The sequence below is a fragment of the Lactuca saligna genome, chromosome 1 (assembly GCF_052625555.1).
Source record: "Lactuca saligna cultivar CGN05327 chromosome 1, ASM5262555v1, whole genome shotgun sequence".
NCBI lineage: Eukaryota > Viridiplantae > Streptophyta > Magnoliopsida > Asterales > Asteraceae > Lactuca > Lactuca saligna.
In genome coordinates this window covers 59,841,167-59,913,255 of record NC_136417.1, presented here as the reverse complement: position 1 = coordinate 59,913,255, position 72,089 = coordinate 59,841,167, and the positions used below count along the sequence as shown (strand labels likewise).

General features: G+C 34.0%; 6 protein-coding genes across 6 annotated transcripts; 4 read left to right on the top strand and 2 right to left on the bottom strand.

Moving 5' to 3' along the window:
- Positions 1–19,393: 19,393 nt before the first annotated feature.
- LOC144998615 (uncharacterized) lies at positions 19,394–19,897 on the top strand. Its single transcript, XM_078958357.1, has one exon. The coding sequence runs from the start codon at positions 19,472–19,474 to the stop codon at positions 19,751–19,753; it is 282 nt and encodes a 93-aa protein (XP_078814483.1). The 5' UTR covers positions 19,394–19,471; the 3' UTR covers positions 19,754–19,897.
- Positions 19,898–25,293: 5,396 nt separating this feature from the next.
- LOC145006936 (uncharacterized) lies at positions 25,294–27,483 on the top strand. Its single transcript, XM_078965953.1, has one exon. It carries the CDS (start codon positions 25,294–25,296, stop codon positions 27,481–27,483), a length of 2,190 nt encoding a protein of 729 aa, XP_078822079.1.
- Positions 27,484–28,528: 1,045 nt separating this feature from the next.
- Positions 28,529–31,762, top strand: LOC145037256 (formate--tetrahydrofolate ligase-like). The gene is made up of 5 exons (XM_078985882.1): positions 28,529–28,849; positions 29,209–29,358; positions 29,473–30,648; positions 31,167–31,313; positions 31,392–31,762. Exons 1-5 carry the CDS (start codon positions 28,700–28,702, stop codon positions 31,665–31,667), a joined length of 1,899 nt encoding a protein of 632 aa, XP_078842008.1. The 5' UTR covers positions 28,529–28,699; the 3' UTR covers positions 31,668–31,762.
- Positions 31,741–33,376, bottom strand: LOC145037275 (peroxidase N-like). The gene is made up of 4 exons (XM_078985902.1): positions 32,916–33,376; positions 32,619–32,801; positions 32,361–32,526; positions 31,741–32,263 (listed from the first exon to the last, which is right to left on the bottom strand). Exons 1-4 carry the CDS (start codon positions 33,129–33,131, stop codon positions 31,839–31,841), a joined length of 990 nt encoding a protein of 329 aa, XP_078842028.1. The 5' UTR covers positions 33,132–33,376; the 3' UTR covers positions 31,741–31,838.
- A 9,002-nt stretch (positions 33,377–42,378) lies between these two features.
- On the top strand, positions 42,379–44,995 carry LOC145037268 (Plastid-lipid associated protein PAP / fibrillin family protein). The gene is made up of 11 exons (XM_078985890.1): positions 42,379–42,890; positions 43,018–43,071; positions 43,144–43,218; positions 43,301–43,420; positions 43,511–43,702; positions 43,781–43,864; positions 43,956–44,042; positions 44,141–44,194; positions 44,338–44,417; positions 44,520–44,627; positions 44,716–44,995. Exons 1-11 carry the CDS (start codon positions 42,612–42,614, stop codon positions 44,789–44,791), a joined length of 1,209 nt encoding a protein of 402 aa, XP_078842016.1. The 5' UTR covers positions 42,379–42,611; the 3' UTR covers positions 44,792–44,995.
- A 13,814-nt stretch (positions 44,996–58,809) lies between these two features.
- LOC145037247 (uncharacterized) lies at positions 58,810–60,900 on the bottom strand. Its single transcript, XM_078985872.1, has one exon. The coding sequence runs from the start codon at positions 60,462–60,464 to the stop codon at positions 59,106–59,108; it is 1,359 nt and encodes a 452-aa protein (XP_078841998.1). The 5' UTR covers positions 60,465–60,900; the 3' UTR covers positions 58,810–59,105.
- Between the last annotated feature and the right edge of the window lie 11,189 nt (positions 60,901–72,089).

Sequence of the window (72,089 nt, the reverse complement as noted above, 5' to 3'; positions counted from 1 at the left end):
GATCTTTCTGCTAAATTGGTTCTCTACTTCGTTTTAAAACTCTTTGAACACCTCGAAAGTTTCTAACTTATGCTTGATTAGATAGATATATCCATATCTACTGAAATCATCGGTAAAAGTCACGAAGTATCTTTCTCCATGTCTTGTGGCAGATTTGAAGGGCCCACAAACATATGTGTGGATGAGGTCCAACAAATCTTTTCCTCTTTCACAGTGTTCTGTGAATGGCGCTTTTGTCATCTTGCCAAGTAAGCAAGATTCGCATACATCATCCGATTTGAGGTTGAATGACTCCAAGATTCCATCAGATTGGAGCTTAGCAATGCGTTTCTTGTTTATATGGCCAAGTCGACAATGCCACAAACATGATTTATCTAATTCACTATTAGACGAACCAACATTCATTATTAGTTTATCAACATCACCATCACAAACAATACTTTCATACACACCTTTACAAGGACTAGCTTTAAAAATAAAACATCCATTCTTATAAACCAAAATGTTACCCTTATCATTATCAAAAGAAAAACGACAACCATCCTTATAAAGTGCATGAAACGAAATAATGTTTCGTGCCATATCATTCGAGTAGCAACAATTTAATAAACTAAGATAAAACACCACCACTAAGCATGAGCTCATAGTTCGCAATCCTTGTAACAGGTGACTTGTGCTTGTTTCCCATGATTAGGTTGAGCTCACCATGCTTCAACTTCTTACTTTGTATTAGTCTCTGCATATCAGAGAAAATGTGAGTACCACGCCCTATATCAAGAATCCAGGAATTATAAATAAATGTGTTATGGAGTTCTATCATGAACATACCTGAGGTGCTAGCCAGCTTTACATTGCCCTTCTTAAGGTCCTCAAGGTATTTAGGGCAACTACGCTTTTAGTGTCCCTTTTCCTGACAGTAAAAACAAATGGCTTCACTTGGATCAGCAGAAGGTGCTATTTCAACTTGAACCCTTTTCTTGGGAGAAGGTTCAGACTGTCTGACCTTACCCTTACCCTTTCCTTTGGGTTGAGGCGCCCTTTTCCTTTTAGCAGAACTACGATCAACAGCCAATACTGGAGCAGTAGGGTTAGAGTTGTTGGGTTTCTTCATGCTCGCTTCAGCAGTTTTGAGCATGCCATGCAACTCCATCAAGGTTTTGTCAAGTCCATTCATCTTGAAGTTCATGATAAACTGCGAATATGAACTAGTAAGCGAGTTCAAAACCATGTCAATGGCCAACTCCTTAGGAAGCTCAACACCTAGATTTCCAAGTCTGTATATGTACGACTTCATCTTTTGGACGTGCATACACCCAGAAGCCCCCTCTTGTAATTTACATGCCATGAGGGACTTAACGATCTTAAATCGTTCTTGTCTAGCTTGCTCTTGGAACATCTCCTCGAGTTGCTGGTTTATGTCAAATCAACCCCATGTTTCAAATTTCTTATGGAGACCAGAAGACATGGTCGCTAACATAAGGCAAGCCACTTTGGTAGATTCATCGTAATGTTTGTTGTAGGCAGTAACTTATTATGGGGGAGGGTTCTCTCCAAGTATGCGAACATCTTCGTCGAGAACATACTATTTGTTCTCATATCCTAACGTGATCCTCAAGGTCCTGATCCAATCAAGATAGTTGGATCCATCCTCCTTGAGTTTCTCCCTATTAAGAACCGGCATTAGAGAGAAGCTTGAGTTTTGAGTTAGAGGAGGAGGAGAAGGAGGCAGATTGTTGTTGTTTTTGTTTGCTTGGTTCGACATCTACAAAAGATAAGACTCCAATTAGTTTGATATAGGTCCTTAATTAATAATCGCCCTAAATAAATTATTTGATTAAGGCTAGGATCCATATTTGCCTTCATGATGTGTAAAGGGATGTCGTAAACACACCACATAGTTATTTAGGTAGACAAAGCTCTTTGTCAACTTCAATCACTATGAAATTCCTAGATCTTTGAGATTCATTGACTATCAATGGCATGTTAATCTCGGATTATGTTCATCTCAAATTCAATGACGGGGATGTTGCGGATCATTGAATAGATGGTGAATCACCCATAAAAAATTGTGTGGCCCCCGGCTCACGTTACGCTTGAGATCCGCGAGTCTCACATCATTCTCTACCTATACTCTCAAACTGACCTGCCGGTTAACCACACGAGCTCCATCAACAAGTTATAAAGAGAATGTGCAATTTTTATGGATAACATAAGATTCACTTTTATTTAAATAAAACAGGATTTTTTTTATACTTGTATTTAGAATACTTTTAGATTGACCATCATCACTATCAAACCCTTTTGGTAACTCCATTCTTAAAATGCAATAGGGCAGTGAGGGTGGTAAGCGCGAAGCATATTAAAAACCGACCTCATTAAGAATCATAGAGACCTCCTTTAAACCCCTACATTAGAATGGGTGAGCCTAGTCGAGGTAAGACCGACAATGTCAATATTTAAAATACGCGAGGACGCATATTGTAATTCTCTTATACATACAATATATGAATCTTACATCTATATAAAGGGTAAATTTAAAACACTTTAATTTTAGTTGTCTATTATTAATTCAAATTAATTACAAGGATGCAATATAAAAATTACTAAAACATGAGGGGTTAATATTCAAATTTATAAAACTTTGTTATAAATAATATTAAAATATTTAAATCCATATTTAAATAATAAATAAATATTCAAATTCAAAAACATGATTAAACATTCAAATTTAAATAACCACATTTAAATAACATTTATTTATTTTCTAGATCTAATCCAATTAGGTATTTATCCATGCAAGATAAAGCTTGAATTCGAAAAATAAGTAGGATTAAAAACGATAATTCTGATATGCCCATGTTCACGCCGTGAACTACTCCTTCATGTCGTGAATTAAAGTTTTTAACAAGTTACGAATTTTTCAATTAAAGTTTCATCATTCAGTTCCAAAACAATATTTTTAGAAAACATGGATGTAGGGTGAAGGTAACCATGAACCAATGGTTCTGATACCACTGTTGGGTAACACATACATCAAATACACTCTATAACTAGGCAGTGGAAGAATCAAAACAACAAAACAATTTACCTAAGTGTACATGCATCGTATGGATCTATGGCTTCATACTATTACTTCTACCCTATGAAATCCAAAAATACAAGGAAGAATAAGGGATATCTCCATAGAAGTCCCGATATTTTTGACAAATTTTTAATAAAGTCTTAAATTTTATTTTTTGAATACAAAAGTCCTTACTTTTTCATCTTTTGAATAGAAAAACCCAAGAAACCGGATAAATTATTCACTTTAGCCCTTTTTGACCTGTTCAGCAGGTCATGAGACCAAATTGTTAATTTTTCGAAAATAACGGGATTTTTTTGCAGATTTCGTCAAAATTTTATATAATGTATAAACATATTTTTTTTACATATCTATATCAATTTTTACATATTTACGTATTTTTTATGTTTTTATATGTATATATTTACGTATTTTTATGTATTTTAAATGTGTAAACGTACTTTTTACTTATTTATATGTATTTTAAACCATTTCACTTATTTTTTATGTATTTTTATGTGTAATTTTTTAGTATTATGTATTTATATGTATTATGTATTTTTACGCATTTATATATTTTTTAAGCTTTTCATATAGATGTTTATGTGTTTTAAATGTATAAACGTATTTTTTTACGTATTTACATCTATTTTTAAGTATTTTACATATTTTTTATGTATTACGTATTTATGTATTCTTTTAACTGTTTTATATAGATGTTTTTGTATATTTATGTATTTTGAATGTATAGACGTATTGTTTTACGTATTTATATGTATTTTTTTAAAACTATTTTACATATTTTTTGTGTTTTTTTATGTATTATGTATTTATATGTATTTTTGCATATTTATGTATTCTTTTAGTTTTTTTTATATAGATGTTTAGTTTTTTTATATAGATGTTTATGTATTCTAATTAATTATTAAACAATAATAATTAATAAACTAATCACTCCTATTATTTATTCTACTCAATTTTGAGTCTTGAGGGCAACCCAAGAGAACCCTGCTATTATTAGAAATATGACCAATTAGTTAATGATATTGGACACACTTCCAACAAACAACATCACTGCCATCAATCTCAAGTATACTTGAAGAAGAACCCAAACATAACCAATAAAAATAAGCATCTACTACGAAAGTGGGTTTTGATTTTTGATTTCTAAAACCATTTTTAGAGGGTTTTTTTTTTCGGTTTAGTTTGTTTTGTAGTTCACCTTTTAAATCTGGAACCATTTTTTGGAAGGGGTTCTAATTTAGGTTATATATTTTGATTTGGATTACATGGGGTTTGTTTTTTCTATTTTGATTTGATTTGCTTTGTTTTAAATTTTGGTTATCTTTCATATGATTTAATGGTAACCAATGGTAGTTGGTTGTAGGTGATGAACGGTGGTGGTTGATTGGAGGAGGTGAAAGATGGTGGCTGATCGGAGACGAGCAACAATGACTAGCCAAAAGTGAATGGTGGTTGGATGCAAAGGTGTCACCTAAGCTATTAGGGAGGAAAGGATGTGAATGATAGTTCCAAAATGATGACCCATTTTCCCGTAAAAGACAACTGCATCATGTGGAGGGTCATCGGCGAAGAGAATTGGTGGTACGTGAATGTTTGGTAGTGGGGGTTAATCGGAGATGAGTTGTCGATTAATATGAGAGGGATAGACAATGGATTTGGGACCCATCAATATTTTAATAATAATATAAATAATTTAAAAATAAATCAGTTGAAAAATAAAATTTAAAGAGCATTATAGTCATTTTCTATTGGGTACGGACTTACACCGTAATAAAATCAAAAGATAGGCACGATCCAAGTGCAGAAGAAAAGTTAGGGACTAAAAGCGTAATTTTAACAAACCACAAAGACGATTTTAGTAATTTGTTAAAGAATCAAAATACATACAACACAAAAATATGATATATAGGATGTGATATTCATGATAAAAAGGAATGATAATAGGAGGACTAATGACATTTATTTTAGGGTAAATTACACGATTATCACCGCCAACACCTCCTGAACCACCACCAGAAATGTAACACCTGGTTCCTGGTACGTATTTTTTTACTTAAGTATTTGGCATTTTGGCCTGGAACTCGGCGGGTTGTTGGCCCAACTTGTCGAGTAGAAACGGCTTGGACACGGGAGTTAAGTGGCTGACTCGGTGAGTTAGAGACCGGACTCGACGATTTCGTGCTGTCTGGACAAAAACCCTAATATAAGGGTTTGCACCCTATATAAACGCCTTAACTCAGCCTCCCTTGTCCCTAACACTCCCTTAGAGCTGCATATCAAAACCCTAGCCGTTTGTGTGTGTGTTAAGGCCATTTTGGTGCTTTTGTTGACTTGTGAAGCTTGGAAGGAAGAAGAGGAGCTTGAGTATTCAACTTGCGGCTTGTGGATCCAGACATCTCATTCCAGCTTCAGCTTAATCAAGGTAAAATGCCCCTACTTTGGTCTTCCATTTGGTTGTTCATCTTTAGATTGTAGATCTTGGGTGCATTTAGGGCTTTCAAGCCATTTTTGGATTTAAAGGTTGTTATGTGGACTCTAGCCTTCAGATATGGGCCTTAAGAAGGGTCTCATGGCATAAAGGTGCCAACTTTAGGGCCATGAGAGCCCCATGCACATTGTAGGACACTTTATATGGATTTTTGAGCTTAAAACCCCATGCATGCGCATCAAGTTTGGAACTTTATGTATAAAATGGACATTATGAGGCCAGATCTAAGGTTTTGGTGTGTTAGGCCTCATTTAAATCGACTGTATGGAGTTGGTGAAGGTTGGACTCGGCGAGTTGCTCTTGGAACTCGACGAGTTGGTGGCCATTGTGCACCAAACCCCCTTTCTGTGAATGGGTAAGTGTCAGGAAGGAAGTCCCTTGTGGGTTTAGACACGAAAAGGGACCTGGAAGTCATGGGACTCGACGAGTGGTATGAGTGGACTCGACGAGTCCATAGCAATCTCCCAATCTTTGAAAATGGACTCGACGAGTTGTTCATACAACTCGATGAGTCATAGACTGGACAAGTTCTTAAGTTGAAGATGAACTCGATGAGTTCAAGAAGAAACTCGGCAGGAACTCGGCGAGTCGGATGAAGATGGTCCCGATGTTATGATTGAAGGAGAACCCATCGAGTTTTGCTGGACTCTACGAGTGGATCCGGGGTTTTGTGTGGGATTAGAGAAGCATGGACTCGACGAGTTGGTAGGCCAACTCGACGAGTCAGGTCAACTGAATGTTGACTTTGACTGAACTTGGACTAAACCTGTTTAGGGTTGTATGTGATGTGGGTTGACTTGAAGGTTGTCGTGTAGGAATTGAGGAGTCGTAGGGAGTCAACTTGTGCGCCAAGGCTAGTTCAGATACTGCACGACATTGAGGTGAGTTACCTTCCAGCAGGTGTGGGTCTAAGGCCACAATGCCGACCCACCAAAAAGGGATATTTAGAAGATAACGGTCTTTGTGATAATTATCTTGGTCTGGTTATGTATTGGTTAGGAGGTTTATCTGGGTTTATGTTATGTGTATGGTAGGGATTAGTTTCCATGACAGTGGTCCTTAGGACCTAAGGGTAGGTCAGTACCCGGATATGCCTGACTTTATACTTATATCTGTTGATTGTATGCTAGTGGTAGGGGGTGAAATAGTCCCCAATTACCGGTTGAAAGATACAGATGTTGATTACCGGTTGAAAGATAACGATGATGGTTACCGGTTGAAAGATACCGATGAAGGTTACCGGTTGAAAGATACCGACGATATTTTATGGTATGTGGTATGATGGGGGAATTCATTAAGCTTTGTGCATACAATTTTGGTTTTGGTTTTAGGTACCTCTTTGTCGAAGGGAAAGGAGCCGACAGTGTAGCAGTGCATCACACACACACACACATGTTTCCGCAATAAGTTTTTGGGAGTGTACTCTGATTTTCAATACTTATGATGTAATGGTTGAAATACAACATTATGATTTTGTAATGGAATGTTTTATTAACAAGGCTTTGGTAAAATGTTTATTAAATGCGTTAATTCAAAAAAGAAAATTTTAGCCTTGAAATTTGGGTCGTTACAAGAAACCACCATCCACTACTACTTAACCAAACCAAACCAACTCTGTAATCAACACCAAAAAAATGGTGGAGCTCAATCTGAAACCCTAGGCGGTGAAGTTAAAGAACCCTTAGATCCGAATTATGAGACGATAAAGGCAGCAACATTCGTGGCCCAAAGACGATGAAGGTTTGAAACAACTCACATTTGATACAAAAATGGTGCACGTCGTCCTCCAAATATGTGAGCTTCGACGAACTACCACCTCCATCTCCTGATTTGCGAGTCCAGTGAACCAATTGTTGGATTAGTGTCTAAGCCCATAACCATATTTGGTAAGTACTTGACCCGATTGTGCATGGACCTTTTGGTTGGCCTTCAACAAAGCAACTTGATTGGAGAAATAAATAGAGAAAGTGGTTATTATGATTTATTAATATGTTATAAGAATGATATATTAAAGGAGAAATCATATTTGTTTAATTAATATTGGTCAATAATTAATTATGAATTAATTTTGTGATCAAGTGTAACTACTTAAACTAGACGGGCTGAATTGTAACTATGTGATAGTTGCAAAATAGGGCAATGGTTATCCTAGTAGTAGGATGGACGAATTCAAGGGATAGGATATCCTTGAAATCGTCAAAAGGTCCAAGAGATAAGGGTTATCAAGGCTTATCTTATGATTGCTTGGTGGGCAAGCAACTAGATAATGATAAAGACTGAAACCCTAATCTCAACCCTATATAAAGACCCCTAAGGCATAAGAAATGGTTTACTTGATCCCTAGGGTATCTAGATCCGATTTCTACCTCCTCCCTTCTTTCTCTATAGCCTTTCCAATTGCTTGTGGTGTTTGTGAGCCATTAGAGGTACTACACTTGTGGTACTTGCTTTCAAGACTTAGGGTTTGAAGATTTGAGTTGTTATTGCAATATAACAAAGAAAGGTATGTAATCTAATATACTATATGAATTTCGAATATACTAGGGCATACTAGTGTTCCTTTATGTGTTCATAATGTTGTGTATCTAATAGTGAAAACATAGATCTAATTCTAGGGTTGCATGCACACATAAGATTGTTTGTACAAAACCCATCAGTGGTATTAGAGCCTTTGGTTAACTTGGTTTCAATTACTATTATACAATTGTATGAACGTGACATATTAGGGTTTATAGCCAATAAACCCTAGGAGGCTAGAAATTTCGAGATTAGGGTTTCTATACCCTAATTTGCGAAAATTTGAAAGGGTTTTCAAATCCTTTCCTTAAGCCTTAAGATTTCGAAATCTAGGGTTTGCAATACCCTATGATTTTCGAAATTAGCCTCCTCCCCAAGATAAGATCCTAAATTTTAGGGATTTGGATTATCCTAGATTTTGTAATTATCCTTTAATGGTTTTATATGGTAATTAAAGATTTTGAATTATCCTATCCAATGATTTTCGAAATTTACAGGGATTAAAAGGATTAGGATAAATTAATTGTTTAATTTGTAATTATCCTTTATGATTTAGATAATACCTTATGATTTAATAATTTAAATTAATATTTTAATTCAAGATAATTATTAAATCAAGAGTTTTAATATTTAAATTTTTTAATTTAAATAGTCTTAAATTCGAAAATTTTAAAGTGAGATTAAAACCTAATTGTTTTGAAGAGTTTCAAAAACTTGCCCTCAAGTTTTAGAATTTAAATTGCTTGATTAAGAGTTTAATTTTGAAAAAAGGTTAAATTCTAAAACCCTAATTTTGAAAAGTTCAAATTACACCCTTATGGCTTTATTAAATTAATCAAGTGTATAATTAAAAGAGAGTTAATAAATCCATAATGATGAGGTTTATATTTTATTAAAAGTGTAATTTATAAAATTTAAACCACCTAGTACTTTAAAAGTGTAAAATACACCATTATACTATGTATAACATTAAAAGTCTAATATTATATATGTATAACTAAAATGCTAGTGTTACCGTTAGTAGGCCTCATTCACGAAGCCGATCTATAAGGGGGGGGGGGGTATATGGTTGTGGCCTATAAAATGGCCGTTTAATGGGTATCCACTCTTACCCACCGCTTGCTTGATTGATGAAGGGTCGTTAGCCGAACGGGTAGGATAGGGAAATCCTCTCTTCATTAATAAGTATAATGAATCTATGTAAAGTAACTAAACGCTTTCACAAATTCCCAATCCTAGTTACTTTAGGAAAAAGTGAAATTGATGCAATCCCATGAAATTACACTTTGTACCCTTGCTAAGACGTTAGTGGAGCGTGTGTGGTTAACCAACACATTAATTGGGTTCTAAGCAAATGTGGCAAAGGGTGACTCAATGTTTGTCATAGTTCGATGGAGTGTGTGTGGTTTACCGGCACATCGAATAGGTGACTGTAATAATGAGGGCACCATGTACATTTGCATGGTTATTCACAACCACAGTGTGATCCTCGGCATCCCAGTCACAAATGAGAGGGGTATATCGAGATTTAAACATGCCATTGAAAAGTTCAATGAATCTCAAAGGAAATCTAGGAATTCTTAATACATTTAAAACTTAAGCCTTTATGTTTTTTCATGGTGAAGAATGAGTGAATCGTCATTCACTTACCTCCATATTATTTGCATGTTGGATTACGGCATCCCTCTTCTAATGTGTAAATAATGTTGTTGGATCCTAGCCTTAATGTCTCATTTGGGTGTTTCATTAAGGATTCAATCAACTAACTTGAAATTTCTTCGGTTTTGTAGATGTCTGAGTCTAACCGTGGTCTTCCCGAATCCCAAGGAAAAGGTGTTCCTGTTGAAAGTAAAAGCTTGTTCCAAAGTGAAGGATCAATGTGGACTAGCTTGATTTCACTCCATCCTCCTCCTCCCATTGTTATCCCCGACCCACAAGATCGAAGATTTGAAAGGTTCAAGATCACCGAAACCCTATTGGTAATGGAACATGAAGATGGTAAAACCGTGTGTGCTCACATCCTAGGGATGAAATCACACATTGATAGGTTGATTGTGTTGGGTGTGTCTTTCCCCAATAAGTTGGTTGTGGATTGGGTTCTTCAGTCACTCCCTAAATCATATGATAAGTTCAAAAGAGAATATTATATGATGGATCTTGATGCGACCCTCATTGACTTAACTTACATGCTTATTGTTGCTGAATCAGAAATGATTTGGCGAAGTAATGCCGTATATTTGTCTGATAATTCAACCAATCATGCTTCCGTGGACATTCTAGAAGAACCCACCTGTTTCTGCTGCCAAGAGAACGGGCAATGAATATGAAGCTGCCCAAAGGACCTGAAGAGTCTAAGAGATGAGAGAGTCAAGAAGTATGGCTCAACTTCAGGTATAAAATCCACTATTTAACTCCATTAAATTCCTATTCTTTATACATAATGTGATAAGATTACATTTGCATGTTTTGCAGGATTAGAGAAAAGAGAGGAAGTTTGACGGAAGAGCAAGATGAGTCTGATCACGAAGAAATGAATTACGATCGCATGGATTCAAAGATCGGATTTTGAGCTTAGGAAGTTATGATAGATTTGTTAGGAGTATTTGATTACATAGTTTTTCATTCGAATTTTGCATTGTAAGGACATGTTTTCCGCTGCTTTTATAAATAAAATAAATTTTGGTTATTTGTTTACCCTTACAATGGCGTATATGAAAATTTGATGTTTGTGTACTTCTATTATTAGCAAAATGGATTTGATTCTTAATTAGGTTATTTGTGGAAGTGTCAGGAGTTTACCAAATAAGGATAGTTTCTCATCGCCCAAGTTTCAAGTGGATAGGAACTTGGAATCATGCAACAAGCATTGCATGATGAATGAAAACTTTCACATTTGGGAAATTTAGACTAATTTATGACAAAGTGTCAATTTAAGGACTAAGAGATTGAGTACACTAGGTCGTACGTTGATCAAGTCTACCACAAGAGTAACAAAGATATTCGTTATGATTTACTAAAGTTTAGTGAATATGGTTATACTTATAAGATTGAGTATAATTCTGGGTTGATTAAAAGAGTTTCAATCAATAACATAACGAATAAGAAGAGTCAAGTAGGCAGAAAGATAAAAGTTTCTCTGCTCTAAGAAGAAGGGAGAGTACCTTTTATTATGTTTTATGATACGTCTTAATGATTAAGAACCATGTCTCAATTGATCCTCTAAGTGAGTCTTAGTACAATTTGTATGTCTAAGAAGAGGAATCGGGAATTATGGAAATGGTTAAATCAAGAAGTCAGTCATACTTCGTTCCAATATCAAGTCTTAGAGTTATACTCCAAGATTGTGAATTGAGTGACAAGTCTTAAGAAGGTCTATAACATTCATCAAATGTGGAATTTGGAAAAGGGTTTTTCTTATTCTTGCACATTTGAAATTGGTAAGTTGTGATGTCTTGGATAAGACAAAGACTAACTAGGACCAATCATATGAAGTGTTTTCTCTTGATGAAAGCTACACTAACTCTTGAATATTTCTTTGTCAAGAAATGGTTCTTGACAAGAGAATCTTATATGTCAAGGAGTCAGTGGGAGTCTTAGTGGTCTTGAAAGGTTCAAGAGCAAATCAAGAATAGACCTTATCATTCATCACTAGCACACGACTTGAGGTCTACAACCTATCGTGTTAACACTATTTTTGTTTTTGTGCCATTCCAATTGAGTTAATTATGCATGTGAGTTCTACGAGTTCTCGATGGATTGTATAGGGGCAAGACACCTTGTTCAATGGAAAGTACATTGAAATGAAGGGGTGGGCTGTTCAATAACTTGGAAGTAATGGTGGGACCCTTGATTGCAAGAAATTAAGAAGAACAAGTTCTATCCATAAGAATTTGGATTTGTCACTGACATTATCTTGTGATTATGGTTATGACGAATTCACATGGACGGGAACGTATACACCACAAAATCTTAGTGTCATAAGGTTTCTTCTCATTCGTGAGAATGATTGTGAGCAAACACTTTCACTAAGAGAGATTTTGAAGATAGCATTATGTAATTTGGGTTTCTCAAATTCAACTATGATTACGACATACCTCTTCATAGTTGGAATTGTGGGAAATGGCAAATGGGTCTGAACATCTTAGACTTATTGATATGAGTCCTAGAATCGTTTAGACATATACATATGAGCTGTCCAAGGAAAAGTGTATGAGTTTGAGAAGCTTAGATAGAGTCTTATCAAAGCATCTAGTATTAGAAATATGAACTTAAGAAATTGTTTTCTAGAAGTTCAGATGATTTCTGAATACATGTCGAAGCTAGTGGGAGCATAAGTGTTATGTTGGTAAAGAAATAATCATCATGTAAGTGGGAGCATGATTATTATGGTAAGTATTGCAAGTTAGAAATATTAATTATAGAAAACAAGAGTTATACTTTGCAAAGTTGTAAGAGTTGAAAAGTTGTTTTGCTATAATTAAGGGAGAAAATATTGTATTTTGTTTTAAAAATCTAAGGCTTAGATTTAGAAATTTTAATAAATTTAGTCAAAGGATACATAGTGAGTTCTTAAATTTCGATTATGATTATGGCATCTCTCTTCATAGTTCGAATTGTAAGAACGTGACACATAAAATATTATGGTAGAAGATTGATAGAGTATCGTATCTTTATGTAAGACATTATGCATCATGTCTCATATGCTTCGAGTATAGGAACAATTGCACATGCTATAACACTTGACCGTTCTAAAGTTTTCCAAATGCCAAGGGCATTAAGAGGGAAAAAGGACTAAAACTGGTTTTGACTGAAATAATTTAACAACTATCAAAGGACGATCCAAAGTTTGCTGAGGATTGGTCGCTTGTGAGTAGTTGGAAGTATGGTATTGAATGGACTATATCGATATTATTATTATGAATAAATAAGATTCTATTAAGAATGAGTTATCATATGGTAAATATGGAAATGTCTCCATAATTAGGAGTTGAAAATTTAGAATTTATGTTTAGATTAGAAAATTTTATGCAAAAAGATGTTCAAAGGAATGTACTTTGAGTGAGAGACATCACATCTATAGAATTGTTCTATAACAATTTTGATAGAGTACCTTGTGATTTCGTTGGCCGAGTCTTTGTGATTTTTGTGTTGTGACTTCACAAGGGAATCATTGCATAGAATATTAGAATTTGATATATTCTAAAAGGTGGCAAGAATTTGTATTCTTACACCAATTATAAAGATTGGGGATTGTGAAATGAGTTTCATTTGAAAAGTTTTAATTGATTTTCAAAAAGTATGGACCATAGGAAACCAAAGTGTGCATGCTTGGAGCATGAGACAATTGTGGTTATGATTCGAGTTATAAAGTTGATTATCTGAAACGTTAAACAATGGATAATGAGTAATCGATATGGTGATTAAATAAAGGTGTTTTATTTATACTCACAAGTTTGGGGTCATATAAGATTAAGTATTATCATTGTGTTTCTCTTTGCATGTTTTGACTTCCAGAATAATTGAGTTTATTAAGAATAATCAAATTATTCGAAACGGTCCACAGTCGGTCATACGTTGGAAGTAGGTATGGAAGAAGACTATTATGAATTGGTTTGTAGATTGTCTAGAGTGTATTAGACATAGCAAAGATTTGCTGCAATGTTTATTGATAATATGTAAACGCACCAGTAACTTGGTGTTATAAAACTTATTGTTGTGTGTAATTCGGTGAGTGAGTGCAAGCAAACATTGAGTCGAAGTTTGTCCATTCCTTTTAACCAAAGTGGGATAAATGCGATATCTGTGGTCCCCTCGATGATTTTGGTGATGACAAACGTAAATGCTCGACCGAGCTAGGACTAATTTGATTTGTTCAATTAGTCAATCGTCGTAAATCAGAAATCAAGAAACAACACATAGACTGAGAGAATGATTTCAATCCATGTCTTGCGTCTATACGATATCTAGAATGGAGGAATATATGATCCCTTATCTAAAGGACAGGTTACTGATAAGATCAGAGTTCGACAACGTCTTTGAGAGCTACGATTGATAATTGAGTTGTACTTGCATTTGTGGTTACTAGACTTATCCAAGTGGGAGACTGTTGGATTAGTGTCTAAGTCAGTAACCATATTTGGTAAGTACTTGACCCGATTGTGCATGGTCCTTTTGGGTTGCCTTCACCAAAGCAACTTGACTGGAGAAATAAATAGAGAAAGAGGTTATTATGATTTATTAATATGTTATAAGAATGATATATTAAAGGAGAAATCATATTTGTTTAATTAATATTGGTCAATAATTAATTATGAATTAATTTTGTGATCAAGTGTAACTAATTAAACTAGAGGGGTTGAATTGTAATTATGTGATAGTTGCAAAATAGGGCAATAGTTATCCTAGTAGTAGGATGGACGAATTCAAGGGATAGGATATCCTTGAAATCGTCCAAAGGTCCAAGAGATAAGGGTTATTAAGGCTTATCTTATGATTGCTTGGTTGGCAAGCAACTAGATAAGGATAAGGACTGAAACCCTAATCTCAACCCTATATAAAGACCCTTAAGGCATAAGAAATGGTTTACTTGATCCATAGGGTATCTAGATCCGATTTCTACCTCCTCCCTTCTTTCACTATCGCCTCTCCAATTGCTTGTGGTGTTTGTGAGCCATTAGAGGTACTACACTTGTGGTACTTGCTTTCAAGACTTAGGGTTTGAAGATTTGAGTTGTTATTACAATATAACAACGAAAGGTATGTAATCTAATCTACTATATGAATTTCGAATATACTAGGGCATACTAGTGTTTCTTTATGTGTTCATATTGTTGTGTATCTAATAGTGAAAACATAGATCTAATTCTAGGGTTGCATGCACACAGAAATGACTTATCTATTTAGTAGCTGAACCAAAGAGAAAGTAAGCCCCGTCGCTCTCACTACAGCCTTTCACTTTAACCGGGCATAGGCCCTCTTTCCTAATTCATCTACTGGTCTTATCTTACAAGCACCAGAACCCATCAGTGGTATTAGAGCCTTTGGTTAACTTGTTTTCAATTAGTATTATACAATTGTATGAAGTTGACTTATTAGGGTTTATAGCCAATAAACCCTAGGAGGCTAGAAATTTCGAGATTAGGGTTTCTATACCCTAATTTGCGAAAATTTGAAAGGGTTTTCAAATCCTTTCCTTAAGCCTCAAGATTTCAAAATCTAGGGTTTGCAAAACCCTATGATTTTCGAAATTAGCCTCCTCCCCAAGATAAGATCCTAAATTTTATGGATTTGGATTATCACAGATCTTGTAATTATCCTTTAATGGTTTTATATGGTAATTAAAGATTTTGAATTATCCTATCCGATGATTTTCAAAATTTAGAGGGATTAAAAGGATTAGGATAAATTAATTGTTTTATTTGTAATTATCCTTTATGATTTAGATAATCTCTTATGATTTAATAATTTAAATTAATAGTTTAATTCAAGATAATTATTAAATCGAGAGTTTTAATATTTAAAATCTTAATTTAAATAGTCTTAAATTCGGAAATTTTAAAGTGAGATTAAAACCTAATTGTTTTGAAAAGTTTCAAAAACTTGCCCTCAAGTTTTGGAATTTAAATTGGTTGATTAAGAGTTTAATTTTGAAAAAGGTAAAATTCTAAAACCCTAATTTTGAAAAGTTCAAATTACACGCTTATGGCTTTATTAAATTAATCAAGTGTATAATTAAAAGAGAGTTAATAAATCCATAATGATGAGGTTATATTTTATTAAAAGTGTAATTTATAAAATTTAAACCACCTAGTATTTTAAAAGTGTAAAATACACCCTTATATTATGTATAACATTAAAAGTCTAATATTATATATGTATAACTAAAATGCTAGTGTTACCGTTAGTATGCCTCATTCACGAAGCCGGTCTATAAGGGAGGGGGGGGGGGTATATGGTTGTGGCCTATAAAATGGCCGTTTAATGGGTATCCACTCTTACCCACCGCTTGCTTGATTGGTGGAGAGTCGTTAGCCGAACGGGTAGGATAGGGCAATCCTCTCTTCATTAATAAGTATAATGAATCTATGTAAAGTAACTAAACGCTTTTACAAATTCCCAATCCAAGTTACTTTAGGCACGTCGTCCTCCAAATATGTGAGCTTCGACGAACTACCACCTCCATCTCCTGATTTGCGAGTCTAGTGAACCAACTGTTGGATTAGTGTTTAAGCCCGTAACCGTATTTGGTAAGTACTTGACCCGATTGTGCATGGTCTTTTTGGGTTGCCTTCACCAAAGCAACTTGACTGGAGAAATAAATAGAGAAAGAGGTTATTATGATTTATTAATATGTTATAAGAATAATATATTAAAGGAGAAATCATATTTGTTTAATTAATATTGGTCAATAATTAATTTGGAATTAATTTTGTGATCAAGTGTAATTAATTAAACTAGAGGGGCTGAATTGTAATTATGTGATAGTTGCAAAATAGGGCAATGGTTATCCTAGTAGTAGGATGGACGAATTCAAGGGATAGGATATCCTTGAATCGTCCAAAGGTCCAAGAGATAAGGGTTATCAAGGCTTATCTTATGATTGCTTGGTGGGCAAGCAACTAGATAAGGATAAGGACTGAAACCCTAATCTCAACCCTATATAAAGACCCCTAAGGCATAAGAAATGGTTTAGTTGATCCCTAGGGTATCTAGATCCGATTTCTACCTCCTCCTTTCTTTCTTTATAGCCTCTTCAATTGCTTGTGGTGTTTGTGAGGCATTAGAGGTACTACACTTGTGGTACTTGCTTTCAATACTTAGGGTTTGAAGATTTGAGTTGTTATTGCAATATAACAACAAAAGATATGTAATATAATCTACTATATGAATTTCGAATATACCAGGGCATACTAGGGTTTCTTTATGTGTTCATAATGTTGTGTATCTAATAGTGAAAACATAGATCTAATTCTAGGGTTGCATGCACACATATGATTGTTTGTACAAAACCCATCACCAACACCTCGAAATATGCAACCTTTAACGAACCAACACCTTAAAGAAACCTTAGATCGGAGAAGGAGGGGGGAGAGTTATGGTCGACGATGTTTCTGAGAAGTATCGATCAATAGTGGTCTGACGGTAGTGGAACGTGTTAGTGTTGTTGTGCTTTTGTGAGCTGATAGGGAAAAAGCAAAATAATGGCATTAGTTAGGACTTTAGGGTTAAGTGGAATAGGGTGTGGGTGGGGTGGGGTTGTAATTGTTTTTTTTTCTCCTTTTAAATACAAACTAAAATATAATTGAATTAAAAATAAAACAACAAGGGCATTATAGTTATTTTATGTATGGTAAAGGAAACAACGTGCAAACTTAAACTAATGATGGATGAAGCATTCACATTTTAAACAAATGAGAGACGATCCAAATTTTTTTTAGAAAATAAGGACTAACCATGTATTTTGACACATACAAGAATGATGATTGGTTTAGTTTACTCTTTATTTTAATTAAAAAGATATCATTATGATAAAAGTATAGAATTAAAGCATATTTTTTTTTAAATAGATAGATAAAAAACATAAATAAAAATATCACATTTTATATCTTATCTTAGGTGTTGTTTGTTTTTTTTAAGTGAAAATGTATGAAGTTTGCAGACCACGTCTGCAACCCTATGTAGCAGAAGAGGTGGACGAAACGGTTGCAACATGTAATAAAAAGTTTGTTTGTGTTTTAACATACGCAGACTGCTGCAATAAGTTAAAGTAAGGTATGAAGATGTTTGAAGCAGATGATCTAGTGTTGCGCCACACAGCACACGCGCAACAGTTTTTAAGTTAGAAGTCTTCTGAAAAACAAATAGCTACGAGTGGCCAAGTGTTGAACGTGTGCTCATGGTCAGACGCAAGATTTCACAGTAGGGGTTGTACGAGAAAGTTAGGGGTTGAACGATAGTAGAAAATATAAAAATTTTAAAAAAATTTCAAATTTTTTTCCACTACAGCCGTAAAAGTTAGGGGTTGTCGGTGCCACTGTGGACCACCCCTAAATCCGCCCCTGCGTGTGCTGCGCGGCGCAACAATAAGTAATTAGAAGTGATTTTTTAGAAAAAACAAACAATACCTTAGTGGTTTGCATTACTTCCAGTGTAGTATGTATCTTGCAAATTTTTGGTATTCGTTAATTCTTTTATACGTTATATATATTTACCGGTAAATATTGTTTCAATGTCACAAAAAAAAATTATATTACGGTAAGGCAATACGAAGTGCATCTCCAACTTACGTGTTGCATGACTTGATAAGGCCAATCACAAAAGTGACACTTACGCAACATGGGGGTGATGTTGGAATGGTGTTGTCTTTCCGGAAATGGTGATGTGTTCCCTTATATACAACCTAACAAAAAATAAGAAGAATTGAATCAATGAAATACTAAAAGCAAAGATTGCTTATTCCTTTGGTCTAGTGGTAAAAAGTGACACTTTCAAATGAAAAATCATGGTTCAAATTTCATTAGGATACATAATTGGTTATTTAGAAATAAGTTAGTTTGTGGGTTAAAAAAAATACATGTGTATATATTGGTGTGTAATTAATGGTATATAAGTCTCATTCTCCATGTTGAAAATGACTCACATCACACACAAAAACAAATAAAGTTATAATCAAATAAAATGTGGAATGTATAAATGATAACGACCCAAACCTAATCCACAACACAATCTAGAACTCAAGTGGGAATAGTCATGGGATAAATTAAACAACCAATAAATATAATATTTAACGTGCCGATTACATACGATTTTTTATACTCATCTCTTTTGTTGTTCACTTCAACGAATTCTTCCTTTAGTTTTGGTTTATCTCGTTTAAAGGTCTAAGATCTTATATGCGACATAGTCATTTTTCGTTGTATGTTTTAATAGAATGTCTAAAGTCTTTCGTTTCGTTGTTGTTGTCGCACAAGCATGACATGTTTAAAACATGTCTAATTTAGTTTTGATTTCTGCATAAATCAAATACTTGTATATTTGCAAATATATTTTTTAAATTAAAACCTATATATATTATTTCAAACAGTTTAGTATTATTGTATTCTTTGTATAAAATTTTCAGTTGTCAAGTTGGTGTTTTATTTAATATGAAATATAAATGCTCTTTGTTATCACCATCCTTGCGGTTTCCCTTTTTCAAACTAAAGAACGTTTCCAGTCAACTCAAACAACCTTCTCCTTCTTCTTCCTCCATACGCGACGTCAACGATGGCTTCTCCCCTCTCTATAAATACCTTGCATGCATTCAAGCCTCTTACTTACTTTCGCTTCTATTACAAATTTACAACAACTTACATTAATCTTATCGGAAAATTTGTTCATACATGGCAATGATGGAGTTTTCGTTCGAAGATGTGTTGATGAAGGGTACGCTTTTCGTGATTGTTCAAGCTCTGATTTATTTAATCCTTTCGAATTCGTCTGATGTGTTCTCGAAGACGAAGATGGTGAGATCGTTTAGCTTCAAACCTGCACGATCTGTTAGTATTCGCCGGATGTTTGCTGCCATAGCTGATATGCCTGCCGGAGGCGAGGCGTCTCCGTCGTCATCGAGAAGGGGGTTTCCGTTCTCCTCGTCGGAGGATGATTTTAATAAATTTGATTAGATTTTGGATGCTGTTAGTGGGTGTGGGTGTATTCAATTATTTTAATTAATTCTTTAATTGTTTTATGGATGTTTATTTCTAATGAAAATAAATTCATTAGATTTTGGATGATGTTAATATAAATTTATGCAAAGTTTCAAACTATGATCAAATTGTGTTCAGATGTCAAAATAGTGATTTGTATAACCAGACCCGCCCTCATATTTTGGAGGTTCCATGCAAAAAAATAAATCGAGGCACCATAAAAAGTTTATAAAATATTATTAAGTAATTTTTTTACTAATAAATTTAAATCAAAAAGTTGATAACCAACATCGTATAAATTCCCCACCCGAACATTATATATGGATCTTCATTCATTATGAATTATCTGAAACCTTTACGGATAACTTTTCAAATAAAAATACACTGTCGTTGTATCATTTTCTAAACATCGACCTATTCGAATTTTTGGAAGCAAATTCATTTGTTATACTTTCATGATCAATATTTTCAAGAAACTCATTCTCAATCAAAATCAAAACCAAAAAATTTAATCTTTCTTGAATCATAAAAGGTGCAAATAAGACTGGAAAACTTTTACTTTTAAAAAGTTTTTTTTTTCTCTGATTGAATTGTAATAAGAACAATCAATAATATTGTGTATGTTAGACAATATATATATATATATATATATATATATATATATATATATATATATATATATATATATATATATATATATATATATATATCATTTTTAAGAAATTTAGTATGAATTAGCTATATTATATTAAATTGGTAATTGTTTGTAACAATTCTAGTAAATCATCACCATCAAATGAGATATGACTATTTTGTAACATTTTTTATTATTTTTGCAACTTACCTTTAGTTCCTTAATACTAATACATTTCAACTTTTCTGTTGTTAATAAGAAAAAAAAAAATCTTCATACCGCTTCAATTGCTTAAACGCTCGTTTCAACGAACCAATAGTTTGATCAATTATGTACAAAAAATAAGGTATCTTGAATGATTCTTCACCTGAACATTCATGTACTAGTTTCGATGAATCAACGTTACTCTTATCAAAAAGTATTTTCTTAAATTATTATATTATTTCTCTCAACAAACACTATATCAATTCCTAAATAAAAAGCTATAACCCAAAAACAATTTGAAAAGTTCTCAATTAAACTCATGCTCCCGGTTATTAGATTATATATATATAGTTTCATATTATAGCTACCTATTCTCTATGTTCATCGTTAGATTGTGCTTACAATCTTATCAACTTCATTCAATGTAACACAATAACACATTCTCTATGTTCCACTTTATTAGATTATATATATATATATATATATATATATATATATATATATATATATATATATATATATATATATATATATATATATATATATATATATACTTAATTTGACCCTAAAATCCAAATACAATTCTAAATTTTGAGTTTGGTTTTTGAGCTTTAATGTCATAGTGTAAATTTCTGTGTATTGATGTTTAATTTGTAATTGATATTGATAATATTTTTAACAAACATGGTTTTTATTATAAATAACATGAATAAGCTTAGTAGCATCCAAATACACTTTAATTAACATATTATTATTACTTTCTTATTATTTTTTGAGTAATATAATATTAAAAGAAGTTTTGAGTTGGAGCCCCCTACGATAGGAAGCCTCGTGCGATCGCACCACCCACATACCACAAGGCCGCTACTGTGTATAACACATAAGGTTTAAGGCTTTAAGTGAATAGATCATGTTACACCTAATACATAAGACTCGTTATCAAGTAATAATGTATATTGTAACGACCTAATTTTCACGTCCGAAAATTTCGTTTTAAAACATTACTTTAGAAAACATTAACAATTAAAAAAATTGTTTGATCACACAATAACACAACGTAAACCATATTCAAAAAGCCAAACCATACAACCCATCAAAATATCAGAGTACAAATCCCAGTGAATCTCGTAAATGCGGAAACCAGAGTGTGTGCATGATGTGCCGCTACCGCGCCAGCTCCTTCCCCTTCGAAGAAGAGGTACCTGAAACCAAAACTGTAAAACGTAAGCACAAAGCTTAGTGAGTTCCCCCATCGTACCACATACCATACAAACACATAACATACATACTGCCAGGCTATTCTGGGGTGCCTGACTACCTGGTACAGCCATTCTGGGGTGCCGACCTACCCATACGGCCATTCTGGGGTGCCGTCCTACCCGTGTCAAGCCATTCTGGGGTGCTGACTACCCATGTCAAGCCATTCTAGGGTGCTGACTACCCATCGGTCCTAACAACCGATCCTCGGGGACTGGCCCCCTCCTACTACCTCTATCGCATAACATAACTGGCCAACATACAAACATATCATCACATACTGTCAGACATTTCTAGGGTGTCTGACTACCCTTCGGTCCTAACAACCGAACGCTACTACTATCACATATAACGTATCATGCTAGCATATAACATATCAGGTAGTAGCAAACCTAGATGATATCACAAAGACAATCATCTGTCATACGTCTCCTACTGGTGGGCCGACATTGTGGCCTTAGACCCACCACTACTGGAAGGTAACTCACCTCAAAGTAGCTGCTGAGCTGATCGGGAACTGACTGACTGCTGCTGCTGCTGCTCCGGAAATCCTCCAGCTGCAATTCCCATAACATACTCAATCAAACACTGCTAACTGACCTTTGGGTAAAATGTCCATTTTACCCCTGGTCTAGCCCTAAGTCAAAGTCAGAGTCAACTTTCAGTTGACCCGACTCGCCGAGTTGGCTCTCAAACTCGCCGAGTCCCTATCCAGACGATTGTCCTGAGTCCCTGTTTCTACTCGTCGAGTTAGGCTATGACTCGATGAGTTCTTCTTCTAAACTGACATTCAAGCCCTTCATCCTACTCGCCGAATTCATCTTCATCCGATGAACACTTATGCTAAGACTCGCCGAGTTGTATGAACAACTCGTCGAGTTTGTTCTTAGTCCAATGAGATTGCCTTGAACTCGCCGAGTCAGGGCATTGACTCGCCGAGTACCTCCATAGATGAGTTCAGCTTCCGACTCACTGAGTCACACCCCGTGACTCACTGCTCACTCGACACTACGAAAAAAGGGGACAAATTCGGTGACTCGCGAGCAGACTCGCCGAGTCACATGAACGACTCGCCGAGTCGTTGCCATGCACCCATTAATTACACCGATTTGCTCGATTCCAGTCCATACCATTCACAGATCTGGGCTTCTAGGACACGAATCACACGTAAAGTTTCCAACTTTACGTGTAGATATTCACCAATATGGATTTTAGGGTTCAAAATGCCTCAAAAGGGTAGATCTAGGGTGAACAAGCCACATGGGTCCATAAAGCTAACAGATCTGAGCTCCTGGAGCTCAATCTTGCCTAGATCTTGAGGCCAATCAACTTATTACGAAACATTATGCACATACTAGCTTGGGGAATGGCTCAAGAATGTCTTAAATGAAACCTTATGCATAGAAACAGGGGGAAAATGGGGTATACCTTAATGAAACTACTGAAAGAACACAATGATGCTTGGATGACTCTCCTTCCTCTTGATCTACTTCCCCTTCTTGCCTCAAAGCCTTCAAGAACACACACAATAGCCTCAAACTCTCAAGGAACAAGCTTAGAACGAGGGTTGGGAGCTCTGGGGGTGAATGGGGGCTGGCATGGGGCGGATATGAGGTTTAAATAGGGTGCAAACCCCTGAAACTTAGGGTTTCATCCAACAGCGGTGACTCGCTGAGTCCAAGATATGGACTCGCCGAGTCGTCAACTTAAACGTGTCCCGGGTCTCGTCCCTACTCGGCGAGTCGGACCTATGACTCGCCGAGTCCAAGGCTAAAAATGGAAAATACTTAAATAAGATTTACATACCAGGAACTAAGTGCTACATATATACAAGTTGGAGCTAGCCCACTTGGCTAACAAGGTGTCTAACTAGGAGTTTCTAACTAGAAGGTCTTGGGTTCAATCCCAAGCAAATACTAATATTGTCGTTCAAAAAAAAAAGTAATAATGTATATAAGGTAATGTATCATAAACGATTAACAAGTATTAGATGATATACATTTTTTACTTTGTCTAGAGCATGATATAAACATCTCACATATCCGTCGGGAAAATGACTTAAGGGGGTACGAACTATCGTTTTTATGCACGTTTAATCACATTTTTTTACACCTATTTACCATTGAACTTGTTTTTGATGTTCACAAAATATTATTATAACAGGCTATTGTAGGTTTAGTGGGTCAAGTTGAATTTTCGGCCAATATAAGAATTTTCTGGTGAATATATGAATTTTCCGATGAATATATGAATATTCTGACACAAATATTAATTTTTCGGCGAATGTATGAACTTTCCGGCAAAGCTATGAACACTATGAATGACTTAAACTTGTTTTTCATATCTACAAAAATTGAACTTCATTCCAACATCATATCAACCTCCATTCAAAAAAAAAAAAAAAAAAAAAAAACTAGCATATGGCTACATGAAAAACATACAAGAAATCAGTGGGGTTCTAAATCGAAAATCTAGAAACCTATGTGGTCTTGGTTCATTCACGTTCTTGGAACGATCTAAAAAACCCTATAAAATCAAAAATCGTATCCAATGAAAAGCAAATTAGAGAGAAATAATTATATTTTGATAATATTTTGTGGTTTAACCATATTTTTTTTAGTTTTTATCAATGAAAAGCAACAAAGTTTTATCATTTTTCCTACTTAAGACTATTTTGGCCTAAAATGACAATAAATTTTGAAAAAAAATACCAAATTTAAATTATTTATATTGAACGAAATAAATTAAATATTGAAAATATAAGGAAACAAATTAATGACATATTAATTACTGTTATAACTTGTAAATTAAAATAATTAATTAAGAAAATTGAAAATTACCTCAGAATGACAATGACAAGTATAAATAAATTTTCTAATTTTTTTTTGAAACGACAAATATAATAAACTACACCTAAATTATTCCATCTATGTCTATTGCAGGACTTGAACCCTCAACCTTAAGAAGGAAGAAAAATATCGAGCTAAAATTAACCATAAAATTATAAATTGCAGATTTTTATTTAATAGAATTGATAGATTTTCATATACGAAGACTTGTATCGAAGGGGTCCTCAATCTTTATCGTTCGAATGACATAATGTTATATAAAAAAAAAACAATAAGCAATTTAATCAATATAAGTATATGTCAGCTAAAAAGCCGCCACTTAGGACATAAAATTAGTCAACATTAACCTTTTTTTAACAAGAAATTTCAATCATCGCTTCTTTTGGTCAAACTTTAGCTACAGTATACGTTTACTATGCTGCATCAATAATTGGCCCTTGAGAACGAAAGGTGGAGAAATAAGTCTTAATTAAATGGAAACGGATTCCCGAAACTTGTAAACAGCTACCCTTAAAATTCCTATTCATAACATCAAGCATCAATTCGTTCTCAAGCTTCATCTTTTTACTGGTATGGATTGGGAATCTCCTTCAGATGCCATGCCATGGGTGGGATTGTATGTCGGCGTAGCATCTCTGGTGTGCACTCTTGCAATGGCAGCTGATCTTTTCCAAGGTTTTCGACAATGGAAGCTCTGGTTTCCATGCAGATTTTTCACCATCAACGCTGTTTCCATCACACTCATAGCAATCGCAATGAAGCTACCAGTGGATCTAACCACCGACGTGTCTCAAGGTCTTGATACGACATCAAAATTTCTCAGCGTCGTTTTCTTAGTCGCCATGTTAGCCAACTTTCTCCCTTCTTTAGGGCTTATGAACGATAAAGAACTTCTGATGAACATCGTAGCCTTGGGTATCCTCATCGTCACCATTACTGTAAATGTTTGGATCCAAATCAGTACTACGACGCCTTTGACAATCCCAATACTGATTATTATAATGATATTTTCACTTCCATGGCCATTTTCAGTAGCTTTGACAGTTTCAGCATCTAGAAGAATTTTACAACATAAGTACAAGGAGTTGCATAGGTTGGCTTCAAATCATCAAGACATGAACACGAACATGAACATGAACTTTTCTTATAAGAGACTCAAATGTTATGTTAATAAACATTGGATGATGGCAGAAACTGGTAACCCTCAATTTGTAGTTGCGTGTTCATCTGTTTCTTCTGCTTTAGGAGTTATATGCTCAGTTCTTGTTTGCATTTCATTTTACTTTTTGATAAGCCTGTTTGGTGATACGTCAAATTTGCATTATGGAAGATCAGATTATAAGTGGTCAATCAATGTAATTGTTACTATACAATCAATCGGGACAATAGTAGGTAGTATAGCACCGATTTTTAGATGTTTGTCTTCCACCATTGATTTCAATCTCTCCAAGAAATGGATCAAGAATCATCTAAACGTGTTTAGAGTCGAGAAGCATTGGATCCAAAGGCTTCAACATTGGAAACGCTGCCATGTTCGCTCACATATTCCAGGGCGCCATTGCAAAAAAGCTTTCCATAGCATCAAAAACATGATTTTGAACTTTTGCATAGGGATTCAGATAACAGTTGTGATTATATGCAACACAATATGTCTCCTTCCCAGATCTTTTCTTATCTTAATAATCTTCTGCAAGTCATTGTTGAAAAGTTTTAAACAAGAACCAAATGTGGATACTAATGGCAATGTGATATCAGATTTGGATCAAGAATATACGCGTTATGTCCTACAAGTTGAAGCGGAAACGAAGCTTTCAAAGAGAATATTAAGAAATGCCCTCAACTCCATGACTCGACTTCTTCATGAGTCTGAAGAGAAAGAGCCAAGTAATCTAATCAAACTTCTCAAGAAATCTACAGGATTCCATGGAGTTTTAGAATTCGATAGTGATCAAGTTCCATCTTCACATCAAGAAGAAACCAAGAATTGTTGGAGCCTAGTTGTAGTAACATTAACAGCCATTTCCATTTCCCTTCCTAACATTGCAAGCATCCATGTCAAAGAGTTACTTTCCAGTATGAGAGAAGGGCTACAATTTGTAATGCATGTAGAAGAAAGCCTCAATGTGAATAGTGACTTGGTAAAAGCAAGAAAAGCAGCTAGACGAATGTGGACAGATGTTGAGGTGTACTCTAGGTGGCTACAAACTGATCTTCAAAAGAAGGCTCGTGAAGGAAGAACATCAAAGGATATTCTTCAGTGGTTGGGTGATGAAGCAATAAAAATTGTGATAGAGTTCATGAGAAGAAAAAATGGAATTTTGGATCATTCACTTCGCAAGTTCATTGCTGCAAATTCCATGTATAGAATCAGCCAAACAATACTACTTCACTGCAATACGCAAGAAAATTGGCCAAATGATGAGGGAATTTTTGAGTTTATATCAAGTATGATTGCAGATATGTTATCCGCTTGCTTTACCAACTTACCACGTGTCATAGCTATGAAGTGTCATGATGATGCAATAGAGAAAAGGGAAGAGAGTATCCGGACTACAACACGGGTTCTTGGTAAGTCCAAAAAGATACTTAAGATCCTTAAAAAGCGCCAAGTTCCTAACTTAGATTTTGAATCCATGGCATATGTTGATAAGTGGCATGCATTACCCAAGAGTCACATACACAATTGTTGTTCTCCTTCAAAAAGGATTCAATTACCGGCTTCTTTAAGTTCTAATCAATCATTGGTAGTAACTATTATGTAGTAGGTTTGTAGATGAAATAGTTGAAATTTTGTTATATTGAGAATAATGTAAAATTACATTGTTTTATATTAGGATTTAAGGAGTTTACTTTAGGTATTTGTATGTGTAGATGAGTGATAGTGGTGGATACCATCCATTGTGTACTGTATATTTTTTTAAGGTTGGTACTTTTAATAAACTTTGGTTGAATGAAAACAGAATGCCTCTATATGTGATGAGATTCAACATAATGTCATTAATTTCGTTTATATAGAATACATTCATAAAAGATTTATTTAAGGATATTCACAAAAAACATGATTATTGATCATTTAATATAGTAATATAATTTTTTGGTAGTTATCAAAATGATTATAATGTCCGAAATATTGCACTAGTATTTAAGACCAACATAATTTTGGTTTGAGAATGTCACTTAGACATGTAAGATATGTGATAAAGAGTTTTGGGATATGATATTTCACACCTTATATTTCATATTCCTCTTATGACAGATACATTTTGGAAATTTAGAATCTGATCATTTCGAAATAACAATAACATGTTTTTTGAAATATTATATTTTGGGCTCAGAAATAGTAGACAACAACTAGCACCTAACAATTTTTTAAAGAAACTTAACAAAATCGAAGTAGATTTTAATACAATGGCATAAAAAAGTGTTATTTATTTGAATACCCAATAATAATATATATATATATTTTTGGTAAGAACTAGAGATAATTTTTTGGTAAGTGTTCGACGCAAATGAGATAAACTTGGAAATTATATACATTCAAAATCCAAAATGGAACCATTCTTCACAGGGTGGTTCTCTATGTGAATCCCAAAAATTAGGCCATTTACTTTAATACTCAATTATCATATTGTATTTTTGTTAACATCCCTTAAATTTGGACTATCAAAGTGAAAATAAAAGAAATAAGAGATTAAAGCTGCAGATTAAGTAATAGTTGAAGGACCAAAAAGTATAAAAATATATAGTTCATGGTTATTTTTAAAATCCATTCTTTTTCTACCACATGTTGCACTTTGCTATGCAGGATTACAAGTGTCACACCGTCACCGCTGTGAGTTATCGGTTTAGAAAAGTGCCGCAGCTGCATGCTCTGTACGCAACCCTTTGTTCATGTTCAAATTCTGAAACCCAAATTAAGGATTAACCCTCGAAACCTTTCAAGATAGTTGTGGGTAAAATTCCCCCCAAAAAGCAGAGATGAATGCAATGACATTGCAAGTTGTATCCCCTGTTCCAACAGACATAGACATCGCAAATTCGATTCAACCTCAACACATATCCGCCATTGCCAGAAAGCTCAACCTCAATCCAAATCATTACGATCTCTATGGAAAATACAAGGCCAAGGTATGTGTTTTCGTGTTTGTGTTTGATTTCAAGGTGCCCCAATCTCTCTAGTAATGCACTCTAACTCAATATTTGGATATCGAAGTGAATTGATTCATGGTTTACCCCATTCAATTGCGATAACTAGGGTTTAGTCTGCTTCAAATCTAATGTGGATGTTTATTTAATCACTGAATCAATTGGACATTGGTCATGGGTTTTAAGTTAATCAACCACAACCACTGCAACCTTCAATTTCACCGATAGATTCACATTACAAATTCCTTCATTTGCTTGATAATCGTATCAATTTTGCATCTGAAATTGGCCAGAACTGAAGCGTTAATGATGCTATGATTTTGTTTTAATGAAAATGTTAGGTTTTGTTGCCTGTGATTGACGAACTCAAAGGACAAAAAGATGGGTTCTATGTCGTTGTCGGAGGAATAACACCAACTCCTCTTGGAGAAGGCAAATCCACCACTACTGTTGGCCTCTGTCAAGCTTTGGGGGCGTTTCTTGATAAAAAGGTGTCACTTTTTAACTTTTAGTTATTTCCTGCTATTTTCCCTTAATCTTATTGTTATTGAAATGTATTTTAGAAAAGAAACACTTATCATTCTTGATTGTCACCGGAGGTGTAGGTGGTGACCACCCTAAGACAACCATCACAAGGGCCAACATTTGGCATCAAAGGCGGTGCAGCTGGCGGTGGTTACAGCCAGGTGATCCCAATGGACGAATTTAACCTCCATTTAACTGGCGACATCCATGCCATCACCGCTGCAAACAACCTCTTAGCCGCCGCCATTGACACCCGAATGTTTCACGAGTCAACACAATCCGATTCCGCCCTTTTCAACCGCTTATGTCCACCAAACAAACAAGGTAACCGAATCTTCAATGATGTCATGTATACGCGCTTAAAAAAACTCGGTATACACAAGAAGCTTCCGGAAGATCTTACACCCGAAGAAGTCAAACGATTTGTGAGACTCGATGTTGACCCGGACACGATTACATGGCGTAGGGTTACGGACGTAAATGACCGGTTTTTAAGGAAAATTACAGTCGGACAAGGGGTGGATGAGAGAGGGATGGTGAGAGAAACGGGGTTTGATATTTCGGTTTCTAGTGAGATAATGGCGGTTTTAGCCCTAACCAATTCTCTATCCGACATGCGGGCCCGCCTCGGGAGAATGGTGATTGGGAATAGTAAATCTGGTGAGCCCGTGAGTGCGGATGATCTTGGCCTTGGAGGGGCGTTATCGGTATTAATGAAAGATGCGATAAATCCGACGTTAATGCAAACTCTTGAAGGGACCCCGGTGTTTGTTCATGCGGGCCCATTTGCTAACATAGCTCACGGGAACTCGTCGATTGTGGCGGATAAGATTGCGTTGAAGTTGGTGGGGCCCGGTGGGTTCGTGGTTACGGAAGCAGGGTTTGGATGTGATATAGGGGTTGAAAAGTTTATGAATATAAAGTGTAGGTATAGTGGTTTGAGACCTCAATGTGTTGTTATTGTGGCGACTGTTCGAGCTCTTAAGATGCATGGAGGTGGACCGGCTGTTGCCGCCGGGAAACCGCTTGATCGGGCTTATGTTAGTGAGAATGTCGGTCTTGTGGAAGCCGGTTGTGCCAACCTGGCGAGACATGTGGAGATTGTGAAAGGTTATGGGGTGAATGTCGTTGTGGCGGTGAATAGGTTTTCGAGTGATACGGATGCGGAAATAGCGGCAGTGAGGGCAGCGGCGTTGGCGGCGGGTGCTTATGAGGCTGTTGTTTGTTCTCATTTTGCACATGGTGGAAAAGGAGCGGTTAGTCCGACTCCTATCTTGTATCTCCATTGTATACCTACTGACTAGACAAACTTTCTAGGACTATTTTGGATGATAATAACGAGAATGGGTATTTGCATCTTTTGCATTGACGAAATATCAAGAACGGGTCTTTTCCCCACCTAGTTCCATCTTTTTGGACGAAACAAAAAATTGCAATTTTGTTCCATTGGCATCAGAGTCACCCAATGCATGCCAAACATAGTACAACCCATTATGTCATGTCCTATGTAACAAGATATGACCGGCATTGTACTGTGTTCGGTGTGCATTGTTGAGACTGTGACCGTTGTCGTTGAGACAAATTTGTAATTTTTTGTCTTACCGAAAAGATGTAATAAGGTGGGGTGGACACTCGTTCTTGATATCTCATTTGTGCAAAAGACATGAATGCCCTTCTCATCATTGTCGTCGAAAATAACCCTAAAAAGATTATCCAACCCGATGTAACAAACACAAATACGCATCATTGTAATTTCGTCATGTGATTTTACCAGATTGACCTTGGCGTTGTGGTTCAAAAGGCCTGCGAAAATGCAACTGAGCCTTTCAAATTCTTGTACCCTTTGGACGCAAGCATCAAGGACAAGATAGAAGCGATAGCAAGATCATACGGTGCCAGTGGCGTCGAATACTCCGAGCAGGTAATTAATTCGATACATTTCATTTGTGTTTGACCATGAGGGGCAAACGTGTAAATTCACTTGTGGTTTTTCTTGTAGGCCGAGAAAAAGATCAAAATGTATAGCAAACAAGGGTTCGCGGCACTTCCAATCTGCATGGCGAAAACTCAGTACTCATTTTCCGATAATCCAGCAGCCAAAGGCGCACCAAGTGGATTTGTGTTGCCAATTAGGGATGTGAGGGCGAGTATTGGGGCTGGATTTATTTATCCTTTGGTGGGGAGTATGAGCACGATGCCTGGGCTTCCTACTCGACCTTGCTTTTATGACATTGATCTCGATGTTACTAATGGAAAAGTAAAAGGGCTTTCTTGAAATTTGTGTATGTGTTAGTTAAATGCCTAATTAACTGAAAAAGAAACAAATAATGGCAAAAACAGTCCCTGAATGTTTCTGGATTTGTTGCAAAACCCTTCGACTTATCTTTTATTACATTCTTCTTATTTATGTACATAATATTCGCACCAAATCCACAATATTACCCGCCTACGAATTCACAACCCTGCAATTTTTTCGAATTTCTCCACTCTCCCCCGTGAGGGGGTTCGTATTCCCCATCTTAATCATCGATCTAACGAAATCGTTAACGAAAATCCGCGAGTCATTGCTGTAGATTTCAACTAGGGTTCGTGTAGTCGACACAGCTTCATCACTCGAGTATAGAAATTGATCAGATTCAAGAAGTCCCTTTCCGTTCACCAAGTTTTGAAAGTAATGGTTGTCGAACAAGTCAACGGAATTCCGATCGAGAGCTGTCGTCTTGTTCCCGTCTCCGTTCGCCGGACATTGAGCTTGAAGGTCTGATACCATAGCCTGATCTAATAGCGTCTCATCAGGACCGTTTGTTCCAGAGAAGTTGAATAACCTATTGCTGAACACAGCACACCTCGCCGATCCAATCGTATGCGCACCTTGCAGAGTTTAAATCCAAGTAAGTGAATTCATCAATTCCTAAGTAGATTAATGAAGTAAACCTTTTTGGATCTTGTTTGTGATGAAAAATCGCACCTGATAGGGATACAACATCTGTAAGGTTGAGGCCAACGGCGAGAAACTTGGCGGTGATATTAGCAACGGATTCAGTGGGGCCAGGGAGGTTAGTATTAGCTCCGGACTGATTCGCCACAAGTCCATCTCTTCTTCCTAGTAAGACTTTCCACGATGGCCCTCCACTCTGCAATTCGTATTTCACAGCTATTTTGTTTGAAAAATTCATTTTACATAGGGTTAGGGTTAATCGCCATTGATAATCATGGGCCTACTTACCAAGAGAACTGAATCTTGTGCTGCTATGGCTAGAATGTCAGCACATGAAACTACTCCACTGCATGAGCTTTCTACAGCTGTTTTAATAGCATCAACCACCTCAAATCCCCTAGCAGAATTGATGTTAGGGAAGGCAAACTTCTCCCCATCATTTCCATCCAATAAAATTGATGCATCACAACCCTGAAAGTAGAGTTCTTTATAAGATAGGTTTTTAAATGCTTGGCTTTCACTATAGCTAGTGAAAAGAATAATATGAAACAACTCAGATGTTTATGTTATATTAAAAGAACTCACATTTACAAAGCAATCATGGAAATGAAGCCGAAGCAAAGAAGCAGCCATTCTTGTTTCAGTCTTGATTGCATTTAGCACTTGTTTAAGTACAATGTTGCGAAGATTAGGGCATGAAGTTGAGTAGAAATCCTCAGTTAACTGAGATCTTGCAATTAGAAACAAGATTGACATGGTCATAAGCCATACAAAACCACTATTGCAGTTTAAGTTCTTCATTGTTTTAACTTTCAAGAATCTGTTTTTTACTTCTATATTGAAGGTAAATCTTAGTGATTATGGCTTAACCCTTAAGAAGTTATGGTTTTATATGCTATTAGGAGTGTAAAACTATATTAATATAACAGATTATGTAAGGTGCACTAAGCATAGGATTGGTATAAACTTAATGGTTTAGGGAATTTAATATTGACTGAAATGTTGGATAACTGTGGTTGAGCCAATGAGGTTAATTAGTCGGTAGTAAGCTTTGTGTTGTTGCATCATGGTTATTTTACATAGCTACCACTTTTGTTATTTTAAATGGGGATAACGAAGATGTAGTTATGTTTTTCTATTTCTCTTCTTGTTTTGGCGAATTAATATGAAGTTATGTGGTGCTTACCTGTGGCCTCACTTATCCACACAATTTAGTGGTATGTTAACAATAGATTGTCCAATTAAAATGCATGTCTAAGGTGTTGTTTGATTTTTAAGAAAATTGTCTTTTCCTCTTCTGGAAGACAAACATTACTGTTTGGTTTTTAAAAGACCACAAACATAAATAGAGTACATTCATTGCGTGAAACAAGAACAAGGTACTTATGCTTGTTGCACTAAATAGTGTGATTAGATAGTGGGTTATTGTGTAATTGTAGCAATTATAGTTAGGTGAGTCTTGTAATTGTTTTGTAAGAGGAAGTTGATTGGAAGTAATATGTTAAAAGAATGATGCCCTTTTGCATGTAGTTGCTTCTTTTCAAACTAGTTATTTATGGATTCATGTTGTGATTTTTAAAAATTTTAAATGTGTTTTGAAATTGTTGTCTAAATGGGAGAGAAACGATGTGTTTTTGTAGACAGTAGACTTTTGTTCCACATCTTTTTCTAGTAGATGTTTGAAATAGAAATAGACTACTTGCATTTACATTTTAAAAAACAAACATTACCTAAGTCTTCAAATTTTAACCATCGCATATACTGCTAAATTACGTTCCTAAATCTTAGTAGATAAGTACAAAAGATGTTCCACAACGAGCTTTACACTCAACTCCAAAATCCCACAAATGAAAACTTGAAGAAAATTTATAAAAAAGTGATGTTTTGATCAACATTTGTATACTTCAGTTTTTACTATTACAATTGAATCTCACTCCAAAATCTCTTTCTTTTCACTTTGTAAGATTTCACTGCTTTTTTTTTTTCACACGCATAGGAACCAAACTTTGATCATATCAATTTTTACAAATATAATTATATAGACTTTTAATGTCCTAGTAAGAAAAGTGGAAGTCAATACTACAATGTCACAATTAGATGTGTTTTAAAATATGATAAAAAATCAAAAGCATAATGGTATAATATACAAATGAATGAAATTACATTGCTATTCAGTGGATTTAGCCCTTAAAATTACAAATGAAAGTGGAAGTACAACGACAAAATTAGATATATTTTAAAATATGATTAAAAAAATCAAAAGTATAATGACATAATATACAAATGAATGAAATTAAGTTGTTATTCATTGGATTTAGCCCTTAAAATTTTTATCAACCACATCTCCATACATATCTAGGTCCATAAGTACACATTAAAGCCAAAACCAATAGTTTTAAAGACAAAAGATCCTGATAGCCTCCTACATAACCAGTAGGGTAAATAACATAATAATCACTAACTTTTCACTTTTTTTTTATATATATATATTTTTTTATTTTGACACCTTGTTTTTTTTTTGTTACAAATAAGTTTCTATGTTTTCAATTTGTTGCAATTCTGATAAATTGATCAGTTGACTTCAAGTCGGTTGCACTGTTGGCGTATCGGAAGCAAAAAAAAAAAATGATGCAAAAGACATTATGATTTCAATCTTTTGCGATTTTGATACTAAGATTGCAATCTTTTCTAATATTGGCACTAAGTTTTCAATTTTCTCTAATTTGCAACATAAATAAAATAAATACATGCAAAGACATATACAAAAAGAAACAATAGTTCATAAAAAAAATATCATTCATAATTCATTTTCAAATAACGAAGTTTACCATTAATGGAATTCAAAAATATTACGGTATTTTTTTTTTTTTCATTTTTAAAACAACTAAAACACTCATTTATCATTACTAAAACACTTAAAGGTATTTCATATTAAAAACAGTTATCAGAGTACAATCCCAAAATCTCAAGGTTGCGGAAAATATGAGTGTATACGCTTCGATAATGCCGGGGCATTCCCTTTCGAACCGGAAGTACCTAACAACTGTAAGCACAAAGCTTAGTAAGTTTCTTAAATATCGCATACCATACATACCTACGAGTCATACATATCATAAATATCCAACATTCAATAGGAGGTGTTATGTGCCAATCATAGTTTTGCTATTATTCCGCGAGCCGTATCATGGTCTTCCTTGCCAGGCCGGGGACCAAAACCCTGGTCTTACAGACAAGTTCCAGGTGGTCCTGGTCTTCCATGCAGCATCACAAAGACAACTAGCATACAATCTGCAACTACTTATCTACTAAATTTCCAGAGTCCAAACTCTGGCCTTGCATACAAATTTGCCAGGTGCCACTTACTGGTCTTTCATACAAATACCAAGGTCTCCCCCTGGTCTTCCTATAATACGTAAACAGATAGGGTCGACATTGGTGCCTTCAAACCATAGTATAGTGAGGAGATTCACCTCGTACTGCTGAATCACATTGATAATCCCTGACAGCTGGTCCGACAATCCCCCAACCTATCAATATTAAATAACACCCAATTAATAATTGGAGTCAAATCTATATCTTTTAATCCATACTTAGGGTAAAAAGACCATTTTACCCTTTATCTAGCTTGGCCCAAGACTAAGGCCTAAACCTACAATCCAAAAGTCCCAAACATGGCCCAAAATATCCCATAGTCAACCCTAATCAAACTTCTAGTCAAAGTCAAATTCAACAGTCCATGTTGACCAAACATGCCGTGTTGCCTCTTAACCACGGCGTGTTCCTCCAACATCTAATCAGTCAGGAAAAATCTCGGTCATACGTCGTGTTGGCTTGCCACCACGCCGTGTTCGCCCGGGTTTCAACAACTTAATACATTAGGTTGTTTTCTCCGATTCCAAGAGCTCCTAAGCTCAGATCTTGTGACAACCGTCATATTCTGGTCAATTCAAAGTCAAATAAAGTCAACAAGTCAAACCGGTCAGCTCCACTAACCCGTGTGTGCTTGGACTTACGCTCAGTATTTACTAAACAAGTCGCTACTCTAATAAGAAAACATGAATCGAAAAGTACGTACAACTAGATCTCTTTAACCTAAAAACTGTACTACGTGGCGAGCCAAACTGATAAAACAATGATGCATACTCATCGGGAGTGTGTAAGATCCTTAAACAAGGCTTAACAGGGTTTACGAACCATGCATTGCGATGCCGGACACTCACAATTGTCACACATGGATCCCCTCTCAATCGTTTTCACTCTATCTCTGTCTATGTCAAATCTCTCCTAAATCTCTCCAAGTATGTGAAATCTCTCTCAAATATCTCTCCGTATGAGAAATCTCTCCAAGAATGTCAAATCTCTCCCAAATCTCTCTAAGTATGTGAAATCTCTCTCAAATATCTCTCTGTATGAGAAATCTCTCCAAGAATGTCAAATCTCTCCCAAATCTCTCTAAGTATGTGAAATCTCTCTCAAATATCTCTCTATATGAGAAATCTCTCCAAGAATGTTAAATCTCTCCCAAATCTCTCCACGTATGTGAAATCTCTCTCAAATATCTCTCTGTATGAGAAATCTCTCCAAGAATGTCAAATCTCTCCCAAATCCCTCCAAGTATGTGAAAACTCTCGCAAATATCTCTTTGTATGAGAAATCTCTCCAAGAATGTCAAATCTCTCCCAAATCTCTCCAAGTGTGAGAAATCTCTCCCAAATCTCTCTCAAAAGTTTCCCGTAACTTTTTGGAATCATTCGGGTCATTCCGGCCCTTAACCGGGTCAAAAACGGCTTAAAACGGGGCGAAAACGAGAAAAATAGGCTTTAGGAACCGAAACCGGAATGAGAGGCTTCTTAGGACCAGAGACCGAGCCTCTGGTGGCTAAGAGAACAGAGGCCGAGCCTCTGGTGGCTAAGAGAACAGAGGCCGAGCCTCTGGCGGCTAAGAGAACCGAAACCGAGAGCAAGACGCAGGAACCGAGAGTACTATTCACAACCGAGCGGTCGGTCCCTCTCGGTCCCTCTCGGCCCGTCCCACTCTCTGTTCGCGCCGCACTCTCGGTCCGCCTCCGCCTCTCTGCTCACTCTCTGCTCCGCCTCTCACTCTCTGCTCCGCCTCTCACTCTCTGCTCTCTTCTCACTCTCTGCCTCGCGCGCTCCTCTGTCCCCTCCCACCTCTCGGTTTCTTCCCTCCTTCTCCTCTCCTCTCGGCTCCTTCCCTTCTCTCTTCTTCTTCTCTCGGTTCCGCCTCCCTCTCTCTCTCGGTTCAGCATAAGAGGGCCAAACCTCGGCCAGGCTTCGCATTTTTTGTCATTTTCAGCCCATTTTTGATATTCTTAACATTTTAAGCCCGTTTTTCGTGATTTTAAAGCGGGATTTTCTCCAGAAATTATATTTTAACATAATAAACTCTAAATATTCATAATTTAAACATATTTTGATGAAAATCATTATTTAAATAATAAAAATCAAATGGATGAATTATTAAAGGTGGAGTGTTGACTTTGCCTTATCCAAAGTCACAAGCAACCACCCCACACCCACTCTTTGACTAACCACACCTCTCCACCTTACCTAGGTCACATCAATGTCTTTTCCACTCAATTATCCCTCCTCCCCACGTTTTTGAGGGCTGATTATTCATCCTCTCTCCTCACTTCTCTCATTTGCTCTCATTTCACAAGAAGATCAAACTCTTTCCTCTCTCACTTTCTCTCTCTAGAAATTCGAGATTCAAGGGCTGATCTTGAGTTTTTCCTCCACATTTGGTAAGCATAATCCATTCTCTTTATGATTATCTCATTTATTTCCACTCAAATCATGGATATCTTAGACAAACTCTCTCATAATTGTGTTAGATCTTCGAATCTTCAAGTGATTCTTCAAGTGTTCTTGGGTTGAACACTTTCCTTCTTCAACACTTACCTACTGGAATCACTTAAGGTGAGTTCATACCCCTACATTTTCATGTTTTCTCAAGTTTTCAGGGGGGAATACAAGTTAAAACACTAAGAACATATCTAAATTTTTCTAACAGCCTTCATCAGAAAAGTTCAACTCCATTCACGGACTGTTTTGGGCATCTTAAACACTTTTGTTTTCAAAACTGTACAAGGTGCAAATAGTTCAAGTTTTTAGCTTTAAAATGGCTACTTGCACATCTCCATACGATTTTTCTACAATTTATGGTGATTTTTACAAAACTGCCTATCATTTCAAACAACAATCCGGACCAGTCTGTGATTATGGACTTATTCACCCAAGTTAGAGGTCATTATAAATTGTGATAAAAATTATGAGCAAACTAGACACATTTTGTGAACTCTCAGAAATTACGGATCTAGTTTTCGACTTCGTATGATTTTTCTATGATTTTTCCAAAACAGGGCAGAATTGCTAAATTTTGCCAACAGCATGTAAATATCATAACACTTTGTATTATGTTGAGCAAAGTGTATAATCATAAGTTCTAATATTTGAATGTGTTTCCTTGCTAGTTTATCATTATGAACTGAAACTAAAACATTCATATTAAATATTATTCATTCATTTTGGAACACGTGCTATTAAACTATAAAAAGTATAGTCAATAAATTCACAACACTAATACTTTTCCATAAAAGAGTTCATACATAGTACATACATTTTAGATAAACTATAATAGGTATAGTTTATGATACATCACTCTACGCACTCGTACAAGAAGGGTACATTCATACAAGAAAGATTTCTATTCGCACACATTTCACGTAAATTTATTAAGCTATGGTTCAATAAATTCACAACACTAATACTTTTCCATAAAGGAGTTCATACATAGTACATACATTTTAGATAAACTATAATAGGTATAGTTTATGATACATCACTCTACGCACTCGTACAAGAAGGGTACATTCATACAAGAAATATTTATATTCACACACATTTCACGTAAACTTGTTATCCTATATTGTGAGTTTCTCTATTTTTCTCTCTCTCTCTCTCTCCCCGTACGTCCGAGTGCGGGATATAATTCCTGGTAGTTATAATCAGAATCTCCTTGAGGGAGAACGTGATACTTGTATATAGATCTATATTGGGATTGACACCCCACACCTTGCTGCTAGCTACAGTTGGACCTGCAGGTCTACGGGTGACAAATGTCATTTCATTTTTCGCGACACTGAGAACGTCGTGGCAGGTTCACATAGTCATAGTATGATTATAACGGCTCACATAGGGAACAATCCATAAGTTTACGGGATTTTATTTTTAAAACCTAAATGAGTTTTATGTCGATTTAAAATCACCTTTTATCTCTATGGGTACAAATACAAAGTACCGGGTCTCTATACAAAAAGGGGTACAAATACAAAGTACCGGGTCTCTATACAAAAAGGGGTACAAATACAAAGTGCCGGGTCTCTATACAAAGCTATTATGATATTAAAACTACACTTCCTCTAAAATTGTTAGACTTCAACTATAGTCGCTGAGCGTATATGTTGAGTCATATAAGAATTTAGTCTTGATTGGCCTAGAATTGGTGGTGCCCGCCTCATCTCCTGTTCCTCGTTGGGTTGTGGACCTAGGGCAGACCCACTATATTCAACGTTTTATCTAAGTTAAGCCTTATATAACTTTATATGTTGGACGATTATAGAGGAACTCTACGGATTACTCTAGGGTTCATTACAGCATCATGTAGGATTATTTCTATTCATACTTAACTAAGAAAATATTGGATTTTCTGGAAATCAAACTAAATCGATTTTACAAGGAAAAACGGTTTCTACTTCAAACAAAACTCTTATGAACTCACCAACCTTTGTGTTGACACTCTTTAAAACTACTTGTATTCTCAGGAAATCAGTGAAACAGGAAAACTTCATCGCTTTGAGGATGGGACGCTAAACCGTCAACAAATTATTTTGTCATCATAATGTAATTGCTTTTGAAACATGTAAACATATACTTTAGTGTAACTTTTGCAATTATATATATGGTGGTTGTTTTTACTTTGAGCACTATTATACACGTTGTTATGATACTGTACATGAAGTCCTCCACCCCCAGACGTTTCCGCCATCCTTGGTTTGGGGGTGTGACAGATCTAGTCCTTAATGCGGTCCAAAATTATCCATTGGGACTACCCAAAAAGGTTCAAAACTAAATCCATAAAGTTTAATCAGAGCTTAACCAACAAGCACTTAATCCTTCTAGTTCGAAGTCCATCATTTCCAGAAGTGATTCAAACACCAAAACCATCCCCAAGGTTGGTGCTTTATACACATGTATGTCCAATGCATGTCTTGAACTCGTATTAGGTCAAAATGAGGATTCATGGCCTAATCTCTATACATGACATCAAAACTTGATTATAATCCATATTCCAAACACTATTAACTCCTCTTGACCTGGAGATTCAGATTCATAAAGTTACCAACTTTATGAGGTCTAACCATTCCATCATTCAAGAATAAGAAGATAAAGGAACAAAACTCAAGATCTAACAACTATGAATGATAAAAATCAAGTTTTGTACACTTACAAAGGTCCAGAAGAGTGCCAAGGTGAAGAATAGGGGCTTGCTTGCTTGATATTTGCTTCCTTTCCCCTCCTTCATTCTTAGCTTCAAAAAGCACCAAACTAGTTCTAAAAATGGATGAAGATGATTAGGGTTTCTTTCAGGGCTTGAGGGGTTGATGATGGACAAACCCTAGCCTCCTTATTCCTTTAAATAACGAGCAAAAACCCAGAAGATTAGGGTTTTCATTCCGACCGTCAACACGTCCTATTCCAAGAGGCAACACGTGTTGACCTTTATGAAAATCACACTTCTTATCTATACACGCCGTGTTGGTTCCTCCAACACGCCTTGTCCAATCCTCAAAAGAGGATTTATTCCCAACAATTGTTCCTCAAGATTTTGGGTGTTACAATTAAAGCAATGTAGATATTGAAAACATGAACATATAAATCCCAAAGTACAACTTAGTCATGATCTTGTTCTTGTGACACGTTCGACTGAATCATAAGGTTGTTTTCATTGCGCCTCATTGGTTGTTACAAAGAAATTGAAAATTGAAAGTAGGTTTTCATAACCAGGAACTCTTGGTAAGTTACATAGCTATTTTTTGCAATTAAACCATTTGAAGTGGAACCATAACTTGGACCATGCACAGAAAGCAAAAGAAATAGACATTCTAACCTATAAGATTGATGTAGTAACATATATAAAATCCTGGAATAACATAAAGAGCACCGATCTTGATGGAGCTACCAAGCTGTTTTTCATATATGAAATCATAATACAACATAAGATCGTTAGGTTAGATATTATTAACTGACCAAGACACACTCGATTTGAATGATTTTTTTTTCATCCTTTTAACTTATAGGTTAGGATGTTTATTTCATTAGCTTTTTGTATGTGGTCAAAGTTTTGGTTCCACTTCAAAATGATTATTGCAAAAAATAACTATGTAGGTAAGAGTTCCTAGTTATGGAAACATACTTTCGATTTCAATCGAACATGTCATGGGGACAAGATCATGAATAAGTTGTACTTTGAGATTTAAGTAATCCTGTTTTCAATACCTATATTGTTTTTATGGTAAACATCGTTGTTTAAAAATGAATCAGGAATGATATTTTTTTATGAACCATTGTTTTCTTGTTGTTTATGTTTTTGCATAATGTTTATTTCATTACAAACTAGAAAATACTAAAAACTTAATGTCAAAAGCGCAAAATTTTGAAAATATAGTCTCTTTTGCGTCACTTTTTTCACTTCTGTGCAACGAGACAACACCAACCGGTCAACTTGTTAAAACTGCAAAACATAGTAACTTATTTGTAAAAGAAAAATCATGGTGTGAAAATCTTTAAAAAAAATAAATAAATAAATAAATAAAAAAAATTAATGATCCATCCACTCCATTTAGCGTAAGTAATTCTTCCATTTTCAAGTACCACCCTGGTATTTTGTTGATAGTAAAAGCATCTCTAGAGCTGACAACTTGATTGCCTGATGATAAGTAAAACAGACACTGAAGCTCAATATCCAGCGCCGAGAAATTACAAACGAGCAAAGATATTTTTGGAGCTAGCGATCACCATTCACACACCTTTTTCATGAAGTCAGAGTAATTGTTAGCCAATGATAATGATAAAGTTAGATTTAGGTGGGGTCTGATTTTATCACAACCGTGCAAACTAAACAAGAATTATCGATCAGAATGCTGTGGCGATTATCTCCGATATTTCTCCCTTCCAAATCCAGTTTTTTGTTTAATTCAAAATGGTTTGCTCACTCGACGTAGCAAATCTAGGGATTCGATTCAATCCTTTGCCTCATGTCGATACTACTTTTATCAATCAAAGAAGGATTCGACCTCGCTCTGTAATCGTATTCCCCACATCCGATTGTCTGAAGCATCGTCTTCCCCGACGCATCTCGTGTTCTGCCGTCGACGAAGAGCAGATTCAGCAAACGTTCAGTGATGCTGAGAATTCACTCATCAGTAGTCTCATTGGCATCCAAGGACGTGGTCGCTCTGCTTCTCCTCAGCAACTCAAAGTAACACCCTCTTCCTCTTCTCTGTTTAACTCACTAAATTCTAAGATTATGACACTGCGTATCTTCTCCGATCATCAAATTTGCAATCGCTTATAATCGCATAACATTATATTTCTGAATTATGTAGGAAGTCGAACAAGCCGTGACAGCTCTAGAAGCTACTAAAGGTGTCCCTGATCCTGTAAGTAGTTTAAAAACCCTAACCTCTTTTGAGTTTTATTTATCCGATTCAAGTATGAGCTCAATTCTGCAGACCAGTTCGAGTCTAATCGAGGGCCGATGGCAATTGATTTTCACAACAAGACCTGGAACAGCTTCCCCGATCCAGGTTACATGTTACCGCATCTCCGATGAAGATCCAATGCAAACATTTACCTCCAAAATTAACCAAACCTTCATGATTCTTGTAGAGAACATTCGTCGGAGTCGACTTGTTCAGTGTATTCCAAGAAATTTACCTTCAAACAAACGATCCACGAGTCTCCAATATCGTCAAATTCTCCGATTCAATAGGTGAACTTAAAGTCGAGGTACGCCATTGTCGACCAATTCCTCGCTCTTCACATACGTTCGATTGTTGCGTTTTGACAGTTGACACGATTTAATTGGTTTAAACTCAGGCTGCCGCTGCAATCAACGACGGAAAAAGGATTCTTTTCCGTTTCGATAAAGCAGCATTCTCATTCAAGTTTCTTCCCTTCAAAGTTCCATATCCGGTGCCTTTTAAACTCCTCGGAGACGAAGCAAAAGGTTGGTTAGACACAACATACTTGTCGGAATCCGGAAACCTTCGTATCTCAAGAGGAAATAAGGTAACCCTAGTTCATGTTTCTTTTTATGTTTAAACTCCATGTTCACGAAGGATCAGGATCTACGTTGGTGTAGTGCAGGGGACGACGTTTGTTCTTCAGAAGCAAACGGAACCCCGGCAACGATTGATTTCTGCAATTTCCACCGGTCGTTCAGTGATTCAGGTAACCATTTCAGATCTTCTCGACGAATCTTCGAAGTTTGTTTTCTAGGGAAAAAAAAAAAAAAATCCTAACAAATTTGTATTTGTGCAAGGCGATTGACGAGTTTATGTCGTTAAATCAAACGGAAGACGAACAACAACTCATTGAAGGCGAATGGCAAATGATTTGGAGTTCACAGGTTTTAATTTTATTATATATATAAAATATCAAAAAAGGGTATTTAAGTCATTTCACTAAAAATTAAACAATTTCCTTAAAAAATTATATTTTTTGCAGATGGAAACCGATAGTTGGATAGAGAATGCAGCTAATGGTCTTATGGGCTCACAGGTACAAAGTTCAAATCTAGCTTTTCAAAATTTTAACACAAACTTTTTTTTTTTTTTTTTTTTTTGTTACAAATCTTATGATGCTGAATAACTTTTCATTTTTTCTATATTGTATTAATCCAAATTGTTTATTGTGATATTTAGATTGTTAAAGAAAATGGGAGACTCAAGTTTCTTGTTGACATATTGTTTGGGGTCAAATTCTCCATGAATGGAACATTTGAGTAGGTTTTTATCCCAAGTAGTTTCACAATTAGTATCTTAAAAACCCTAAAACTGGTATTTAAATATTTAACTGTAACTTTTTTTTTTTTTTTTTTATGTAGAAAATGTGACACAAATATATATGATGTGATGATGGATGATGGTGCAATAGTAATTGGACCATATGGGCTTCCAGTTGAGCTAATAACCAAATTTAAATTGGAAGTCTTGTAAGACTCAAATCAAAATTTACTATTTCTTTTTTTCTCTTTTATATTTGCATGGTAATTTATTTATTTATTTATTTTTTTTTTGTAGGTATTCGGATGACAAAATCAGGATAAGCCGGGGATACAGCAAGATTCTCTTTGTCCACATTCGTGTTGGAAGTTGATGAAATACGAATTTGTATTTTTATAAAAAGGAAGTTTTTTAAAAAAAAAGATCAAGATACCATATTGCTTGTTTGAGAACTTTGAAGATTTTTACATTGTGATTAAGGAAATGTTAATTCTTTTTTGTTGTGTAGATAATGAGTTGAATTGTAATTAATGGTGTATATGCTTTAACCACAGCTCAATACATATCTTTGTCTAAATTTTAAAATTTTGTCCTGGATTACTACGAAATGTGATTGTTTTTGTGACATTTTGGACAAAATATTCAAACAACAAATGTTTAGTCATCGAAATAATCTGATTATAACTTCATATCACGTGAAACATTTACTAACTGTAAAAAGGGTATGCAACAAAAATGACCTCAAAAGTCGAAAGCATATAGGATATAATAGTAAGATAACGTTATAAGGAATATTTATGTACAAACATTTAATAGTTCACCTATTTTATCATATTTTACTATCATAACATTATTTGGAATATTTACATACAAAGTACAAATATTCAACATCACACCTATTTTATAACACTTTCACGATAGGCGATTAGAATTCAAGGTTTTAAAAACATGCTTAACAGGTTTCCGTGCAGCATAAGGGTGCAATTCTTGACACCATCCATGACATGCCACGAAGATAAATACGTTTGGATTGAGTTTTTCTGGCCCGACAACATGTTTTCTATACTAGTTGTGTTAAGTTTTGCAAATAATTTCACTTGACATGTGAATCTGTTTATTTTATTAAATTAAAAAAAATTATAAATATATTTATTAGAAAGGAAAGCAAATAAAGATTAATAACTAAATATGTGATATTCAAATATCTTTTCCCTTGATCGGTTTTGCCCTAGGTCTAAATCATATATTAAGTGTTTACGTTATTGTAGAAATTGGAATTGTGGCCATGTATCTTTTGTATTGACGTTTTTAATTATTTGTATCAATACTTGGATTTTGGATGATTTCATTTGTTGTGTTTGCATCAATGTTTTTAACTTTTCATTTGGATATGTTTATCACTTTATCAGCTAATTTTTTGGAATTTAAATGTGCTTAGCAGTTTATTTTCTGGAATTTTCCTAATTAAACAAATGTGACATGAGAACCTGATTCTAACTCACAAACTTGAATCTAACATGTGACCCGTATAATTAAACAGGTTATGCAGGTCATGTATGAGTTTGGCTTATTCGGGTTAGGGTTTAAGCAAGACACACAAATATTTATATAAGTCTTGTGTGGATTAGAATTTTTAATCTATCATCCAGAACACCAACACGACAGTCACTCCTAATTTTCACATTCTTTTCTCCATCTACATCTCTTTTTTCCATATTTGATCAAATTAGTCTTTTCTCTTGTACTTATTAATTATCCACATTTATTATTAAGGTATTTGTCTAATTACCCACAAACAAAAAATCTCACATTTTAACCACCTATTATGAAAAAAAAAAAAAAAAAAAAAAAAAAAACATCATTTAACTACCTAAGATTTTCGAAAATCATAGACTTCCAAAATGTAAAGATTTTTGTATATTTGTATTCCTTTCAAAGCGATCCCTTCCTATATAAGGTGTTGTCTTTTTCACAAGTTTCTCATTAGTTTGAAATTTCAACTTCGAAAATCATTATATTTTGTTTTCTTCATAATTTGTATTTGAAAACATATGTAGCGGTTACATTTTTGTAATTGTTTTTCACAAACAAATGTACATTTATCTTCGAAATAAGTGAACATTTTTGAAACACATGAAGTTAATATTTTCGAGAAAAACAAGAACTAGTTCGAAAATCTAGACAACTATTTTTGAAATACTATTTCTAACTTATGGATTCTGTCTTTTGGCAAAAAAAAAAAAAAAAAAAGTTCCAGATTATATATACTCGGCACATTATCAAAACAAGATAAATAAAGCAAACTAATCAAATATTCATGTGTATGACATGAAACATTTAGGCTCACGGACCACCACTTACAATGAGAGTTACAGGTACTGATAGATCTTATTGTCGAAATTCTTTGTGAATCTAGGAGTTGAAATTGTTTTTTGGCAATATATTTGTCGAAATTCTGTCAATCTAGAAGTTGGAACTGTTTTTTGGCAATATATCGTCCTATCAGAAAGCTCTAGTATAAGTTGGATCCCAAGAGCTCTAGATAGGATCCATGGTAGAAAATCATTAATATTTTACTATCTATTTTTTAAAAATCTTTCAAGTGAAAGTGTATAAGAGACTAATCTTTCAAATAAAGGAATATCAAAAAGTATCATAGTAGACACTCAAGGTGTTTGGCTAATCTTTTCAAAAGGCAAAAAGACTTTTAGGAAAAATCACAAAAAATTAGGAATTCACTTTTCCAAAAAGTCAGTTTTTCTTATATCAAATTTCCAAAAATTGTTTTTCAAATACTTTTACCAAACATCTTTTCCTCCTATCTTTTTCTAAAAGTTCTTTTTATCCCTCAAAAAGATAGGCCAAACACCCCAACTATATTGAGTCTTTTATCAAGATTAAACTCAAACTTTTTTCCTAAAAAAACATTGCATTTTCCTTTTTTTTTTTTTTTTTTCAACTTGGCTCTTTTAGCAAAAGTTACAAGTAATCTTCTAGTTTTAGACAATTTTTTTTTTTTTTGAAAAAACTCTTAACTTTTTTTTTTTTATAGAAAAAACTCACATATAAAAAAATGAAATCTAGATGTGATTTGATCAATAATGATGTAGTTATATTCTTATGAGACTTAGTTATTATTTCCATTTGAACCAATTTTTTTATTTAAATTCTCATGTTTTTTTGTTGCTGTTTATAGTAATATTTTTAATGGTTTTTAGTATTAGGATCGGAAGAAAACGTTTAATTTGCTCGAAACAATGAGTAAGACTAATGTATCCAATTCTTGTTCGAAAAATGCATATCATAATCTATTTTATATACAAGATGCTCGGAGAATATAACATATGACAATGAAGAAGAGTCATCTTAGTTGGCTTGATATATTATATTGTTTTATGGACTAAATTGAAAGACAACTAACGAACACCCCAAATATGTTTAGAATATAATCTAAGCTTTCATCTTTTCCCGTTAGAAACATTGTCAAGCTAGACTAGACAACAACCACGCTATCTCCTCAACCATTAGTCAGATTCAGCCACGTTAAGAAGTTTTTTTTTTTTTTTTTTCTATTTTTGGTGCCTTTATGCCATATTCCAACTTGTGGCAAATTTATAATTATGGATGACTATTTCATTCCACTCAAAATGTATATTATGTACAAAGTAATTGCAATTAAGCTGCAGACTAACACTCAACATAATAACAATATACAACATATTTATAGACTACTATGGGAATCATTTAATGAAAACGTCTACGAGCTGATAGCGTGATGAAAAGTGAGTATTAAATACGGGTGTGTAGTAGGGACGAGCTTTGGAACCGGACTGGAACCTAATCGGAACCGGAACCAGTCTTGCGAAATCATAAGAACCAGGAACCGAAACGTTGGTTTTGGTGCCGATACCGGTTCCAAATCTGGTTTTTCGGTTATTTTTTCAAACAAAAACCAGTTATAAATAAGGTGTAACTAATGATGATGCAATTCATAATACATGCACGTAGTTTAGTTGGATTCCAAAAAATAAAAGATAATTAAACTTTCATATTAAAAAAATGATAAAAACGTTGCATTAATATGTTGTGTTTCCGGACTGGTATCAGATTCAATATTTAACTAAACTACAATTTTTTACATTCTAAAATGAAGTACAAACACTAAATTGCATGTTGGAAAAAAATCAAGTAATTCCAACTTCATATGAGTGGGTTACAGTATTTTAAAAATTGAGACAAAAAAAAAAAAAAAAAAAAAAAAAAAAAAAAAAAAACCGCAACATTGATATGTTGTCTTCCGGGCTTGTGTATGATTCAATATTTAATCAAAATATGTTCTTTTACGGTCTAAATAAAGTGCAAACACTAAATTACATGTTGAAAAAAAAATCAAGTAATTCCGACTTCATATGAGTGACTTATGATATTTTAAAAACCGGGACAGAATAAAAAACGTGTTGAAACAGAAGAAACGCAGCACTAATATGTTGTCTTTGGGGTTTGTATGTGATTCAATATTTAACCAAAATATGATTTGTTATAATCTAAAATGATGTACAAACACTAAATTAAATGTTGGGAAAAAAAATCAAGTAATTCTGACTTCGTATTAATGAGTTACGGTATTTTAAAAACTGTAACAGAATTTAAAAAAAAAAAACCTATTGAAACATAAAAAAATGCAACATTGATATATTGTCTTCCAAGGCTTGTATATGATTTAATATAACCAAAATATGTTTTTTATAGTTTAAAATGAAGGGAAAACACTAAATTACATTATGGAAAAAAATCAAGTAATTTCGACTTCATATGAGTGAGATACGAAAATTTAAAAAACGGTTCCAAATTTTTAACCGGTTTTTCGTAGAACCGAACCGGTTTTGCTATAAGTTAGGAACTGCTAACAAGAACCATTTTATTAAATGCGGTTCCGGATCGGTTCCACTTCTAATGCACATCCCTAGTGTGTAGTCCTATATCGCTCAACAAAAATAACTATTATCCCCAAATTAAACTATCTACCTTAATAATATATTATTCTTTTAAATAAGTATTAGTGATTTTTTTTTTATTAATCGCTAATATTAATGATTATTATGTAGTGTAACGTGGGTCACTATGATGTAATTTATAATCATGGTAGTTTTACAAGAAACTGATTGATATATAACAAATTTTTTAATATATACAAGAATTTATACATTAAAGTATTATATTGTACAACTCCAAAAAATATTAATTATTGTGTATAGAGAAAAATCATTTGATCCCTATATATGATAACTTAAAAATAAAAAACACACAGCATTTGGCCATAATTGAACAGGAATTGTGTGTGCTTTTTATTTATAGGTAATTAAATGTATATTCTAAATAAAAGTTCAGATTCTTAAAAGAAAATAATCAAAATCCGACCCTACCGTCCTCTATGTCCTTCTATATATAACGTATAAGATAACCAAAATTTTGTTCTCCTCAAAAACGAGATAAAAGAAAACATTAAATACAAAACTATTTAAAAACATTTGGCCAAATATATGTTTACAAAGTTGGTTCAAGAACATTAAGTGCAATATAGATCTCCAACTAGTACCATAACTTCACCTAAAAGGCTAAAACCCACTTCATGCTCCCTCCACCCACTTTTCAAACCTAAAAACAAAGGAAATTTAAAGCAAAATAAGTCCCACAAGGTTTGTACTTCTGTCGGGAGCCATGTATAAGCGATTCTCATATTTAGATAATAAATTGGCTTCATCATGAAATCTGAAAGTTTGATCCGTATATAAACACAAGAATTTAGATTTTTAAGATTTCTTACCTCATACCACGTCCTCTTAATACTTCAATGTTCTAATTGCCTTCCCCATTGTATCTTGTGAGAATTAACTTATTTCATTTATGTCGTTCATGATTTTAATGGCACATAACATTTTGGTGTAATTGGAATCTACATGATTGCCAAATGGGATCAAAGTGTGATCTAATGCAAAATCAATGGTGCAAAGTGCACACTTTAATAAGACGAGTTGAATCTTGAACACGATAAAGTATATCGGTCAAGAGGGTCGCTTTGTTAGGATTAAAGATCGATAAATACACAAACACAGTAAATTAAAGATGCATCGAAAAATAAAGAACACAAGGAAATTACTCGATCAAATGAATAGAGTTGCATCTATGGGCATTCTTGAGAGAGATTTTATTAATAACCATCGGCACACTTTTTCGTATAGAGTTACATTTATATAAAAAGATCTATTTATAATGATGAATTATAGAGTTCTCTAAGTCTTAAAAACCCCTGCCCTTGGTAACTTTTTCTTCTTTTGTTTATATTATTTATTTATTTGTTTATTTTTTGAACCGGTAAATTATCTAATTTACTCTTAAGCTAACACCTAATTTTATCTATATCCATGACAAGATTTGAATCATCGACCTCAAAAAGGAAAAACAACATCTAATATTGTTGGGTTAGAAGCTCTTGGGACGTGATGAGATGATAATGTGATTAATAAGTATAAGTGGGTAGACGTCTATCTTTGAACTTTTGAACTTTAATTATTCGATGCATTTCTATATGTTAATTGGAAAATTAGTAATATATGGTCATGAATGGATAGGAATAGTCTGTACTTTTTGAACATACCTAGTTAGATATATATTTTCTTTAGCCAATCAAAAAACATATGTTATTTGTAAATTTAAATATACAAAATCAAAATCTGAGGTTAACCAACCAAGGGCATTAATTTGACTGCTTTGCTGTTATATCAAGACCAAAACCAACCAAATCATATTATTCAAAGTTCAAACATATAAAATAGCCAAATCTTTGTTTTCAAAACGAGACAATAAGAATTATTAAAGCCAATATTATTTAAAAACATTAGGTTAAATGTTTACATCAAGTGAGCATAGCTTGTCTGAGAGCATTAAGAGCAAAACTGATCCCCAATTAGTATCACCACTTCACCTAAAACCCTCCACAATTACTATTTAGATATCTTTGTCTTAAAATTAAATTCTTATGTCTTGTTCTAAATTACTAAGGTAATATGACTGGTTTTGAGACATTTTAAACAAAATATTCAAGCAATGAATGTTTAATCATAGCAAATAATCCAAATCTAATCTCATTCCACAAGACAATTCTCATTACTAGCTAGATATAAAATCAAACACCACAATGTCATATGTATCTTATTAGAAACATATACATTGAAGTTTGAATTTTAACACGTTAATTACCAGCTACACAACAAGAAATGTATGTAGCAAAAGTGACCCCAAAAGCATATACGATGTGATATTAACATAATGTTATTTGGAACATGCACTTTAAAGTAATCATTCAAAAGTTAAAATTGTTTATTTTCATTTTCTTAAAGTATGAATTGACCAACAATGATTTGATCATTTACCAAATTGTACTTTTATTTTTTTAATAATAAATGGTAATGTATTTGAAGAGCGACATGGTTTGCCTGTCACTAAAGACATTGCATAATGCATGTTTTATACCAAAAATAACCATTGTTTACTAAATATAAAATAATCAGTGCAACCATCATGAGATCATGTAAAAGCCCACAAAACAGACAAATATGCCAATATTGAACCATGTGGATGATGGTTAGGGTTAAATAAGTCAACAGATACAATTTGACTAGTTTAATTGGATTAAATATTCCTAAATTAATTAGTTGATTTGAAAGTTAAAAAAAATTACCGCTCGATCTGATGTTTCTAATGTAAGTTATAATATATTCATTTTTCTAAAGAAAAATATTATTCATTTTTGAAAATTCTTAAAAATTAATGGATATTTTTAGCAAAAATAGTTGATAGCCTATAGGTAGAATCTATAGTTTTATTTTGAGTTCGAGGGTGTAAGTTTTATTTGAGTAGAATGTTTGCATAAAATAACTGTAAGTTTTTTAAATATGTAAAATTATATTTGAAATATACAAAATTATATAAAAATCCACTTAATAAAAGATGTAATTTTTACAAAAACAATCAAGTAATTTGTTATAATAGACAGAAAATACTATTTGAAATAGAATTCATGTTAGAAACTTTTTATTCTAAAATAAAAATTTTAAATTTTTACCTTCAAACGAAATATTTTTTAATTTGAGTTTCTTGTTGAAAAACACAACCCAATTTTAAACAACTACAATTGTTACTTTTTCAACTTTATTTTGTTATTAATTAAAGAATAGGTACAATATATAAATCATAAATATAAATGATTAGATGTATACGTCTAAAGATAATTGAAGAAATTATAAATCTATGTTCACGAATGGATATGAGTAGTGTGCCCTTTTTAATAGGATTTTCAATATTAAAGACAGTTTCTTAAATGTTGTTGGTTTTGTTTTCATAATATGATTCTCTGATTGCTAATGTTCAAAGTTTGTCCAAAAAAAAATATTATTATAAATTTTTTATGTTTTGACTTTAAGTAAGTTTTTCAAATTTATTTAAAAAAAATATTTTTCAAATTTATTATTATAACCTTTTATGTTTTTAACCTAAATATATTTTTCAAATTTAACATGAAAATCCTTAAGTTTGTCAAATTTTATCAGTTTGGTTCCTGAAAATAAAAATATAAAAAATAAAATTACAAACAGTATTGACATGAATAAAATACACATATTTTGACAAACTTAGAACTTTAATATCAAAATCTTTTTTAATATAAAAAGGTAATTGTATATTATAGGTATAAATAAATAGATAAATAAAAATCCAACTTTGGTGATATATAAAGAACAAAACCAACTACATAAAAACCAAATAAAAAAGAAGTAAATTACACGGATAGTTCCTATTTGTATTATTTGATTCATGATTTTTTAACTTGGATAGTCCTCATAATATGTTTTCGTTGTGTCTATAGTCGCTGCTAGATATAAAATAACTATATATTTTGCTCTCCAGACTATTTTTATTTTGTTAATTCTTTTCTTATTATTCTAATTATTTTCAAATAAATTAAACAATATAAAAAAATCAATTCAAAATTCAAATACATCAAGAGACTTGCGTTTCATTTGTCGCCTTCATCCCCCCCACTTCCCTAATCTTGTCGTCGTCGATCTACAAAGTATTATCATTGGCGACTACTTCTGGTAATGCACCATCGATGATGCTTCTTCACCACAACCATGACCGGCATTGTTTTAGAAATCCCATGAATATGGTTCCTTCCTATGATTTCAACGACCTATTTGAAAATCATTTCACCCATTACATTGACCTGTGGAAATCGATTTTCAAAAAACCGATCTTGTATTTAAGATTTAGAGTGCAAATTGATTTTCAGAAATCGAGCCACAACTCAACCAAGGCGTCAGCTAGGGTTTCAGCAAGAGAAGAGAGGGATAAGATGAGAGGAAACCGATGAGTTTTCTAGAGATCCTTTTCGGTGAGAAAAGAGAGGAATAATAGGCTAGGGTTTGGTTACTTGTAAGTTTTCCAATGACAAAATGATAAACCAACATAGGGGTCAAGGTTTCGATTACAACGAGATTAGAGATTTCCTTCAGTCATGTGTGGCAGTGAAGCATCGACGTCGGAAACCATGCAACCCCTCGACATTAGAGGGTTGTTCGTTTGCTACCTATGAAAGGGGGATGCTCTTGGGAGTCGACTAGATTGTAGTTTCAATTGAATCTTTCGATTTTGGATTTTTGGATTTGTGTCGTATCCATTTCTATTTTAGATTTGATTTTCAGGTTTTATTTTGGTTTTGAATTTAAGTTACGACTTTGTTGAGCATTAGGTAGCTTTGTCTTGAGTTTTGATTGATTTATGTGGTATTGGATCTATAGTTGGAGATGATGAGCGCAGCAGGTGTTGGGAACTGGATTTGTTGCCGAAGATGGTGACGAGAGGTGGTGACAGAAACTGTAAGAGAATTGAGGTGGGATGGGTTATTTTTCCAACAATATATTAATAATTTAATTTATTTAATAATAATTGAAAAAATAAAATGAAAATAATTAAGAGTAAAATTATTATTTTATATTTGACAATGATCATAGAAGCAACAAAACATTACCATGGGAACTGTCCTGATTATTAAAACAAAATAATAATAAATAAATATAAAAATATAAAAATATTAAGAACCAATCACCAAACATGCAAATTACCGTTAATCATGTAATTTACTTTGAAAAAATAAGTTTTCCTAAAATAAAAGAAATCATGAAAGACATTATTTGAAAATATGCAAATGTTTACATCAAGTCTTGTAATTGATTGAAGCACATACCATAACTTCACCTACTTTTCAAACCTTATTTAAAAAAAAAAAAAAAAAAAAAAAAAAAAAAAAAAAAAAAAAAACAAACACTCCAAAGTTGTGTTGGGACTAGTTTGATACTGCATACGAGTATACGACAAACCGAATAGTCAAGGGACAACGTCCTTTTTTTCTTTAAAAAGCTTAATTTTATTAAACTAAGAGGAAGCTAACAAATAAAATAATTATAGAGAAATAGCAAGTAAAGAATTTTGCAGTCAATCTCCCTTTATAGTAGATACTGATTTTGTATCTATTTACTAAAATTGAAGATAGATTATATCATTAGCTAACTAATTGATCAACAACTGCTGATTAATCAGTAGTAGATCAACAGCTACAAATTGTTAGTATATCCTACATTAATGCTATATAATTTTATATATCTTTAAGTATTTAATACTCTTTTGGATAATAAACAAAAACTGTGTCTCTTACATAGTTACATTGATGGGAGCAACAACTACTTTATTGATGTTGTAAACCTTAAATTTGTTCGATACCTATTGCAATCGCCATGAAACGTTGTGATGCCTCCTAACGTAAGTTAATTGATGCAAAATAATATTAGGAAAAAAAATTACAAAGCTTCAAAGGATGCATGTAAGTGTATATGCATTATATATAGATGCCAATTGAGGGATGTTTATGTGCCCAATGAGGAATTGAGGATACCATTTACAGCTTGAAACATGTATACTCAACATCCGTATGATGGAGATTTTTTATATTGGGATTATTTTATGATACATTTAAAATAACTTATTATTATTTCATTTGTTATTACATATGTTATCTCATCTACCTTGCAGTTTTTATTTGGTTGTATTAATTGCATATGTTATCTCGTCACCTCGAAGTTTACGTTATGCCCTATGAAAATACTATTAATACAATTTCCCTTTTTCATAGCATGCTTCCATTATTGATGTACATAAAACACAACTCTCTGAATCATATGTACAATTTCTCTAAACATGTACCTTAAGACACTTATTTCCTTCGATCCAAAATGGATCCTAAGTGGGTTATTACCGAAGATCATAACCAAATTCGACTTGGAAGTGTTGTAAGGGTTCCCAACTTGGCCCCATTTTTTTGTTGTGTATGATGAACTTTGTGAAACATCATGTCACATTAGATAGTACTATGCTATAAGTTAATTTAACAAAATGTGATTTGAAATATCTAGGTTCAACATTCAACGTTCGAATAACAATTTGACAAAAATATAATAAAAATATTATCTTTCTGATATTATTTTTGTTTTTATTATAATCAATTTAAAAGAAGATAACCATAACCACAAAAAATTATAAGATTTTTCCACAAAATATCCAAAAATGACCAAAATAGTAGTGATTTTCTGAGGTAACCTTGAGATTTTCACATAAGAACTTCATAACAATCATCAAATTATCTTGGTTCTCCCAATTATAAGGGTGTTGTGCAAAAATCTCAAAAAATAAAACTGCATAACATCTAGATTTTCGCAAGTGTTGGACTGAAAACGTTATTTATTTATTTTATAATTTTGAAAAAATAACAAACCAACTAGATTTTCGCAAATGACGACCAACAAAAATATCAACAAAAAAAGTCGTAGGCCAATTAGATTTTCGCAGATAGTGACCTGCAAAAATTGTGGTTTTATGGTCATTATTCGCTATTTTGTAGAAAAACTTTAGAAAAATATCTATTATTGTCATTTTCCTCTTAATTTAAGTCATTTATTTGGATTTACAATCGTAATTTTTATCATATTATAGGGGGTTAATGATCTAGGAGGTAATAATGTTTTAATTTTATCCACATTATGTCTCTAAGGTATTTTTTTTGTATATATTACACGAACATGGTTATTATAATCGTTTAAAGAGTGTAATAATGTTTAATTTTATCCACATTAGGTCTTATGGTCTTTTTTATACATATTACACCAATATGGTTGTTATAACTGTTTAAAGAGGATAATAATGTTTTAATTTTGTCCACATTAGATCCTTATTTTTAATATTTTTATCAATTCATCTAACTATTTTACAATTTATATTAGTATTTTGTTAGATGGTTTCATCATTTCGTTTTTTTTATTTTAATTGTCCATTCACCACAACCAATGGTTTCAATTGAAATGTAACATAACAATTTTTGTCATTTTTACAAAAAAATAATAATAATAATAATAATAAAATAAATAAAAGACTAATAATAATCAAAGTCGTAATGATTTAGATTATGTATGACGCACCACAACTAGCAGATAAGCTAGCTTATTTTTCGATCTTTTTTAAGTTATCATGTTTGACAAACCAAAAAGTATCTTATAAGCTAGCGTTTTAAAAAGATCCTTAGACAAGTTTTTAAAAGTTTTTTTTTTTAATTTTCCAAATATATCCCTTAATTAACTATAGAAAACATATTTTTTAAATGTATTTTTATGTCATATAAATTTCAGATAGAAGCCAACGGCGGAACCAAGATCAAAGTCAATTTGGTATAAATTCAATATATTTTTTACTGTTTTATTTTATTTACATAATGTTAATTTTTTTTTTGTCTCGGTCTGTTGTATTAAACAATTTGGCAAGGATGACCAGTAAATATATTTTCATTTTCTTAGTATTAATTTATTATTATTATTATAATTAATTTAAACTGTTTGTTCAGATTTTATAACATGCTTTTATTTTTATGCAATACCAGTAAGTATGAGACGTTTTAATTTTATATATGTAAGTATAAATTTGTCTTAATCTCATATATATTAGATATAAAAATATTTTAGGTGGCAAAATTTTGTTTTTCTTTAAAGCGTTATAGAGTACTTTTTTTTACAACTAGTTTAAGCAAGTTTAGTCTATTTTCTATCATAATTTTTAGAGAATTTTATTATAATATCCAAATTTTCTTAGGTATTTCCTCAAAATACCCAAATATTTAAAAATGATCAACATAACCATGATTTTCGTGAGAGGTGGTCTGTAAAAATCTCTACTTTTTATCATAACTTTTTATAGGAGCTTCATTTGAGCATATCTTTTTAATTTTGATTTTTTTATAACAATGACTTTTTTATAAACATACTAAAACTTCAAATTTGTATGTAGTTAAGATTTAGGGTGTAAATAATTCACTTATGAATTTTACAAAACTAAAAAACTAATTTATGATTAATTAAAACGTTAAAATATTATAAAATTACAAAAAAATATATTTCGATTCTTATTTAATTTCATTAAATTATTTTTTGAATACTAAAAACAAAATTAACTCCAATTCAGATTAATATTATAAATCTGACTTTTAAAGTGGAAAAAAAAAAAAAAAAAAACTAATTTTTTTTTTATCGATATGCATGTTTATTTCAAGAGTATAAAGAAATATAAATTTTGATATGTTTATTTTATTTGATAAGAAATAAATATAAATATTAAAAAACAACAAAAAAAAATGAGTTTTTCAAACAAAAAAATTATTTTTATATATCGACTTTCAATGTAAAAAGATAAAAAATTATAAATTTTAAAAAATAATTCAGCATGTTTAATCTAGTTTTCTATAACTTAATTACATAATATTTTTATAAATCCAGAAATATTTTTGACATCGGTTTTAATTTTATCTACCTAATAATATAATTATATAAATATGTCTTAATTTTAAGACTATAATTATAATAATATACGTTAGTTGTAAACTAACATTATATCAAACATTGTCTCTTTACATAGCCGTAAATTATCTTCTTTTATCAGTATAAACTACTTTCCGAGTTCTACAAACATTCGAATACATAATAAGTTTAATAAAATAATAAAATATATATATTATTTCCCATTAAACATATCCAAAATATCCTCAGGTTTCCTTGCATCGGCGTGAATCCTTAGTTTTATCACATTTCACTATCAATAATGTTATCGGAATATTTTCACTACATTCAAAAATTCAAACGCTTTATCACTTTAAGATTTGGAAACAAGATTTTTTAAGTTCTCAAAAACCAACCAAATCAAACTAAAGAGTATTAGACAACACTAAAAAAAACATTACCATCCTTTAAGAAGAAATCATGAACGACAATATTATTTAAAAACATCAGCCCAAATGTTTACATCAACTGCTTCAACAACATCAAGTACCCTAATTTCACCTAAAACTAAAAAAACAAGGAAAATCAACAAAAAAACAATAAAGAAAAAAAAAAAAAAAAAAAAAAAAAAAAAAAAAACTTAAAGCTTCTGTCATGTTTTGTAAATTTGGATAATAACTTTGGAATGATCAAGAAACCTGACAGAAATTTTAAACGGATTCCATATTAACACAGGAATTTATATTTCTATGATTTCTTACCTCATAACACCATATCTGCAACTCTTTCTTCCTCCTTTACAACTTCATCTTTACCATTTTCTTCAGACACTTCATTCTTCTTGTCATCGTTTTCCTTTACATCTTCGATTGTCTGAACACCCTTTTCAATGCTATCTGATTGCTTTAATTCAGTATTATTATTATTATCTCCATTGTTATTATCCTCTGAACATTGACTTCTTTCATTGTTATCCTCCATTGATCTTCCATACCCTCTGCTTTCACTTTCATTTTCAGAATCATTCTCCACAACCTCTTCGATCAATCTTTCAGCTCCCCTTCCTTGTCTCTCCAAACACTGCAATCTCATCCTCAAATCATCAAACTCCCTTTCCATCAAGAACAATCTTTCCTTCAGTATCAGGTTCTCTTCTTCCAATTGAGCTATATGTGTATCTTGATCATCAACTCTGTTTTCCAGAAGATAACTACTATGATCAGCGCCATTGTAGTTTGGGTAAATCATTTCGAACCTGCTCAAGTCATGATCCAGTCTCCTTTCTACCTCGACATGTTCTTCAACGTCACTCTCACTTGACCCACCTTCGTCTTCTTCATCTTCTTCAGGTGCTTCGGCTTCATTTGATCTAAGTCTGATTAACCCTTTCATTGATCCATACCCATCAACACCCCACTCTTCTTTCGCCATGTCTACTAAAACTTCTCTGGATGGAGAGAAAATCGGGGTGGGTAGAACAGCAGGTGTTACCGGACATGGTGATACTAGAGATGTAATGCCGCCGGCTTTTTTGGCGCGGATTAGAAACGATGTGGTGTTTCTTGGAGCAAAAGGAGCGGATCTGCCGTTATGATTGAACTTCTTCTTCGGGAAGTATCTTCTAGCTTTCAAACGATTCTGTTGTTGTAGTTCGTTAAGCGTAGGGGGGTTATATCCAGCCCCACCGCCGCCGGTGTTGTTGATAAGACTACCACCTCCGCCCATCACCGGTAATTCCTTCCGGTTGTTGTTGTTGTTATTGATCCATTTGTCATTTCCTTTCTTCCCCTTCCAATTCTTGTTGTTTCTTGGTCCCATAGACTTCAATGAAGACGAAGGAAGTCCAGAAGGCTTCATGTTAAGGTTTTGGAACTTGAGTTGATCCACTTGCGGCGGAGGCCACATGCCATAGCCACCACCACCACCACCACGGTGGTTCAACGATTGATTCACCATCATTTGCGAAGGATTCATCAACTGGTTCACAAACATCTGAGGGTTCTGGTTATTCATTACCTGTTGTGGCTGACTCATCACAGGCGGCAACGGCTGTCCGATACTCATCATCTGCGACTGATTCGCCATTTTCGATTGATTCATCATCTGAGACTGATCGTTCATCAGGACTGCTAACTGAAATCAGTCTATAAGCCTCCGAGAACAAGTCGGTATCAACAAATCGATACCCTCTTTCAAATTCAAAAGATGATTCCAAACAGATCGAAAAGAAAACTACAACAAATTCAAAACCCTAAGGCTCCTAATTTCGAGATCGTTAAACAATAAAATAAGTAAATGAAAAATAATCGCGATTCAAACACAATTGAAGTTAAATTACTGATCAAACATCACATACCAGACCAAATTGAAAAACAACAAACCCTAAACCTATCAGAAACCAAGATTGATTCTCGATATTCACGATTATCTGTCCGATCTATCACAAACAGGGTTAAGATTAACGGTTTTCAGCCACAGAATAGACTATTTGATTTTATGAATATCAAGAATTTTGTTTTGCGATGTTTAGTTCTCGTTTTGGGAATCGCAAGAGGTAGCGTTTATGTGGAGACGAAGAATGCCCGTGGTTGATTTATATAGGCAGATAGATGATGATATGGACGGTTTTGATTTATTTGTTTGATCGGACGGCTATAATCGGTTCTTACAAATCTGAGTCGGTTAAGGTTATATCTGCAATTAGGAAAAGTAATGAATATTATATTATAAAAACCGTTTTTGTTAAAATATCAAAAAATCTTATAAATAATATTATTTACTTTTTCATAAAGCCAAATTGAAAGTTTATAAAGTACTCTTAAACTTATATTAAACTGATATTGAAGAATTATGTGGTAAAACCGTAAAAGGTGAGAATGTAACGAGGCATGTGATCTATTTTGTATGTCTTTTTATTGTAACAAAATTTGAATACATTAAAATTTATTCTAAATTATATAAGTAAAAAAATCTTTAAATTGTTAAAACAAAACATTTAAATTTGCAAGTTCTGTTTGACTTACTATTAAAATATATTTGAGACTTTTATTCGTTTAAGATAAAATATAAATTTTAATCAACATACTTTAGAATTTGTCACTTTTGACAATACAGCAACACAACACACCTTGTAAATGGTGCAAATAAGATGAAGGTAAGTCAAAGAGTTGTTGATAGGAAAATACATGACAAATCCATAAAACAAGAATCCTAGAAACCGCAAATAAGACTAATCAAGAAATGAGTAAGCGTTTGTGCCGACTTGGTAAAGCATGTGGAATATATGGTGAGTAACACGTTCACCTTTGTTCAAATCCTGACACTACTCAGTTTATGTGATCAAAGGTTCGCCTGTATGAATCTAAGACATGAGACATAACCTCATATTTGCAACAGGGTATTAATCGGTACACAAAAGCTAGTGTAGAAACCTCGTTATGGAATGTCCATTTGCCAAAAAAAACATGTATAGTAAAAAAAATAGAAAATCAAATCTGCACATATGAGCAAACAACTGGTATAGTATGACCAATAAATATCATGACACAAAACAATATAATTGGCTAGCTACTCATTTACTATGATATTTATTTGTTGCACCCACATATATAAGGTCATGTCATCGAAAGAGTAAGCACTTTTATGCCAAGCTTCACATTATCCTTAATTTCCTAACATGATGTTATCTCCACCTCTTAACTCAAGCATCAATGCCTATAATCTCTTCATTGTTGTTAATGATACACTCAGTTGGTACATATAAATGACAGGTGTTAAATTGTCATTCCTTAAATTTGTTGGTGATACTCACAATTGTTAATGTATTTCTTATAAATACATTAAGTAGCATATCTAACAAAGTTTACCACACATCTACTTCAACATCCTTGTTTTAGTTTCTTAATCTTTCTTTTCATGATCCTTTTTTCTTGCTTAATCTTTGGATTCGTATAACATGTCAAGCCTAATAGCTACTTTATAAAACTTCATTTTCAGTTTCAACGGGACCTTCCTAATAAATTAGACTCTTAAAGTCGCCCTAAAATTTAAGCAATCTCACCTTTAAGCGATGGGTGACATTGATGTGCATAAAAGTACCTATTAGTTTCAACTTTATAACCTAACAAACTTTTACTAACTATGTACTTATAAGCAATGTACCTAGTCAAACTATAGAATAGTTCAGGCAAGTCGGGTGTCAATCATAGGAAATGATATTTAATTAATAGAATAATTACTAAAAGTTAAACTAAGAAAATAACTAAACGTGTGGGTTTTATCTGATTTTACAAGTCCGTATTAACTTAATTAAAATACTCAACTAATTACTTAAGTAAACAACTAGAAAGACGATTTAAAAGCAAGAATAAAAGATACTCTCGTTTAGCTTTGAATCCCTCATTTTTCCTATGGTTGATTTCAAGACAATGGATTAATTATGTTAGTTACCAAATAAAAGTTACTAGTCATCATGATCAGACTAACTAGCATAAGTCAATTTAACAACTGTAACCCTAATGATCATGCAAGTTAAGGACACTAAATTGATTTTAAAGTTAGTTTGGACTCTAAATGACAGAATCTAAAGAATATTATTCTTTGGTTAAATGTAGTAATCAGGTAAATATTATAATCAAATACTGTTCTTTAACACAGTTAAGCAATTAACTTATCACCTATACTAGGATATGGCCAATCCTATCTCTAAGCAATTTAATGATCGTAGACAACTAGGTAAATCAATTGCATGCATTCAATTGCAGTTTAACAACATAGAGCTTGAGACAAGACAATAAATATAGAAACTTTAACAAGCTAGGTTTAGATTTATTAAATAATATTTAATGCAAAAACCAACTTCATCAATCTTTCAAACAAGAAATCAATACATAGTAATTAAGAGTTCATCTAATCTAAATGAAAGCAAGGGTTTTATGCCCATAATCATAGCTAAAAACACACAAACACAAAGGAAACTAGGCTAAACATGATTAAACTAGGCAAACCAAATGTCTAGATGCGAATCTTTGCTCCAAAATCTTTATCATTTGATTTCTAGTCGATTTATACCCTCAAAGGGGTCTTAGAAAAGGTATTTTTCGTTAATAGTCACATCCTTAAGCCATCTAACCTCTAGAATCGACATAATGTCCAATATATATATATATATATATATATATATATATATATATATATATATATAATTACCAAAATTTGGCCACCACATCGTGGTTGACCTCTAGTACGTGTTGGTCCACAAGTTTATCTCGTATTCTCCAAGTCAGCGTCAGGAATCGCGACGATTCCATTCACCACGTCATGGTTGTGTCACCACATCGTGGTTATCGAGAATCAACATTTCCTCAAAAAAAAGTTTTCTGAAACTATGTCTAGTTTTCATATCATTTTGAATATCATTAATGGGAGTTACAAGTCACGAGATATGGCCAAAATACTGATGTGGGGTCGAGCTGTCCAACAACATCCTTTTTGTGTCTTCTTATTGCCTAAGCTCGCATTTTCCTGCTTCCAGCTCCTCATTTGCTGCCTTTTTTTTCCCGAGAAAGTCTTTGCTGCTACAAAACATAATTTAAACTTAATAAGTATCATTTGTTCCATTTTAATCATAATTGTAACTAAAAGTATTGGAAATATGCATTAAATATGTAGTTAATTGTGCACATATCACATATCCATCCACACATCCTCCTTAGTGAATCATAGACACCAAATATTTAAAGCGCAGCATGAGGATAAGAGTTTCATTCCCTATAATTATGTATATGATTTCTTCATTCGTTTCCCCCATTAATATTACACCAAAGATACTTCATTTTAACAATGTTGATATGTAGTCCTTTTTCTTCTAACATCGTTCTCCACACATCCAATTAATCATTTTATTTCAATCATATACATAGCCATCAACACAATATCATGGTCAAAAATATACATGAAGGCACTCCCCCTCTGATCTCACATGACAACTTGTAAAAGATCTAGGCGAATATATACATATTGAGATCTGAACCCTCGTGGAGCCCAATATCAACCAGAAAGGACGATGTGTTACCAAATAGGGTATGCACATATGTCGAAAAACAACAACACATATAGTGTATATCCATGACATATCTCTTTGGGGCATTTCTTTATTGCAAAGTCCTCCAAAATCACCTTTAGCATACATTAACGTATGTCTTCTCCAAGTCAATGAATATTATATAGAGAATATTAATTTAAAATTATATTCGAATGGTCATAGTGTAACGTCCAAAAAATTAAGACCAAAATTTTCAATTTTTAAATCAATAAAACCATCACTCATAACATGTTCATAAAACCATGATAAAATCAGAGTATGATTGAAACATCTGATACATCATAGTCAAATAAAAAGCGGAGTGATATGGTATGTGTGCGATGTGATCACCCCGAGCTCTTCCCCTTGGATCCGAAAGTACCTGAAACATAAACTAAAAACCATAATCACAAAGCTTATTGAGTTCCCCAAAACACCACATACCATGCATATCAAACACATAATGGTCCTCACCCATCATCGCGTCCCGTCGGGCATCAAACCGCGCTCAGAATAGATTTGTCAGTAATATGAGATGGGCCCCACCACATCACATTCATCAGGTTCTGACCGGTATACATACAATCACATAAACGCATGAAAGAATTCCAAAGATAAATAACATACATGATAGTCATCAAGCCCCGCCTGACATCGGGCCCACCCAACATACATATAAACACATAAATACATGAAAGAGTCACAAAAGTAAATAACATATAATATACTCACCAGGCCCCGCCTGGCATCGGCCCCGCTCGATATACATATCAGATATCATACATACAGGGACACGCAAACAACTATCATACTAATCATAATAAACCATGGGTCGACATTGATGTCTTCGACCCGCCAAACACAGTGAGGTAACCCAGCTTGAGCTGCTGAATCTCTCAGATAAAATCTCAGACTGATGATCTGAAAAAAATCCCCGCTCTAACACCATCAAATAATACCCATTTAATAATCGGTCCACAACCCATAATTGGAATCCTATTCCGATATCCAACCTTCTGAGTAAAATTCCATTTTACCTTTTCCTCACTTGGCCCAAAACCCAAGGCCCAAAACAATAGCACCAAAAAGCCCAATACAACCTAACTTCCTAATTAGGCCCAAAACCCTTCATGGGTCTAATCCGAGAAGGCCAAAATTCCTAAATGATACATAAGGCTCTAAATGGGCCCAAGCACAAGAAGGCACAAAGTTAGAAAACTAGTGGCCCATTAAGGCCCAAAAAGTCCAAAATAATATCTCACGTCATGACCAGTCCTTGGTTACGTCGTGAGAGGCGTCTGTTCCGATTCCAACACTTGATTCTAACTTAAACGACACAGCGGGGATGGGTGACTAATGGTCACGTCGTGAGAACTCATGTCTCACGCCGTGAGAATGGTCTGAAGCCAAAATCATCTTTTTCAACGTTCTTAATCCATTCATCCACCCATTTTATATTTCTAGAAGTTAAAGGGAACACTAATGGTCCATAAAAAATGCTTGCCTTATGGACATGAAAGCACAATGCATGTCCCTCTATCCTTGTGGGTCAAAAGTAGAAGCATGGTCTCAAACTCACATGCAAGACTCTAATACTAAACCATCTTCCAGATCTGAAAGATACAAGACTCAAAAGACCATTTGAATCCATAAAGTTGCAAACTTTATGGATCTCCTTCACTCCAACAAGATACAACTTAGAGAAACGGGACCAAAAGCCTAGATCTAACCATGAAAAGAGATAAAGCTTGAGTCTTGATACTTACAATGGTCCAAACAAGATGAAAGTTGATGAAGATGATGATCCAAAGCAACTTCCTTCCTAAGATGCTTCTTCTTCTCTCCTTTTTGTCCTTTATACAAGCAAAGACACCAAATATCCTGATATTTTCATATCTATACACATAATTATACATCATATATTAATATTTTTAATTACTTGTATGCTTTTTATAGAACAAAAGGTACTTAATTTATTATGAATTATGTTGAAGGGGTAAAAGACATGCTTGGAGCAAAAAGGAAGCAAGAAGCTGGAAGCTAGGAGTTTGAACTAACATTTTTAAATAAAGAACAAAAACACTCAACACGTCGTTGTGACATCTCCACGACGTGGCACTTTGAGCTTTCCCGATGAATTAAGGATGCTTGTTGAATACGGGATCATCACGAAGACCACGACGTGGTGCCCTAATTTCAGGAAAACTATAAATATATCCCATTCTCCTCCAAAAAAAGGAACTTTTGCTTGGAGCTTTTCACAATTTTTGAATACCAAAGCTCTGAATTGAATCCTAGAAGCGAATAAATCGATAGAAGCTTGGGAATTGAGAGCATTAAGGCAATAAAACTCTTCATTACGACTTTTGATTATAGTTTCATCATGTATATGCATATAAAACTCGTTTTTTTTACTTTAGTTGCTGAAATCATGGGCTAACCCTCATGACTTTCGTTTATCCTATTAACTAGCGGATCAGCTTGGCCCACTGACCTACTGTAGTTTCCTTCCTCCGATTGTTCGGGAATCGGTTCCTGTTGCACAATGGGCATGGTGGCTTCGTTCCTATTCTCTTGCATCATCTTCCTCATTTCTTCCCTTTGTTCAGCTAACATAGCCCTCATCATGGCTTGTTCTTCAACCATGATGATTGGCTCAAGTGCAACTTCTACTACGATAGGTATTTGTTGAATCACTGGGGGTTGATTCCTATTCCCATTCGCATTCCCAGCTCCACTGCGGGTTCTCATCATTTTGATCTATACACCGAATAAGGTGAATTTAGATCTTTATTTAGGATAGACGTTTAAATCATATTTATCTCTTCGAAACATTTATATGCTAGTTCTAATATCATAGTCATACGTTTAGAATCCTAAACACATAAGGTTTCCAGATCCGGTCGGCTACAGACCATAAATCCGAACAGATAACAACATATCAGGCACAAAACATTTAGCACATAAAAACATTTTAGGAATAATTCCTAAAATAAACTAGTTCTCACATCTCACGATTATCACTTAGCATTCTAAGTTTAAGTTTATAAATCCTACAAATTCCTAGTTTGTTTAAACTAATGCTCTGATACCAACTGTGACATCCCCATTTTTCACGGCCGGAAAAGACCGATTTTGTTTATGCTTGTTTTAAAATCAGAGTAACATTTTAAGTAAAAGTGTTGCGGAATTTTGTGCCAAAACAAAATATGATAAAGATTTATCAAAAGCATTTCCAAAGAAATGTATTTCATTAAAAGACTCGGGATGTCATGTTCGATACAGATCAAAACCATAAACGGTACAACATAGGCCTTACTACATTATTCCGTATTTACAGGCCTAAAATCTCTTAATCTCTCATCCCAAGACATCACATCTATGCTCATGCGCCACTACCTGTAATATAAGAAACTGAGTAGGTCAGGCTACAAGAAATTGAGTGGGTCAGCCTTGGGAGCCTGGTGAGCACATACGGTTTTCAACCCACAATAAATAAGTTTATTAATTTCATCAATCAACAATAACCCAATTACCCATTCCCGTTATCCTCTCATTACGTCCCTAAGCACCTATCATAAGGGACCTAGCCTAAGGATCATCATCGGGATGGACACTACTGCTAAGGAGATTCCTCATCAATAAATGTCCTTAAGGCAACCATGTGGGGGATGGAATACACCTGGTAAGCACACAGTTCAAATAAACACCCAGTTCAAATAAACACCTATATGTTGCGAGCCTGCTAGCGTTCAACTGGACTTTCTAGTATAGTATGTGGTCGTCATCTATACTCCGCTAGATGGCTGAATCATCAATAACATCTATAACAAGGCCTCTCATTATTTTATTTGGTCACACAACAACTATTACATCTACCCATGTTTTACCAACATATTTTGTAGATATAAAATACATATACAGTTTAAGTCAATTAAAACATGTATAAAATTGTTCATCCAGCATAGATAGCAAGTATACAGATAATATGCACACACAACACGTAATTTATATAAAATACTTCATATCTATGTGTAAGATGAAAGTAACTATGCACTCACTTGGTAAGGTGGTGATTCCGAACTCAAATAGCACTTCGCTTCTAAAAAAAATAATTTCCTTTGACGAAACCTACTATTATTACCACTAGAGTTTAGTCTATTATTCGCCGAGACTAATTAATAATCTAGCTATTATTACTATTATATAAGCATTAAACAATACATATATAACTCATAATAATAGCCCAAGTACTTATTATAAGTTCCTAATAACGTTACTATAATTAAATAAAAGCTATTTTAAAAATAGTGTAGGCGTAGCTCATTTACAGCGGGTTTTATAGAAAATCGGGATTTGCTTGGAGCAGCGTTCCCAAGCCAAAAATCTCTTCTTCTCGGAGCCGTCGAACACTCTGGGGCTTCCGCCTCGTGCTAGGGAGGTTCCCTAGGCTTTTCGGGGGGTTTCGGGGCTAGAGAAAGGTTCTAGAGAGACAGTAAAGAGAAGAAAGAATGGGAAAGGTGTGAAGAAAATGAGGGTGGGAGAGGTTCTATTTATAGGGTGAAAAATGGTTGAACTTGGTGCCACATGTCACCATTTAGTGGCAAGACTTGGGGAGAAAGCAATGGCCTAGATTGTGCCACATCACCCATTTTCGCACAACACATTTTCGACTTCTAAAATCCGTAACTTTGACATACGACCTCCGTTTTCTACGTTCTTTATATGTGTAGGTAAAAATAAGATCTATAACTTTCATTTTGACTCCGTCGGCTAATTCTCGATCGATCTAAAATTTAACAGTACGAGGAGATTATATTGTTAAATGTTCGCGTAAAATTCATAACTTCTACATACAGATTTTGTTTTCATCTGTCTTTTTACCGTTGAGTTCCTATTAATGAGATCTTCAATTCTCATTTAGGTCGCGTAGGCCAAAAACCGCTCGATCTAAAATTTGAGTTTCGGGTCGTGCACTACTAAGTCAAATCTTAGAAAATTCATAACTTCTTCATACGAAGTCAGATTTGGGCGTTCTTTTTTTGTATGTTCACGGTTTAACATATACTACAACTTTTGTTTAGATAAATAAGGCTAAAAAGTCCTCTATCGTAAATTCACTATTTACGCTTCCCGGTGTCGTAACGGTTTTGCCGTAAAACTTCAATGGGTCATAACTTCTTCGTTATAAATCATATTTCGGCGTTCTTTATATCCCCGGAATCCTTGTTTTGACCACTACAACTTTATGTAAGTATATTGGACTTATCTTACACTTTAATTTTGACACTTATTTTTATTCTTTATTAATTATATATTTATGATTAAGTAACAGACACACAAATACACATAATTCACATAGAATTCAAATATTTCATCTTTATTACTTCAAAAAGAGTTACAATAGTTGACCTAGACTATTACATCGTCCAAAAATGCTTAGTCCTGAAACTCGGGCGTTACATGAACCTCTAATGGCTCACAAACACTTGTAGCAAGAGGATGAGAGGAGAGAGGAGGGAATATGGTGAAAATCTGCTAGGGTTACTATGCTCTAAGAATTGGCTAAAACCCCTTAGTGAAGGGGTTTTAAATAGCTGAGGCTGCTAGGGTTTTCGAGTGGAAACCCTTATTTCCTGCTTAGGACTTAAGCAATCCATAGACCTCCTCTTCTAGAAGCCTTGGACGAATTCTATACGGCCTCCCTATAAATTTCGACCACTCCATCCAAAAGGATTCCAACAGCCTAGTTTTGCAACTATCAATGATTTCAAAGCGGTCCCCGTTCTTTTAATCAGTTCCTTTAATCCCAAAATTAATTCTAAATTAATTTTTGATTAAATACTAATTAAATAATATGATTTCTAATTAATATATTATTCCCATAATATATTAATAAATCATTTATTAACCTCTCTCTGCATAAATCATCCTGCCAAGTTGCTAAGGTGAAGGCAACCCAAAAGGACCATGCCACTATCAATTTAAGTTCATACCAATTATAGTTATAGGCTTAGACACCTAATCCACCATGGTCAAGGCCGAGCATCAGAGACCGCATGGCAAGTTGTAGCCTCTGGAGGTTCCCATTTGGAAATTGGAGCAGGTCTATATGGATTTTATCACCAAGTTGCCGAAGACGGCGAAGGGTTTTGATGCTATATGGGTTATCGTGGATTGATTGACCAAGAGTGCCCACTTTTTTGCTATTCGGGAGAGCTCTTCGGTCGAAAAGTTGGCCAATGTATATGTTAGGGAGATCTTTTCTCATCATGGGGTTCCAAGATCCATTGTTTCAGACTGTGATGTTCAGTTCACCTCCCGTTTCTGGCAGAAGCTCAATGAGGGATTGGCACGAGGTTACATTTCAGAACTGCTTATCATATGCAGACCGACGGCTAGAGTGAGAGGATGATACAGACCCTTGAGGATATGTTGCAGGCCTGTGTTATTGGTTTTGGTGGGAGTTGGGATTCCTACCTAACTCTTATGGAGTTCTCCTACAACAACAGTTATCACTCCAACATTGGTGATCCACTTTTTAAGATCTTGTGTGGTCGGAGATGTCATACCCTGGTTTGTTGCGGGGAGGTTGGTCACCGTGTTATGGGAAGGACTGAAGTAGTCCTTCAGACCACAAAGCTTATCCAACATATCAGGCAGAGACTGCAGACAGCTCAGAGTCAGCAGATAAGATATGTTGACCAGCACCGATATGAGTTGGATTTTTAGGTCGGTGATATGGTATTACTAAAGGTCTCACCTTGGAAAGGTGTGATACACTTCTGGAAGAGGGGGAATTTGGGTACCCGGTATTTTGGGCCTTTTCAAGTGATTGCTAAGGTTAGCAAGGATGCATACAGGTTGGATCTACCTGAGGATCTCAATCGAATTCACATCACTTTCCATGTTTCGCAGTTACGAAAGTGCGTATTGGATGGTGAGGAAGTGGTATACTTGGATGATAATCAGGTCGACGAGTGCCTGCACTATGTTGAGAGACTAGTAGCTATTTTGGAGAGAAAGATAAAGGTCCTGCGCAACAAGGAGATACATTTGGTAAAGGTATAGTGGCAACATCGAAGAGGTTGTGAGTGGACTTGGGAGCCGAAGGCTGAGATGCAGGTGCATTATCCTGAGTTATTCTCCACAACAGACTTCGAGGACGAATTCTAGTTCAAGTGGGGGAGAATTGTAACATCCCGATGGCGAGGTACTTCTAATTTCAACCCTATAATTTAATGATGTTGCATTTAAGTCCCTAAGTATAAGAAAGTGTTCATTGGAATCCCTAGTGTCATTTTTGTAATTTGAGAGGAATGGGAGTACGCCATACATACGTGCGTATGCTTAACATACTAAGGCGTACCCTAGTACGTTGTGAGTACATCAGCGTAGTCGGGGCGTACTTGCTAGATTTTGAAACCCTAATTTTTAGGTTTTAGCTCATATATAAGCATCCTTATAACCTTATTTCCCCTTGCCTCATCAGCCTCTATCCTCTTGAGACGTTTTGCAACTCTAGTTCACCTTGAGAAGCCATTTCTAGCTTAAAGTGTGTATTTGTGTGGTTAGAAGAAGAAGGAAGAAATCCAAGCTCATCTTGGAAGAGTGAAGCATTTTGGATCTGGGACTTTTTCATTTGCAACCATTCTAAGGTAAAA

Coding starts and splice junctions, on each gene's coding strand:
- LOC144998615 (XM_078958357.1), top strand. CDS start 19,472: ATGGCAATGATGGAGTTTTCGTTCGAAGATGTGTTGATGAAGGGTACG.
- LOC145037256 (XM_078985882.1), top strand. CDS start 28,700: ATGAATGCAATGACATTGCAAGTTGTATCCCCTGTTCCAACAGACATA. Junction 28,850..29,208: donor ATGGAAAATACAAGGCCAAG/GTATGTGTTTTC, acceptor TGAAAATGTTAG/GTTTTGTTGCCTGTGATTGA. Junction 29,359..29,472: donor GGGCGTTTCTTGATAAAAAG/GTGTCACTTTTT, acceptor CCGGAGGTGTAG/GTGGTGACCACCCTAAGACA.
- LOC145006936 (XM_078965953.1), top strand. CDS start 25,294: ATGGATTGGGAATCTCCTTCAGATGCCATGCCATGGGTGGGATTGTAT.
- LOC145037268 (XM_078985890.1), top strand. CDS start 42,612: ATGGTTTGCTCACTCGACGTAGCAAATCTAGGGATTCGATTCAATCCT. Junction 42,891..43,017: donor CTTCTCCTCAGCAACTCAAA/GTAACACCCTCT, acceptor TGAATTATGTAG/GAAGTCGAACAAGCCGTGAC. Junction 43,865..43,955: donor CCGGTCGTTCAGTGATTCAG/GTAACCATTTCA, acceptor TATTTGTGCAAG/GCGATTGACGAGTTTATGTC.
- LOC145037275 (XM_078985902.1), bottom strand. CDS start 33,131: ATGAAGAACTTAAACTGCAATAGTGGTTTTGTATGGCTTATGACCATG. Junction 32,802..32,915: donor TCCATGATTGCTTTGTAAAT/GTGAGTTCTTTT, acceptor CTCTACTTTCAG/GGTTGTGATGCATCAATTTT. Junction 32,527..32,618: donor CACAAGATTCAGTTCTCTTG/GTAAGTAGGCCC, acceptor TACGAATTGCAG/AGTGGAGGGCCATCGTGGAA.
- LOC145037247 (XM_078985872.1), bottom strand. CDS start 60,464: ATGAACGATCAGTCTCAGATGATGAATCAATCGAAAATGGCGAATCAG.